The sequence below is a fragment of the Bidens hawaiensis genome, unplaced genomic scaffold (assembly GCF_021521415.1).
Source record: "Bidens hawaiensis isolate Kalapana, Puna unplaced genomic scaffold, B.hawaiensis_p1.1 tig00011186_1, whole genome shotgun sequence".
Taxonomy (NCBI): Eukaryota; Viridiplantae; Streptophyta; class Magnoliopsida; order Asterales; family Asteraceae; genus Bidens; species Bidens hawaiensis.
Window position 1 is genome coordinate 450,169 of NW_027491868.1, and position 72,089 is coordinate 522,257.

Below are 72,089 nucleotides of genomic sequence, written 5' to 3' on the forward strand. Positions count from 1 at the left end.
TTATTTTATTAAGATGAAAATTAGAGAATGCCTTGATATACATGGAAAGTATGAGAATCAACCAATAGAAAGAGGGGATTTTGACATAAAGCCTATTGCTTTAATAGTAAAGTTAAATATATAGGGGTCAGGCTAAAATCAAATCAAAAGTTGACATATTCTAGCATTTAAAACTTTTTAATCGGTTTTCTTATATAAAAGGTTTCAAAAATACTTTATTTTAAAAAAATAAAATGAAAATGTTATATTAATCTAAATAAAAAATATTTTATCTAGCTTTTAAAGAATTTAAAATATTTACTATTAAAATCTAAAAAATCATTTTTATAACATTTTTCTAGGTAGTATTCTTAGTTTTTATAAAAGGTATATAAAGAATAATGATATTGCGTTTTGTTAAATTCGGGTGCATAAGAATAATGTCACCCGAGAAAAACCTAAACTTTTTTATCATGTCTTATGTTATTTAATCTTTTCTATTTATTAAAAATAATATGATTTTTTTAATTATATCTCAGATAATCTCAATACATTATACCATATTGGCAAAAAAAATATACTAAATTCTTCTAAATATGAAGCGTTTACATCAAGATAGAGAGCAAATGGGCAACAAGTTGTACCACAAGCCTTTTTTAATATAAATACAAAATCTTTTAAACATACGTCGATATATCTTGGAGTCATAAATTACTATGCATGACCCGTTGGACTCGGCTAAGTAGCCCCACGGCTTCAGGTGCGAAGAAACCAAAATCGTCGAATGCGGACGATATGTTGGCTTGTCAAAACAAGTTTTCTCATATTTAGTCACCTTGTATGAAGCAGTGTTTAGAGCAGCCTGTCCGGACGTGAAATCACTATGCCATAGGCCCACCAAAGGGAAAACCATGTTAGATCCACACACGCATGTTTCCCTCCACTCCATCTATAAACCGAAATGTTAGTCGGGCGAAGAGTTAAACATCCATCTAGCTGGTCAGTCAAGAAATTCCCAGGTGCTTCTTTCTTAACAGAGATACCAACACCCTTGAAATATGTCAGATAACACATCACTAACCATATCGTGTCGGTACTTAAACCCGGGAACTCTCAATGTACCGCATGCTCCCCATACGAGTCCAAACACGCCTTGCGACAAACATGACATATTTCATCAACCAAGAATAGAGAAATCACCAGACGATACTTTAGGATAGTACGATACTCCACATAATGTTGACCTAACTTTCTCTAAAAATTATCTTTAAAAACACTCTCCAATTAAATTAAAATATTTATAAAAAAAATTAAAAATAAAAAATATATTTATTTAATAAGAAAAAACACGTATTTGGTATTTAAGAAAATAAAACATTTTTTAATAGTTATAAAAAGATACATAGCATTTTTTTTAAATAAAATTAGGAAAGAAAACATAATAATAATGATTATAAAAGGTAACACAATGGAAAAGAAAAAAAATAAATAAAAAGGTCTGAATCCGTATAAATATGAAAGTTGAGGGAGAGGTTAAGTTTGAAAAAAGTAAAAAGATCTCAATTATATAAATATAAAAGTTGAAGCAGGGGTAAGTTTAGTAAAATGAAGAGGCCATATATATACACCCAAAATTAAAGCCTAACCGAATCCTGTTATGTTTTAACTTCTAAGCCTGCAGACACCACCACCGTCACCGTCATGGCACCAACACGGTGCCAGATTCCTATGGCCATTCCCGGCTCCAACACCACCATCACACCCGCCACCGGAATAACTATCTCCGAATTCCTTCAACTCTTTCCAACCCACACTCCTCCTCTTCATCACAAGGAGCCTCAACCTGATTCTACACCATGGGTTTTTTGGACAGAATCTCATTGTAATAATAATAATAATAATAATAATAATAATAATAATAATTCATCTTCCTCTTCAGGTGAGTTAGTTAGTTAGTTAGTTGGTGATGGTTTGTTTGTTTGTTCTCTTTATTATATTATTATTATTATTATTATTATTATTATTATTATTATTATTATTATTATTATTATTATTATTATTATTATTATGTTTTCATTCTTCTTAGTACTTATGCCATATACATATAACAATAGAAGCAGCAGTAGTTCACGAGAAGTTGGTATCTTCTTTTTCCACAACCAAACAAACGGTGGCCAGTGGTGGTGGTGGTGGTTACATTTGTCAGTTCTGGGCACCTGTAACATTAGACGACGGCAGGCAGCTACTCTCAACTTCTGGTCATCCATTTGTCGTCGGTTATCTTACCAACCAGCTTGCAATGTACAGGCAGTTTTCTCAGAAACTAAAATATAATATGGAAACCATGAGCTAAAGAAGCCAATGATTTTGCCTTAACTCATTGCCTTATATTATGGGATTCTTTTAACTAAAATATCCCTTGATTTATGCTTGCCTTGTTTATGCATTTTCCTTGTATAGATTGTTAGCCTATATATGTTGATGTAATTCTCTTCTGTTAACATAACAAAAGATATAGAAATAATATTATGTCTGATATCAATTCTTTTATGGTATCAGAGCAGGCAACGAGCCGCTCAAAAAATTCAAAACCCTAAAACCCCTTATCGCAGCCGAGATGGGAGATAAAACACAGAACAACAAAACTGATGGGGCTGCCATTGATGTCAGCTCGCCATTCTATCTCCACCCATCTGACTATACCAGGCAGATGCATGTTAACGATCTGTTGTCCGACAACAACTACGTTGATTGGGCACAAGAGATGGAGAATTTTCTTTTTGCCAAAAACAAGATTGGGTTTGTAGATGGCACAATTAAGAAACCAGAAAGCGGATCATCCGACTATATGGCGTGGAGGAGATGTGATGCAATGTTAAAGGGGTGGCTAACCACCGCTATGGAGAAAGATATTCGTGGAAGCGTTAAATACGCTACTACTGCATCGGAAATATGGGCGGACCTCAAGGAGATGTTTGGGAAACAAACTGCACCTCGTGCATACGAATTGAAGCAGGCACTCACAAACACGAGGCAAGACGGAGCGTCGGTGTGTGCTTATTTTACCAAATTACATGTGATATGGGAAGAGATTCAAACAATAATTCCCTCCCCACACTGCACCTGTAATGGTTGCTCCTGCAATCTTGGAAAACAACTTGAAGACCTCAGAAATAAAGAGAGATTGTATGAATTTCTCATGGGACTAGATGGAGAATTCTCTGTGATAAAAACCCAGATCTTGGCGCTAATCCGAGTCCCACGTTGACAGCGGCTTTCCAACTTGTGTCTCAAGACGAGCAACAAAGAATGATCTCTACCGAAAAGCGAACAACCGTGGAATCTGCTGCCTTTCAGACTCAGATGAGGCGAGCAGGCAATACGAACTCACAAAACAAAATGACAGCAAAGGCTGGAAAACGTGTTACAAATGATCGTGTTGTCGTGTTGAACACTGCGATTTTTGTAACAAAGACGGACATAATTGTAAAGGGTGTTTCAAACTAGTTGGTTATCCGGAATGGTGGCTGGGAAAGGGAAAGAGTGAGACACCCAAGGCCAAGGCAGCGCTCGTTGAGAGTGAAGAAAGTCCAATTCGGGGCTTAAACAACGAACAATATCAACAATTCTTGAACATGTTTACGGAAAAGAACGCACTCGGCAAGGAAGAAGTGCAACAAACAGCAAACTTGGCAGGTACATTCGAATCAAATAATAAATGGGTAGTGGACTCGGGCGCCACCATCCATATAACACATCGAACAGATTGGTTTGATAATCAGGTAGTAACCTCAAATGAGTTACCAGTAATGATACCAAACGGCGAGTCAATACCAGTTGAAGGGAGGGGAACATGTACTCTGCCGAATGGGATTAAAATTAAAAACGTGTTACATGTCCCAAAATTTACATGTAACCTTTTATCTGTTAGCCGCATATCAGAAGACTTGCAATGTACCGTGACTTTTTTTCCTACTTTTTGTATCATGCAGGCCTTGAACTCGAGGAGATTGATTGGAGTGGGTAAGTGCAAACAAGGACTCTATGAGGTAGAGATGGTGGGGAATAAAAGAAGGGCTGTGGCAATAACTTTGGACGTGTGGCATAAACGGTTGGGACATGCTTCATTTGACAAGCTCTCTCGTTTTGATTTTGTTAGAAATTTATCTTTAAAGACAACAACTGTTGTTTGTGATTCTTGTGCTAAGGCAAAACACACCAGGTCACCTTTTCTCATTAGTTCTATTAGTACTAAAGATTGTTTTGAACTCTTGCATTGTGATATATGGGGAAAGTACCGAACCCCGTCTCTCACCCGGGCACATTATTTTTTGACGATAGTTGATGATTATAGTAGATCGATTTGGGTATTTCTCTTAAAACACAAATATGAAGCAAGCGATTGCTTAATTGCTTTTCATAATTTTGTGAAAACCCAATTCAATAAGACCGTGAGACGTTTTCGGTGTGATAACGGTGGTGAGTTTACCTCCAACCGTATGATTAATTTTTATACCGAACAAGGCATTTTTCTTGAAACAACATGTCCACACACACCGCAACAAAACGGTGTGGTGGAACGCAAACATCGGCATTTACTTGAAACTGCTAGGGCCCTAAGGTTCGAAGCAAAACTGCCATCGAGATTCTGGGGTGAGTGTATTTTGACCGCTGCGTACACAATTAATAGATTACCCTCAAAGGCAATTGACAATAAAACTCCTTTTGAATTGGTGTTTAATCAAAAACCTGACTTCGACCACATGAAGGTATTCGGTTGCCTTGCTTACTACCGAAACACCGAAACGGGTGGTGACAAGTTCGAAGAGAGGGGGAAGCCGGGAATTTTTTTGGGATATCCGTCGGGAACGAAAGGTTTCAAGATTTTTGACACCCACAAAAATAAAATAATCATCTAAGAGATGTAAAATTCTTTGAAACTGTCTTTCCTTACAAATCAAGCAATGCCACTGAAACTTATGATGGAAAAGAAATCTTCATGTTTCCACCTTGGTATTATGACAAGGAAACAAATTTAAAAGAACATGAAGAAACTGTTGACTTGCATGAAGAAAATGATTTGCATGCCAATAATGGTCCCATGCAAGCTCATGAGGGTATTGAAAGTCAAGACAGTGATGGCACTGGCCAAACTAAAAATATTAGCCTTGAAAATGTCACGTCCCAAACTGAGAATTCTGGCCTAGAAGAAGTCATGATCCAAACTGAACTTCCTGCTCATATTGAGAACGAAGGGCCCACTAGAGAAAGAAGGGAACGAGTCCGGTCTAAACGACTCGATGGTTATGAAGTAAAACTCCCACCATCCATCGATCATGCACTACCCAACTCCACTCAAGACTCCTCAACGGTACACCACATATCTAACTATATTTCTTATAATAAATTCTCCAATAATCACAAAGCTTTTCTAACGGCCATTAGTGCCAACGATGAGCCCAAAACTTTTCATCAAGCTGTGCAGGATAAAAATTGGAGAGACGCAATGAAAAAAGAAATTGAAGCACTTGAGTCAAATGAAACTTGGACCCTAGAAGATTTACCACTAGGGAAGCGAGCCATAGACTCCAAATGGGTTTACAAGGTGAAGTACAAACCGAATGGGGACATTGAAAGATATAAAGCGAGATTGGTGGCAAAAGGTTTCACGCAAATGGAAGGTATCGACTTTCATGACACTTTTGCCCCTGTCGCCAAGTTGGTGACTGTTCGTACTCTACTAGCCGTTGCGGTTAAAAGAAACTGGGTAATACACCAACTAGACGTGAATAACGCTTTCCTACATGGAGATTTGAACGAGGAAGTCTATATGAAAGTTCCTCAAGGTTTTGATAAAGGAAAAGAAAAGAAAGTTTGCCGACTGAGAAAATCATTATATGGTCTAAAACAAGCGTCAAGAAACTGGTATCAAAAGTTTACTTCAGCATTGCTTGAAATGGGTTTTAGGCAATGCAAGGCGGACCACTCGTTATTCATTTTTAACACAAAAGAGACATTCATTGCTGCTCTTATATATGTGGATGATGTGATTGTGGTCGGGAATGACGTCACAAAAATCAAAGAAACAAAGATCTTCTTAAACAAGCGTTTTAGCATCAAGGACCTTGGACCACTCAAATACTTCTTGGGCATTGAAGTTACAAGAACTCAAGACGGTTTGGTCCTTAGTCAAAGGAAATATACCCTCGACATTCTCGAAGATAGTGGAATGCTTGGTTGCCGTCCTAGTGCATTCCCGATGGAACAAAACTTGAAGCTTGGAAAAAGAGATGAAGGGGAATATGTGGACGCCAGTCAATACCGCGGGTTAATAGGTAGACTTACCCGATGAGTTAGAGGGAATTCATTCAACCTTCCATGTTTCCCATCTGAGGAAGTGTCTAGCTGATGACACGTCTCACGTGCCATTGATGGACATTGAGGTTGATGAACAGTTGAATTACATTGAGCAACCGATAGAGATTGTTGATCGCAAGGAGAAGCAACTTCGTCGCAAAGTTATACCCTTGGTGAAAGTGATATGGAAGCATCGTAAAGGTTCAGATGCTACTTGGGAAGCTGAGGATGAGATGCGCAAGTTCTACCCTAATCTGTTTAAGTAATAGTTAAGTTTCGGAGACGAAACCTGTTTAAGGAGGGAAGACTTGTAACATCCCAAATATTATAATGTTAAAATATAATATTAATTAAAGATTTCGTTAAGTTGTCGTGTGTTAAATAAATATTTTAATATTAAGTAAAGAAAGTTACGTTTAGCGATCTCGCGTTAATAATTAATTAATATTAAATAAAGAAAGGATCATGGACTTAGATTAATTAAGGTGAGTTAAAAGGGGAATGTGGTTAGAGTCCATGGGCTTAAAGGGGTATAAATACTCCCTTAAACTATTCCAAAACCCTAACTCTCATTCCATCCTTTCCATAATCTCTACACACACTCCAAACACACACACCTTCCTTATTATACATAAACGGCCAAGAGAGAAAGAAAGAGATCCGAGGCCAAATCAAGCTAACTATTACTAGATCTTCTATATACAAGTTAGATCCAAGATTTAAGATCATAACCAAGCCAAGCGACAACAAACGAACACGAAAAGGTATGTTCTTGATCCTTAAAGATTACGTTTTCGTTAACGTTTAACTTTGAAACTTGAAAGATAAAGTTGGAAACTTGATGATAAAATGGAACTTAACGAACTCAAAATGGAAACGACTCGTTTAAAAGAAACCCTAGATCTAGTTTTAAACGTTTAAGGTTTAAAGGTCCAAACTTTATGATTTCCCGAGTCAAGTCTTACCCGGAAATGGCCACAAGGGCGTTTAAGGGGGTAAGATGGCGTCGAGTTAAAGTTATATATGCTAAATGATGATGATGATAATAATAATAATAACAAAAATGGACGACCAGTGGGTGAGATAAACTCACAACCACCATCGCATACATACAAACCGATTGCAAACACCAGACTCGAATACAATTGTACATACCTATACTTAGTCAATTTTGCACCATACATATTCGCATACAATCAGAAAGTCGATTACAATACTTAGCATATGGACACTCGCATACAATCCGAACACCGATTACAATTGAACTCGCATACAGCGACAATCTCATACAAATGACTCGAGTAGATCTACTAGACTCGATTACAATTGAGCCTCGCCTAACCCGATTACAATACGTACTCGCATACAACTGAGTCCGAAATTCGATTACAATTGGACACACAAACCTGAAAAATCGATTACACGGAACTCGAACACAATAGACTCGATTACACCATGATTCGTTTACAATACAGATGTCGCATACAAATCGGCGTCGATTACGATTGAACAAATCGATTCCATTAACCCCAATCAACTCGAATACATTGTAATCGAAACCCATATGAGCTCGATTACAATACCCACATTCCATTTCACCAAATCGATCACAGTTAGGACCCTCCTTCATGATCGATTTCTTTAAACTCGTTTCCTTGGACGGCTGCGTGAAAAACAAAGAATTGAAGGAGGAATACGAAGACCAGAGGGTTAAAGGAGTTCGGGTTGGCTCACTCGGCCCAGTTGTGAGCTCTGGGCCCATAACAGCTTGAAACCTGTTTTTGGGTCTGGCCCATATGTTAATAAACCAAAGATTAAGCCCAATAAATATAATGAACCAACATAACCTAGTTAACCCCGGTTAACACAGTTAATCAAGTTAGAGAGTTGAACTCGAGTGCATATACTTGTAAAGACATAACCGCTTACATAAGGTTATACATGGAAATCCACGTGCATAGGGTAACCCGTGTGTCGAATACATACACATACACATATATGATTGTAAACACACCTGACGGTGTACGAGGAAGGACGAGAACTCAATAAAGAAAAGAAAGAGAGAAAAGAATATTCAAATAATGGAAAACCTATTACCTTAAGATCTAAAATAAAATCTAAGTAAATGCAATCTATACGAACCATTAGATTACACTAGACTTAGCTATTTTGGCTAAGATCATATAGGACGAATTTTAACACGTGTGATCTATAAACAGTTAGCAGAGCTCAACTAAAGAAAGGATTAACGATTAACGGAGAAAGGAACAGGATCCAGGTGAGTTTCTAGCCCCATTCCTTGTTATGTTTTCGGGGCTGTGTGCATACTCGATGTGATTTGTTAATACAGTTATCCTAAGTGATAAGTGTATGCCCTATGTGATATATGTGAACAGTATGAATGATTGCTTGTCGGCACGTGAACGATTTTCGGATATTGCACGTACTGTCAAGCTATAGTTATGAGTATGAATGCTATGTATAATGTATGAATGATTGCTTGTCGGTACGTGAACGATCTTCGGATATTGCACGTACTATCAAGTTATAATTATGAATATGAATGCTATGTATAATGTATGAATGATAGGTATGTATGTTATGAATGAATGTAAGAGATAGAAAGGTAGAAAAGGGACTGGACCCTAATAATATCCAAGGCAGAAAAGGGACCGAGCCCTTTAATAATCTCGAGGCAGAAAAGGGACTGGACCCTAATAATATCCAAGGCAGAAAAGGGACCGAGCCCTTTAATAATCTCGAGGCAGAAAAGGGACTGGACCCTAATAATATCCAAGGCAGAAAAAGAGACCGGACCCTAATAATATTCGAGGCAGAATAGAATAATATAAAGTAGAAATTTGAATAAAGTATGAAGGTAAGTATATATATATATACTATGAATGAAGTATGGAAGTATGAATGAAAGTATGTAAGTATGTATGTAATGTATGTAATGTGATCAACTAGAACTCACTCAGCGTAGCTGACTTTTAGTATGCACGCAGATGAGTATGATGAGATAGCTCGCTTGAGGGGAACACGTGGCATTGAATAAGAGGCTGACATCGGAAGACTCGAGACGTTATGTTTCATATTATGATATTTTGAAAGACAAGATGTTTATTTTCAGACAAGTTAGGGATTAATGAAATGTTTTATGAATGTTTTTATATTCCGCGTACGTTTTTATTAACTCTGATGATTAGAACTATATTGATGAGTAAATCCAACGCCCAAATGTGAGGTACCGGTAATGGGGCCTTACAAAACAGTTACAAACTCTACTCGACAAGTTGGGTGTTTGTAACCTTCACACTCCAACTTGAGGGGAAATAAAGAAGCCAATGATTTTGCCTTAACTCATTGCCTTATATTATGGGATTCTTTTAACCAAAATATCCCTTGATTTATGCTTGCCTTGTTTATGCATTCTCCTTGTATAGATTGTTATTGTTAGCCTATATATGTTGATGTAATTCTCTTCTGTTAACATAACAAAAGATATAGAAATAATATTTCATCTGATATCAATTCTTTTACAGTGGAGTACCCACCACTATAATCATGATTCCTATGCCACGTGTGGATCATCTGCATTGGATTCCTTCCGAGGTTGATGCTGCACTCAACCGTTCTATTTTGCTTCCTTTTTTTTCGCAAGCAAGTTTGTCGGTGTTCTGGAGTTCACCGCCAATACTAATTTTGCTGACTCTCTTGTAGATGTGATTAATAACCTAAAGGTATTATATATCATGTCCTTTTAAACAATTTTTTGTATATGTGTTTTAGCTCATTGCTACTTATTATTATTGTCTTTGCAGAAAGCTGGTCTGTATGTGTTCCCTGTACAAAAAGACCGTACACCCTACAAGGTACAAGGTAAATAAATCTGCTTTTCCATTCTTTGTAAGAAATTTCATGAATGTTTGCTTTTAATTAAAACAGAATATAAACGGCATCCAACATGCCAAGGACGAGATCAACAACGCACTAAATGTCGTTTGTCGATCACGTAACGTAGCTCTAGCTAATGCGTGGATTGCTTGTCCAGATACAAGACGCCTGCCATTTTCATCTTGTCTGGAAAATAATACACAGCATACGCTCAAATTGACCGGTTGTATTTTTGATGTAACGAACCATGGATACGCAAGTCATCAAACATTGTTTGATGCAATTCCCTCAGATCTTGCTCTTGCGACACTTCAAGATCATAGATCACGCTGTGCTAGTCACCTTTACCCTGAGACGCTAATCGGTTGGAATGCTACTTTTTTGCCTAAAAGTAGGGCACTTGCAATATGCTTGAGGAGTAAGGACACCGGTGATTTTGATTATGCACTTGAATTCATATGGTCCCAAACCATAGACACATACGATGGTTTAAAGTATCTTGACTCTGTGGCGGGCATACTCTTAACTTTAAAAGAGTGTTTGCCAAGATTCAAGTTTGCTTCCGGTGTAGAACTATGTGACAAATTGACTCTTAATTTTATTAGTGAGACCAGTAGATTAGTTCAAACTTGGGATTATTATCCGGTTAAGCTGGTTTTTAGAAAAAGAACATCGCCTATGCTGGCAGAAGCTGCAAAAAACCTTCACGGTAGTAGTATAATCTTTTATTTTACAATCACAGTTTGTTTTTAAAACTTCAATACCAGATGTTTCTTTTACTACAGTCTACACTTTCATATTTGTATCGTTTTAAGAGATTTCCTTTTTTGATATTGTGTTAAAGGCCCCGAATCCGCGTACCCCCCAATATCAAAGAGGAGCAAGGCAAATGATTCATCCATTATTCTAATTAACACATATGAAGAGGAGACGGGCAGCCTACTGGAATGTACCCCGACCTTGGCGATAGAAGCAGACTATGGATATGGTATGCTCAATTTCTGTATCCCTGTTTCGCAAACTACCTTTGCAACTCTTAAGAAAGAAATCAGTATGAAGTTGAGGTTGAGTGTCGGGACTTTTAGGCTCACATACCTTGATGAAGACGAAGATTGGATATTATTTCATACTGAGCGGGATCTGCTTCTTTGTATCGAGGATATGGTTAAATGTTTCAGATGTTCAACAATTCAACTGCGTGTGCTACCATTGCTATCTCCATGACCAATGTGAGGCTACTTTGGAATAATGAATGCGTTGAATTGTTTTCTTTATTTATTTTCAGTTGGCATGAAACAAATGCGTAATTATTATGTATTAGTATCCCGGTTTTGAATTATGTTTCTTATGGACTGTGCATGAAAACTCAGCAGCAAATGATTTGACTTTATGAAGTAAAAATTCAATTATGTTTTTTGATAATTGGTTCCAATGCAATAAGCATTTTATGATTGAAGTAACTCTTTCTAATGTGGAAATGTGAGAATGATAGTTACTGATGTATAAAACATGCTGTCAAGCTCAGTTCCAAAAGCAACTTGAATATTGATCAAATCCAATGCTGAACATTTAAGAAATAAAAGGAAGTTACATTTGAATCTGATTATTATGAACTAAAATATTAAACTGCTAAAGACTAGTGTTGAAACCTTATAACTCAAGACCCTCCTCCAAAAGATGTCTTTTAGGATCTCACCGAATACATGGATCATTTGCCGGGTAAGTGCATTATTGCTTAAAGAACTTAGAATGTAATTACTGTTAAACCTTAGACAAGTGAATCAAGAACACCAAACACGATATTGCATAAAACGTTTATGCGACTCTTTTTATTAATAAGAAAAACGAGCAAACTACTTTCTACTCTCTCTACTTTTCTCTACTACCTACAAAAGAAAACTAATGATGGGTTTATATAGCACCCACAATTCTAATCCTACTCAAACTAGGAAACCTAATCATACTCGACTTCTAATTTATTTATTAATAAATAAAATATAACTATGACACCAAGTTATTCAACTTGGTCCCTGAACTTTGGATCTCCACCAAACCGCCCCTTGAGATCTTCCGTACCACCCTTATACTTTTCGTATTAATCATTCGGGTCCTTCAAGTTGGTATTGCACCAAGTTTTACACTCCCTCTCAATGCTAACTTCCATTGTTCCTCCAAGATCTTTCACACCTTGTAACACTCTCACCTCCAAGATCTTTCACACAATCAGGTTTAGGTTTCTTTTTCTGGTTTATAAATAAGCTAGTTTCGAGATTACCACTATTTAGAACTGCATCACCCGGTTTCAGATCGGAACAACTTTTGCTTTCTTAACTTCATGACCAACTATCATGGTACTCAAAGCAATTCTTTCATCCTCGCTAGATGCATGCTCCCTCTCGAACTTAACTCCTTCATTCGGTTGTTCATTCGAGTGTTCGTTCAGATCACCCGAACTTTGCATGAACATCATGCAAACTCCAACATCAATTTTGTTGGTTTGTTGATTTTTAACGTTTTTTATTCCACCATGACCACCCGTAACATGAGACGTGACTACCTCCTCGTGCACTTCATTCAACACGATTTCTTTCTCGTCTTGTTCGGCTACTATCACGGTTACTTCTTGATCAACCGTACTTTCTTCTTTAACCACAGTTTCCTCATCATCTAGATTCAAAATAAAAATAGATGATTCCAAGGTTACCTTCAATTGATTCGACTTTGGCACTACTTCTTGACTTGTCCACCAACAGAAGCCTTCTTCAAACCATTCATCTACCAGGTTCGGTTTGAATTCGGTATCAACTGTATTTTCCTTGAACCTCGGCCATATTAGCCTCCACATCCCACGGTTCTTCTTCTTTAACAACAGTTGCATAACCTTCCTCCTTAGGTTCTCGACAGTATTTTGCCATATGCCCTTTTTGTCCGCAGTTATGACACCTAAAAGGAAACTGTTTTGATTGGTACCTTGATTCCTTGTCTCGGTTCTCTTCGTCCGATGAATCTTCTTCAGAGTTGTCATCTCTTCTCTTTCGGTTCCATTCTTTGTTCTTCGGTCGTTCAAGTTTCTCGTTCTCCTGGTACTTACTTACTCTTGCCTTTCTCGCCATAACGGTTCTTATTTTTGTTGAACCGATGCTTCTCCTTCCTTCCGACATACAAGGCTTTACTCTCAGTTTTAATTGACACATCGGCTAACTTCTTTGCTAAGGCTTCTTGTCCGGCAAGAATATTCTCGAACTCGGTTATACTCGGTTGGGCCGCCCACCCTTGAATAGCGGTAACAAAACTACGATACTCCGGCCTTAAACCGTGGATGAGTATCCGCTTCATACGAGCATCGCTAACACGAGATTGTGGATCGAGTTCTCCAATCTCGCGACACAAATTCTTGACCTTGCGAAAATATTGTGCGATCGGAAGATCTTCTTGGGAAACCGTCATCAACTCACCTTCGACTAGTTGCAATCCAGCATCGTTCTTCTTCGTGAATAAGGTCTCCATCGTATCCCACGCTTGCTTTGGGTATTCGAGATCTTGAATAGGATCAAGAACATCATCATCCACCGTTGTCTTGATGATAAACATCGCTCGGCCCGCTTTCACCTATCACTTTCCGATACTACCGTTAATATCATTCGCAGGTTGTCTTGTCTCGGTACCGTTCGTTACATGCCAAAGATCTTGACCTTGAAGATACGATTTAATGCACGTTGACCATTGTTTGTAGTTACTCTGGTTCAACTTTTTGATTCCTCCTACAACTTGGAGTTCTGCCATTATTTCGGATTTGAGATAACTTTTATGCTACGATCAGACCTTTACTGCTCAAGTCCCACGTAACACCTGAGCTTGTTTCGATAAATTATATAACAGCCAACAAAGATGCCTTTGGTTCGAACCTTGGTTGACGACTTGACGTACGGAAAAGTCAAAACAACACCAAAACAAATAATTTGTTTGGTAGTGGTAATGGCAAGTGAATCCACCGTTGTCTTGATGATAAACATCGCTCGGCCCGCTTTCACCTATCACTTTCCGATACTACCGTTAATATCGTTCGCAGGTTGTCTTGTCTCAGTACCGTTCGTTACATGCCAAAGATCTTGACCTTGAAGATACGATTTAATGCACGTTGACCATTGTTTGTAGTTACTCTGGTTCAACTTTTTGATTCCTCCTACAACTTGGAGTTCCGCCATTATTTCGGATTTGAGATAACTTTTATGCTACGATCAGACCTTTACTGCTCAAGTCCCACGTAACACCTGAGCTTGTTTCGATAAATTATATAACAGCCAACAAAGATGCCTTTGGTTCGAACCTTGGTTGACGACTTGACGTACGGAAAAGTCAAAACAACACCAAAACAAATAATTTGTTTGGTAGTGGTAATGGCAAGTGAAACCTTAGACAAGTGAATCAAGAACACAAAACACGATATTGCATTAAACGTTTATGGGACTCTTTTTATTAATAAGAAAAACGAGCAAACTACTTTCTACTCTCTCTACTTTTCTCTACTACCTACAAAAGAAAACTAATTATGGGTTTATATAGCACCCACAATTCTAATCTTACTCAAACTAGGAAACATAATCATACTCGAGTTCTAATTTATTTATTAATAAATAAAATATAACTATGACAACAAGTTATTCAACTTGGTCCCTGAACTTTGGATCTCCACCAAACCGCCCCTTGAGATCTTCCGTACCACCCTTATACTTTTCGTATTAATCATTCGGGTTCTGTATTGCACCAAGTTTTACAATTACTAGATGGTTGGATTCAAGTCTCCCTGTTGGGAGATCATCTTCTTCAGAAAACATACAGTTTTCCAAGATACGAACGAACCTATTATCTATTCTATTGTCACTTTTTTTTATTGAGGTATGCCAATAGAAACAGTATGATTAACATTAGTTGGGTTGAGTGGCTTGAATCTGTGAAGAGGTAGGTCCCAGCAGAGCCCAGTTGGACCCGCAAGACTCACCTTGAACAGGGACGTCTGCGCAACGACCAACTGCTCCAGCAGGACCCACCATGCTCAGAGAACCTTACGCGCAGTACGCCAGCTGTACCCGCAGGGAAAGCCTCCCAATGGTGAAGTACCCCGCCTGTTCCCGCAGCTGCGGATACAAGCCATCAGGGAAGGCTACCCTCACTAACAGCAAGGCTACACGCACAAGGCATTAGCTACTTCAGTAGTCACATGAAGGAATGAGCAAGGCAGGAATACTCCCGCCTAAATGAGCCAGTCCGTATGCTTCTGGAAGATCTTTCGTACTATACCTACTAAGGTATGGGCGGAACAGACAATTTGACCAGAACAGCCCATGAACCAATCACAGGGTGACAGCTCACCGACAACAATACGAGGAGGAGCACCCTCTAGTACTGTTTGTCACTATTAGCCGCTGCCTACTCACCAACCCTTACGATGGGACGTGCGCAGCGTACAGTTGGTGGAACAGTGCGTAGCCGGCAGTAAAGGAACAGTGTACAGCCGACCTTTACTGTTGGCCGTAGCCTATCCACCAACCAGCATGGCCTGTGCATAGTCCACTGTTGGTGGAACAGGAATACTATTCAGCCGGCTGTACCTTCTAGGAAACCTACCTTCGGCTATAAATACTCCAACACCTTGGAATGGTAAGGACATCATCTGATATCTCATCTTATCTAGCAATCTCTTAATATACACTTATATTCAGAGCAATCTAGTCTGATTCTCACGCCGGAGGGTGGTCACAAGGAGGAACCCCCCCTTCTCAGTGACGAGCTTACGGTGTCTGTTTTGCAGGTCATCTGAAGAACAATCTTCTCTGCTAAACCTCATCCTCGTGGGAAACATTACTTAACCCCCAGATTATCTATAATCTGCCCAGGGTTCACTTAGTGTTTCTTCAATCTACTAATACAATTTTAAATTTATATGCTTCGGCTAGCTTCTTGCTACCCACAGTTTATTTACTTTATAAATTACAGCCGTTAAAAGAAATAATACATGATCAATTTTGAAGAAGAAATTGTGAAAATCACAGTAATGCACATGTTGGTTAAACTGTCGAGATTATGTTACCATACAACTGTTTTTCTTTCTCGCAGACTCGCAGTTTATCTGTTTTCTCGTGTAATCATACGATGGAAAATAATTAAACATAAAAATGCAATAACAAACATTCCCAAGTTTGACATTTGGTCAAGAAAGTTGAACCAATTTAGACGTCCACTTTACACAAAATTGATCTATATCTAGATTAATTCACAAAATACTAGGGTCTTTTCATGTTCATGAACAAGATAAGCAATGCTAATTAAACTATGTTAAGTTACAGTCATGGCAATAGCATTTGACTTTCACCGGGATTTAAGTGAAGAGCCACCAGAAATCGACTTTTTCGCACTAAAATCTGAAAATCATTTAACAAAAAAGAGAGTTTAGTAACAATTTGCACACAAATGCAATGACAATTGACATTGATCTCTCTTTAGTGAGAAGATACAAGTTTGAAGCTAACTGTTCTCACTAAAATCTGAAAATCATTTAACAAAAAAGAGAGTTTAGTAACAATTTGCACACAAATGCAATGACAATTGACATTGATCTCTCTTTAGTGAGAAGATACAAGTTTGAAGCTAACTGTTCTCCTTAAATTTGAAATGAGGTTTTAGAATTATATGAAAACTATATTAATTAGACTTTTATAAGATGTGTTACAATCATAAGTACAAAAATGATGGGATTGAGTAAATCATGTGTAAAGACTTAAGATTCCATTTCACATGTGAATTTGGGTTATGCTTTATCTCTAACGGGTCAAACGAGAAAGTCATAAAATACACTTTAACTTTTTTTAGAGCATGGACAGAAGTGCTTACGGGTCAACCTAAATCAACTTGACCCCTTTCGAACGATACCAAAAAGGCAAAAACACCCCGTTTGGACCCATAACCCAGCTCATCCATTTTTCCACCTCTACTATAAAACAAAAGTAATTAACATACTTGATGCAATACGCGAGACCCCCTTGGTTAACAAAGGTCTAGTAGGTGCTATTAGCCCCTGCCTTTGTGCAGACGGAGTGGTCTGCATCGGTTTCCATGAAGAAGACGCGGGCTTTTGTGGTGGTTTTGGAAGTTTAGCAGGTACAATGGGCCTGAAACCATTAGACCAAAAATCAAGTAGATACTCAAATAAATAAGCAACAAAAGTATACCTGGCAAAACAGGTGGGCCGGGTCGGGAAGAGTAAAATGGCCAGAACAGGCAGTTTCAAATACTGATCGTTTTTGGTTCGGGTGAAAATAGGTTTTAACAAAATAGGTACATGTCAAAACGGGCTGTTTTTAAAAAAAAGTTATAGGGGCTTACTTCTGTTGGTGGTCAATATGGGCTTTTGCACTTTCAGGAAACAACTCAACGACACTACTCATTGACCCGTCAGTCTCGGTTCCCATTGAAAGAGCATCATCACTTAATTTCCCTTCAGAATCTGCATCCTCTAAACCCAAAAGCCCGATATCATCGTTAAACTCTGAACAGTTATCAATATCAGAAGCAGCTTTCGGCCCAGGATTTAAGCTTCCATCACATGATAGAGTACTGTTGGGCCTCAGTGCAACATTCTCAGCACTTGGGCTTTTTCTGAGGCTTAACAGTGCTATCTCTTCATCCTTTTTAGTCAATGCATCTTTTAGATTAGTCACCTACATTAGGTAACACAAGTTCAGGTTAAAAGGGGTAGCTTTTAGTTGATGTCAATACAAGTCGGGTCGAGATGGGCTAACCTGCAAGCCCTTTTTGCTCGATGTCAACAAATTACGAGTGATTAATATGTTACTCATGGCTAGAAAAACAATATTATTACAATAATCAGTTCTTGTAAAACGGGTCTGGTCAGGTTGGGTTGACCCGTAAGTGCTTTTTGTCTGTTCTTTAAAAATTACGAATATTTAAAATGTTATCATGGTGAGAACAACATTATTACAACAATAATTTCATGTAAATACAGGTCGAGTCTGGTCGGGTTGAGTTAACCCATTAGCCCTTTTGCCCATTCTCTAAAAATAGATATGAATAATTAATATGTTAATCATGGTTAGAAAAACATTATTATTGCAATAAGAATCTAAACCGTTGAACAGAAAATCCTCGCACAAGTTTCAACACGTTTGATATGCATTTAGCTAACTTTTTTTATTTGACCCGTTTGAAATAAACCACCACTCAATTCGGGCCGTTTGGATTAACCCACAAAAACTAATACCTGTTCCATGAGCTCTCGAACGCCCCTGCCCTCTTTGTTACTGCGGGCCGCACCTAACTCAACACCAGAAACTCGTTCAGCAAACTTCAGGGTACTTATAGTTTCGGAAAACGATTCCACCTCAGGATTTAGTTGCACAAACATTAGAGTTTTTGCTTGACCCCCTATAACATGCACCAAAAAAGATAACAATAAATAAACTAAAACGGGCCAAGGGCAGATAAAAAATACGGGTCAATATAAAACATTGCAAAGTACCTAAAGAGCTTTGCAAAACTTGTGTAAGTTTACTGTTTCTGTAGGGTACATGTTGACTTTTTTGTGCAAGTGCAAAGATAACATCACCGAGGGCCGATAAAGATTTGTTAATATGTTGAGCTTCTCTTAATCTTTCACCGGTTGCTTCGGATCGATCAACTCGTTCACTTCCCGCAAGATCAACCAAATGCAAGTTACCATGCAAAACCGCCTTGGTTTCAAGATCGATTCCACGGATATGAATGGTTAAAACACTGAATCATAGAATATTTGAATAAACGTTAGACGCGTTAAAAAAATGAATAAAAAAAATTTCTATTAAAAGACCATGAAAGCACAACCTGTGGGACCGACTGCTTCTTTCGTTTAATGCGGTGGCACCTACAGCCCGGTTCATTAACCCAACGTTCATTAACTCAAGTACGTCTGCAGTTGACGTAACCGGGTGCATGCTGGCATCGGGAACCGCTAACCCGTTCGGTAGTGTCGAGTTCCATTATCCCAAGTGTGTGAAAGTCAAGGTTAAATTTTGAAGATACAATAATACTAACAAATATAAGAAAATATAATATAAGTTTAGAATTAAAGGATATCTTTTTTGAGTGTTATCACTCGACAACAGATCACGAACTTGCTCGTTATAGATTTCAACCATTTGCACCCCGATTTCATATTCAAAAGAGCTTCTCCTAATTTGCGAGAGATGAAATAGATCATTTAAGGCGCGATAGTTGACCCCCCAATATTCTGGAGATGATACACTAGGCCCGGTCTATGAACCCAAAGGAAAAAAAGTCAAAATTTGTTAATTAACAATTCAACATCCAACAAAACACGCGGAAAAGAAAACAATCAGGTTTTGGGTTGTCAAATCCATCACCTTATAAATAAGAGCCGTGTTTTGGTTGACCTATTTAGTCAAACGGGTCATGTTCCGAATTCAGGTTTACTTGTTTAACCCATTCAATTAAAGAAAATAACCCGTTTAGCTAAACAAATCAACCCACCAACCTGTTTTACATGTTTTCAACTTGATTACAACCCATTTTCAACTAATCAACCTGTTTGACTCGTTTAGAAAATGGGCCGTGATTGGGTTGACCTATTTAGTTAAACGGGTCATTTTCGAAGTTCAAGTTGACCTGTTTAATTCGTTCAATTAAGCAGGCCGACGTCCGACGCATTTAGAAAAACAAGTCAACCCACCAACCCGTTTGACATGTTTACAACTTGATTACAACCATTCAACCCGTTTGAATTGTCTCCATTCTCCAACCCTCCGGAAATGCGTTAAATAAGTCATGTTTAGGTTACACGATTTTAAGAGTGTCCAGTTGTCCACGTTAAGATGATATATTGGACACAACTATAATGTGTCGTGTTCGGGTTCAACATAAACAAAACTAACCATAGTATAAGTCTTCCCGGAGCCCGTTTGACCATATGCGAAGATGCACACGTTATATTCATCCAACACCGAGCGAAAGAGTGGTTGAGTATCTACAAAAACTTCCTCTGCAAGAACATAGTTATATACAAAATAAAAATCATAAAAATCATGTTGTTGTAGGGCTAAAGAACTTATTGAATTTACACATGCTCAAAATATAACATTACAGAAAGATTCTAGAAGATCAAACCTTGTGTTGCTATAGGGCTAAAATCCTTATTGAATTTGAACACGCGGTGACTTTCTTTTCCCATCTTTGCCGGATCTGTGATAACCAATTCGCCATTGTCGCCAATATACTCTATGGTTGTTTGTTTTTTACTTTGACCCTTCAGAAATGGCCTTATGCGACAATATACTCTAATATTTCCTGTTTAAATAAGAGAATAAATAAATAAATAAATAAATAACAATACTTTTATTAAGAGCACACATGTTTATAATATTTGCATTGTAATACCTTTTAAATCTTGAACTTCATTGTATAACTTCCGGTTTTCTATTAGAACCGTGTGGTAATTTTTTGCAGCATCTACAAGTCCCTGAATCTTCATTCCTATTCAAATTAATATACAAAGTGGTTAAAATCACTAGAGATATGAATTTCTGACACGACATGAACCTCACACGGAATTCACCGTTTGGGATTATAAACGACTTTTAGTGAGTTTTAGGTATATCCCACCAACAAGTTTAGCTAAATGGTCGTGTTCGAGTCAACTTGGCAAGTACGTGGGTTGACCCGTTTGTTTTTAGTTCCTTTTAAATGAATTTTATGTTATAAATTAAACCAATTGAGTATTTTATATACATTTGTAAATTTGGTTGCAAAATCTTAAATTTTTAAAAATTAATATGCAAAAAACTATTAAAAAACTCATGTTAAACGGGTCGTGTTCGTGTCAACCTACGAACATTCATATCGTGTTTGGGTTCATACATCTAACATGATTTTTGGGTTCATACGCCTTATATGATTTTCAGGTGCACTTCACATTGGACCCACCCATCAACGAACACGGCCTGGCCCGTTTAGCACCTAAGTTAGGAATAGCTAAAAATGTACCAAATTGATTAATTTCCTCATAGTAAATTTGTTGTGTCTTCAAAACTTCTTGCTTAATAGACTCAGAACCCATCCTCAATTCCTGAAAGTAACCAAATTAAAATACACAATTCAAACATGATTAAAATACACAATCCAAAATTAGTTGCATCATTAAAACATAAAACATTATTAAAAATAAGTCATTAAAATGCAACACAAACCTTTAAAGATCCAGACTGGAAATCCATAAACTTTTTGTAACCGCGTTCCTTCTTTTTCCATGTTAAAAACTTGGACTCGGTAAATCTTTCAAGTTCTTTCACTTTTTTTCTTGAATCATTGAGAAGATTTTCAAGATTTGTAATATTTTCCTCTAACTCGGATTTCATTTCCAAAGCATGTGTTTCAAGATGTAGACAACGGTTCTCGTATGTATCTCTTGATACCTCTAGTTCCTCATTTAATTTTGAAAGTTGTAAATTAAAGTCATTGTTTTCTTTTCTTAACCTAACTAATTCTACATCTTCAAGTTTTTTCTTCTCCTCTACCATAGTCTTCTCGGTCTGCAAAAAGACATTAACTTGATAATAAAAAGCAAAGGCATGTCGAACCATTCATATATTAATGGGCCGATTCAGGTTGTTTTTATCTCACTTGGTTCAACTAAAAAGTTTGGCTAAAAGGGGGAAGGGTCAGATGCGTTGGGTGTAAACGAGCCGGACAGCTCAGGAGCTACTTGTGATTAGCTCACTAAAAGCTCACATCAAGCCGAGCTCAAGCATCAAAGCTTGAGCTACATATATCAAACTTAACTAGGAAATATAAATATACATGCGTATACATATATTTTTCATTATTAAATAACAACAGAGTCCGAGCTTGAAAAACTACTTACGAGTCGAGCTCGAGCCTAGGCAAGCTTGGCTTGATTCGTTAACACACCCTACAAATGGGTCAAAAGTCATCCAGAATCTTTTTAATCATAGAACCTACTAAATTGTTTTATGCTACAATTTTGACTTTTATTGTGATAATACTGTTTTTATTCATAAATTCCTATTTAACACATTAATTTAAAATAAAAATCAAAAGGGGCAAAAAAGTGTTTGCTTGACAGCCCAGCCCAACCGGCTCGTTTAGACCCATATTAAAAAGGTAAAACGGCTTGTTTCAGCCCCAATGCACTTTGACCCATTACCTAACCCGGCCAGTCCATCTTGCCTAATTAATATTTGGCAACTAAAAAATGGTAATGAGTGCCAGAAAGATCAGAAAACACACCTTCATATGCTGGAGCTGATTCATAAGGATCTAGCAGAAATAATGAAAAAACAATTAGAGTAAAAACTAAATAATAAATAAATCAGTATGCCATCTTTGTTATAAATATTAGACAAGCTACCTTATTTTCTTCCGTGGCCCCGGTTACAAGAGTTTTGAACACTCTCATTTTCAGTTGATACTTGTCTTCACGAGTCTTACACAAATTGTTTTGCTGAACCCACAAAAATAATAAATAAATAAATAAATGAAACCGTCATTCGAATATTTGATAGTATTAAGTGGACGAAAAATAAAACTTTAAGGTTTACCTTCGTGAACTCTTCTACTTGTTTTAAACTCTGTTGCTCGATTAACTGAACAAGCTTTTTCAATACGCATGCAACTCTCTACACAATATAAGATTAATTTATTAAGTTATTTTAAAAAATGTGATATTAAAATCGTCAATAATATCATAACACGATAACTTCCTTACATCCGGTACATCCTCTTTCCTGTTCTCAATGCTGTCATCAAGAATCTTATGTACAATATGAAATAGTGACCGAGAAGATGCATTCTGAAAATAAAAGTTGCATAGAATTCAAGTTAAAGATATATAGAGCAACATGCACATTTTACAATCTTACAAAAGAAAAAAATAAAAGCAAGTAACCTGTAAATCGTTTAGTTTAGTCATTTCCGGCACATTAGCAGCAGGAAGATCCCCTAATTAGAACATTCAATACATTAAACAAAATAATTTAATATATCAAGGTTCATTTTTTTCAGTTATTAAATCTTTAATACTCAAATAACATATAACAGATACGCATGCAGATGTCGAAATAATACAAAAAGACAGTGTAGTGTTACCTTCAACTATACCTCTAGTGTCACCATTAATATTGTTGAATCCATTTACTTGCCCGTTTGCACTTTCATATCCGTTCGGGTGCATGTTGATGATAAATCAGCTGAAAACTTGGTTTCTTGAATGTATCTTTATAGTGCTGAAAATAGAAACATTTGTTTAAAAAACTAAAAATATAAAAAATAAAAAAGATAATAACTAATTGTGACAGTCTCCTCAAGTCATAACTGGATTTAAAGATATTAAGGTGCATCTTGGTTTATTATATTTGATCCACAATTAAAACCAAGCCCTAATTCCAATTTCATGTCACTTAAAGTACATTGCTAAACCCATATGCTAATTTCAACCAAATCTCAAAATAAATTAAAATTACAGCATTTCTTGATGGATCAAATAATATTAAAAACTAATAGCACAAGATGAAAAGAAAAGATAGCATACCTTAAGAAGTTCTTTAAGCGGAATCTTGAACTGAATACAACGATAGCATTTTGTTAAATTTGAAATCTTTAAACTGGTTTCTGCTGATTGAATGAGTACTGGATATGGAAAGAATGCTTGACTGAATGAGTACGGTATCTTTTTTGAATTTGTTTCTTTTACTTTTTTTCAAATTAATTAACTTGTTTTATAATTTATTATTGATTTTATATGTGTGTTATTTTGATTCAGTTCCCGCTTGTGGGTTTGTAATTGTAATTGTTTTGTTGGGGCTTTAAATGTTTGCTATTTATAGCTTATGTTACAATTATTCAAAGTTTTAAAACGTTAATTTGGTATGTTTTGAAATTTCAAATTTTAATTGCGAATAAATTTATGTTAATATTGCCTAAATTAAGTTTTGGATGACCATAACGTTCCGTTTTTGAATTTACTAGTGAATTGAGTTTTTATTTTATCTTGATGAGCACGTAAACGAGTTGATTCCAATGAGTTATTTAAGATAAGATTGATAAAATCTCGAATTAAGTTAAGTTTGAACGAGCTTAAACTTATATTGGAGTTATATTAATGAGCGAGCTCAGATTTCACATATTGTTTAGGCTCGTAAGCTAAATGGATTCTAGTAAGCTAAAATATATATTGATAGATAATTAAGCAAGTGATAAAAAATATACGTGTCGAGTTCAAACTTAAAAAAACTGCTCGTGAGCCAAGTTTGAGCATAGAAAGTAAGCTTCAAATGAGTTGAGTTCGAACTTGAGCTCTCTTGAGTTAAACGAGTCAAACTTAAGCTTAAACGAAACGAGCAATGGCTCGTCTCACTTGTCACGTGTGTCGTTATGGGTAGAAAAACTTTAAAAATTATTTCTATGGAACCACTAACTTTTAAGTGATATATAATATACTTGTTTGTTTGATTTAGTTTTCACTTCTTGATTTCTCTTAGATTTTGTTTATTTAAATTTTGTATTATAATTGTTATGATTTAAATAAGATAAGAATTTTTTTTTTATCTTTAAAAGTACAACATTCATTATTAACATACCTTATTTACATAAAATTTTTAATCAGTAACAAAAAAAAGAATATAATAAATAAGTCGAGCTCGGATCTATAAATATAGGCATGAGCCGAGCTTGAGCATTACACATAAAGCTTGAAATGATACACATTCAAGATTTCAAGCTCAAATTCTCCTAATTAAACAAGTTGAGTATAAAATTACTCTAGTTTATCATTAGCATAAACCGTGCGCATCTCTACTCATAACCTAATGGCGTGACACCTATTTGTTAGGCTATGTTCACTAAATGTTGGTTTTCTGTTCCACTTTGTTCATAAGATTTATTCACAAAAGATGGTTTTGTTGTTTTGTTTTTCATTAATTAATAGATAAGTTATGTTAACTTTTAATTGTTAAAAGTAGGCTCTTGCTTCACTTCATCATTCTATATGTAATATGTTAGAATCTAAACCGGTCATCGACTTATTAGATAGCAAAGTACTGATTGTAACTAACGAGTTATTTTTATAACATGTACTTATTGTGTTTATAAAGACTTTAATAAAACAAAAATCTAATATTTCTCTTAGATACAATATTAACAATAATGTGGGACAAATGAAAACTACGATTCATATCACGGGTATCCCGTATCCCAATGGCCAATAGCCATTTTAGTATTTTACCAACCGGAAGTCCACAAGTATGACTTGTCGGTTTTTGTGAACAATAATGTTTGAATTTTATCAACTATACCAAGGAGCTTAAAAGTGGAATCACTTAGAGTTAATGGTCATTTTCGTCCATGTGGTTTGCTACTTTCTCCACTTCAATCCAAATTTTGAAATTTTGTCAACTTAGTTCTCATAGTTTTAAATATTAGCCAATTACGTCTCATCCGTCTAACGGCATCCAGCTATGTCGTTAGTTTAAGGGTATTTTTGTCCTTCTCCTTTTTATATTGAGTTAATGGTCATTTTCGTCCCTATGGTTTGATACTTTTGCCACTTCAATCCAAAGTTTGAAAATTTGTCAGTTTAATTCAATTTTTTTGTCTATAACCGTGGAAAACATAATCCAAGCCCAAAACCATCGAGCAACCTCCAATATAAGTATGCATTTACTCTGTTGACAACATTAATCATACCCCCCCTCGTATTTAGTTTCTAGGCATTTCCTAAACTCTCCTCTTGGTGGAATTCAATGGTAAAGCGGTCCAGGTAATTCCCTGAAACCGAATGGTACAGAAAAAACTAAAAATCGTTTCTTTGATTAACGTATAATAGTTAACTTCGACCCAGATTTTCGTTAAGATATGTTAATCTCTAAACCCTAACTATTATGCATTCATCAAAGAAACGATTTTTAGTTTTTTTCGTACAATCCGTTTCAGGGAATTGCTTTGACCACTTTACCATTGAATTCCACCATGGAGGAGAGTTTAGGAACCGTCTAGAAACTAAATACGAGGGGAAGGGTTATGATTACTGTTGTCGACAGAGTAAATACAGACCTGTTTTGGTTTATGCTCAATGGTTTTGGGCTTGGATTATGCCCTTCCGGGTTATAGAAAAAAAATGAATTAAACTGAACATTAAATTGACAAATTTTCAAACTTTGGACTGAAGTGGCAAAAGTATCAAACCATAGGGACGAAAATGATCATTAACTCAAAATAAAAGGAAGAAAGACAAAAATACCCTTAAACTAACGGCATAGCTGGATGCCCTTAGACGGATGGGACGTAATTGGCTAATATTTAAAACTATGAGGACTAAATTGACAAAATTTCATACTTTGGACTGAAGTGGCGAAAGTAACAAACCACAGGGACGAAAATGACCATTAACTCTATCTATATTTATATAAATGTATAAATATCAGTATTATATTTTTATTAGATATTTAATTTTGGCTGTAGTTAGTTCTAAACTCAAGAAATCAAAATTAGATGCAAAAATTGTCAGTCATTATAATCAACTAGGATAGAGCCCGTGTGATACACGTGTGGTTAAAAAAATATAACAAAAAAATTAAATTTAATAGTATACATATAACATACCATACAAATTAATAAGATATAAATAATGATAAACTAAAATTTACAATTCATAAATATCTAAAAACCTCTTTAAATACAATATTAGATAGTGACCCGTGTAATTAGAAGAAATGTTAAGATCATTATATTTAAACATATTCAAATGTTAACTAATAACATACTAATAGGATATTTAACAAAGTTGTATATACATATATTCATTCATCTTGAATATTTCTGTAACTTATTTATTAGGATTTCCAAATATAATATAATTGATTGGCTTGATAAAATAGGACACTGCTTACATGATATCTACGTGGCATTCTATGTAGAGACCCTAAAATAGTACCATGTAAAAAAATCATTTTGCTTTAATAGTATAGTTAGATTAAACGATGTAACACTCTAGAAAAATTGATAAATTATGATTCTTAAGCTGTTTTTTTTTTCTTTTAAAAACTACAAAGGGCCGCCTTATATAAATTATTGACATGTAAAAGTTACTCGTTGAACATAGAAGATGCATACTAAAAATAACCCAAAACCATGGCTCTACCCACCCTTTAACTCGTATTTTCCTTTAATACTCATTTATGTCTACTTAATTGATCAAATTAAAATTATTACGTTCACTACTGTTAAGGTGCTGGCCAAAGGAACAACCACCGTTACGTAGACGACTTACAATTTATAAGAAAATGTTAAAACTACACATGTTTGTCTTCGATCTTGTATTTACCCATAAAAGGCAGAGTAGCTTTATGTCATCCACAATCCACAATCTTGTTTGGAGAAGTGTTAAAATTGTTGCACACTTATTGTTTCTCACCTTTCAAATGCCTCAACTTGTATACGAAAGATGGATTAATTAATTTTTGTTGTAATATACGTCTATCCATGAACATTTAAAATTTAGTTGGGATCAAGGTTAGTTATGATTTTTTAGTTCATACGTTCTTCATTTTTGTCTTTCTTACTCCTCAGTTCACATATGTTAAATTGTCATTTTCAGTTTATTAGATGACTATCGAATAACCAATCTGACCAACACGACTATGGTGGGTTTAGTTCTGTAAAGTGTTAACGGTTATATATCATAAGTTTTAGCGGGGAATGTTAGACATGTTTTAGTTTATATGTAATTTGTATATTTTTATTTTAGATTAATTTAGGAAGGTTAGTAGTTTTTCATGGAAAAAACCATTTTTGGAATATATATATATATACTAGTTTTTATCCCCCGTATTACGGGGGTTGTTTTATATTATTTGTTCTAATATTTATTTATTTATTGAATTTATATTTTTTATTGTATAAAAGTTAGTAATATACTTATGTTTGATGATAAATTGTTTCACAAATGAATGAGATGTTATAACCCGGTTTAAAAGCTATATGGTTTTGATAAGACCCAAGACCCGTTTATTTCTTTTATAATAAAATTGGTTTTTTAATTATAAATAATATTTATGAAAGTTAATAGTATATCTATGGTTTGATGAGACCCAAGACCCGTTTATTTTTTTTACTATAAAATTGGTTTTTTAATTTAAATAATATATATCATTTTTAAATAAATAAGGTATTAATTTTTAGTATATCCTATTTTATAGGATTTTTACATCAATAATTTGGTGAGAATAATTTTTAATTTAATGAGATGTTATAACCCGTTTAAGGAATATCTGGGTTTGGTAAGACTCATACCCATGAATTCGGGTCAAATGCATGAGAAGCCTCCATTTAAAAATCAAGCAAATCTGATGACTCCAAAAAAAGGGAGAGCGACCACATCGCGACACGTAGGATTTTTATGTCTTCGTTTATATATATTATAGATTATGATCATATTTAACTTTTTATTTATTATAATTACTAGGTTATAAACCCGTGTGATACACGGGATTGGATACAAAAAGGCGAAACTTAACAATATTAATTATGTTTAACATACATTGCAAAAACAGGCCTTCAAATATAGGTTACAAATATATGTTAAGTCCAAATTTATTACAAATGCCCTATTCATCGATTTTGACTATATCTTCAGCATGGTCTTTTGAGGACAATAAAATGCATTATAAACTGCAGAAAACGGCTGTAAATAATTCGATAGTTAGCACACATACCTATTTAATAAAAACATACATTTGCATACTAAACACACTTAACTATCTATAAGAAGTAAAAACGTTCTAACCAAAAAGTGTTTCAAGTCACCAAAGCAAAAGAACACATAACAAAACGCAGGAGATCAAAAGTTGATAATGATAAAAGTACTTCCGAATTAGTCTCACAAGTATTTGTCAATGATCAACTCAAAACACAATCATTATCATCATCATCATCATCATCATCATCATCATCATCATCATCATCATCATCATCAGTATATCCCACCAATAGCAATGCTATGGTAAGGTCTGAGGAGGGTAAGATGTAGACAGCCTTACCTCTATCCCATAGGGATAGAGAGGCTGCTTCCGGTGAGACCCCCGGCTCGATAGTAGTTTTGCATCAAGCCTTGGACATAAGGCACATAGCACTCAATCATCGGGACACCGGCTGATTGGTGCATGTGTCCTTGTCTTTCGGCTATCAACGCCACCACATGATGCCTGATTAACTTTCCGCCACTTTGAACGTTATTTTCATGAGATTGGTAAAATAACGTCAAAATTAGTGCAATTTTACTTTTGCCCACCCGAGGGTTCACACATATATACATTATATGCGCGCACCGCAAGCTGGACGTCAACTCAAAACACAATCTAAAGTGAAAACAAAACTTCTTCATTCAAAGCACTTGCAAATCCAAACAGACAACTTCATAAACACAAACAAACCAAAGTCTAAACATCAAAGAAAGTAAATAAAACTTGGAAAATAACAACCAAAGCAAATTAAAGTTTTTCATATATGGAAAGATAAGCTTATTTCTCCATCTTTGGAATGACCAGTTTGTTGTCAACTACTTCCGGACCTTTACTGGGTTCAAGCGGGTCTTTGAATGTAAATTTATCAATATCATCAACATCTATCAAAACCTACACAAGTAATATAACATTCACACAATTGTTCAACGAATGCATTTTAAAATGTGATGTTGATAAACCTAGCAAATATAAAAAAGGACAAAATAATATAAATCTATGACCTTGAAATTCAAGGAGTTTAAAAAAAAAGACATTATCATCATCATCATCATCATCATCATCATCGTACTCAGTATATCCCACCAATAGCAATGCTATGGTAGGGTCTGAGGAGGGTAAGATGTAGACAGCCTTACCTCTATCCCATAGGGATAGAGAGGCTGCAACTATAAAGATTAATGTGAAAGTATTACAATTGTATAAAGATTAATGCAACTATAATAAATCAAACATGTTTGCAGGTGTTTATTCGTCTCTTTAAGACATTCTAATAATCTCTTTGGGATGCCCTTTACAAGTAAATAAACATGGTTAATCAATCGAATAAAATCAACTCATTAGTATCATTGTCTCCAATATCTTTTTGAGACATGCTTTCATATGTACTTTTGTTCTTCAACATTCCATTTTGATGGATTCCAAATTCATGAGCAAATGTCTCGAACCATTATAAGCACCCTAAGACTGGCGTAATATACATCTACACTTAAATGTAACAACACGAAAAAAATAATAATAAATTTAGCCTGAATAACCCAAACCGACCCTGCGCTTCCCTGTTTTGTTTCAGTCCTGATATATGAAGAAACTCGGTCTCAGGTAGGGTACATACCTTGTTATAAAATGTGTATCATCCAAGGGTTACTCTTCACATCATATATAGAGATGAGCATTTAATACTGTAACAAACCGGCACAATTTCATAGATCCTGTATCCATTTTTTTAATAAACCCAGTATTTGTATTTTTGATACCGATATTTTATAGAGATGAGTACATTGTAACAAGTACTACACCGTTTTCGATACCCGCTTTTCGACAAAACCGAACTCGTTCCTAATCATATATATTTTCCAATTCACTCAAAACAGTTTCAAGAGCCATTATATTATCTAAACGATTACTAGTGTTCCTTTTTTAATTTAATATTGTACCTAATGATTAAAATGATGCAAACCAAGAAAAGAAAGATTATAATTTATAAAACAAAATGGAATGTCAACATATTCCCAAAGTCAAAATTCATCACCTACATCAAGAGCCTAAAGATAAATTATGGGAATACTTGTCACCCTCCAATAACCTCGCTAATTTCACATGATTTGCCAACATGTTGACTTCTATAAAGTCAACCACAAAAAACACCAAAGGATTATTCCCACTCGATTGTTGACGGAGGCTTCGATGTAATGTCGAGACAAACTCGGTTCACCCCACGAACACTGTTGCAGATTTTTCTTGCCACGTCATCCAAAAACTTATGCTCAAAATAGTACCTGAAAGTAAAAAATGTTATCTAAATGAAAACCACAAGAAAGAAGAAAGTGTTCGCCAGAAATTACTATTTTCAAAATGTCAATAGGTTGACTTTGGAAGTCAAACTTCCATATCAAGATTCTCTAGAGCGGTGGTTATATGTCAAAAGATAACACCTCAACAATTTCAACATGAACATTTACATAATATCTTAACACTTTTCAACTAAGAATCTCCAGGTTTTGTAAAGAAACAATACAGATTTAAATGTAAACTGTAGTCATTGACTCAAAAAGTTAAATACAGTCAAGTCATATTGGGTCAAAAATGGCTATACTTTAGTCATATAGATTCAAAAAGTCATTCTTGACCCCATATGTAAAAATATGAGGTGAAATTTAGTCAGTTTGACCCAAAAGTCAAAACCATACTGATTTTGAAATGTGAACTTTATTTTGACTCAAAAAATCCCTATTAGCAGCATATCTACATGTAAAAATGCAGAAGGTGGACTTTGGTCATTTTGACTCAAATCAAACAATACTGATTTTGAAATGTGAACTTTAGTCACTTTGACCCAAAAATCTATTTTTACCCCATATCTACATGTAAGTAAATGGGGTAGACTTTAGTCGGTTTGAATCAAAAGTCGCACGTATTATCATTTTGACGTCATACCTACATGTAAAGACTTTATATTCCTAAATTAAAAAATTAAATAAACAAAAAACTCAGATACAAAAAGGAAAGTGCTGACCAGTCAGCGGTCATGCCATCTTGACTTGTGACCGCTCTAAGTGCAACAGCATTTGAATGAGTCCTTTGATCTCCTTGAACACCAGTCGTTTTAATCGGTAAAAATACAGCAAAAGCTTGCCATATTTCATCATAGATGCCAGCATCCTTAATTGCTTGTATAAATATTTCGTCCACCTACAACACAAATTGATTACAAAATAGGATTCGAAAAAATAATAATAATAAAAAAAATTATGTCAAAAGGTCTTGTTTATACCTGGCGAAGAATATCCAATGCATTTCCTTGAGTAACATCACCCGGGATTCTCACAGCAAGGCCTGGGCCCGGGAATGGATGTCGCTTCAAAAACGCCACTGGAACATCTAAAATCTTTCCGAGCTCCCGAACCTTCAAAAGAACAAAAATTACATAAAAATATGCCCAATTTCATCAGAATGGTTCAAATAAATCATATTTTTGAAAAAAGATTCAATTTTTATAATCAAAATCTACAAGATTCTTCCCAGTTTCTATTAAATGACTCAAAATAATAATATTATTTAAAATTCAATTTTTATGAGCGGAAACTGCACAAGAGTTATTCCCACTTTCATTATAATATAATAATACTTGGTAAAAAGATTCAACTTTTATGAACGGAAACTAAATAGAATTAGTCCCAGTTTCATCATAACAATCCAAATAAATAATCTTTTATTAATAAGATCCAACTTTTGTGAATGAAAACTACATAAAAATAGTATTATAAAGGCTCAATTTACTATTACTAATAATTTATAAAAAAGTTCAATCTTTATGCAAACCTCATCCTTAAAAAGAAGCTTAAGCGGTTCAATGAGCTTCAACTTCATATCTTTAGGAAGCCCACCAACATTATGATGACTTTTAATTGTGTGCGAATGAGTTCTTCCACTTCCAGGTGGCGGGCAAGATTCAATCACATCCGGGTACAAAGTTCCTTGAACCAAATATGTTGGTTTTTTCCCCAATTTCTTCTCTAAATCATGAGCAAACGTATCAAAGATTGATATAAACTCCTTCCCAATAATCTTCCTCTTTTTCTCGGGATCCGTCACTCCTTTCAATTCGCTAAGAAACTGAATCGATGCATCAACACAAGTAACAGGCAAATGAAGATCTTTGTTAAAGGTTCCCATGACTCGTTCTTGCTCCTTGTATCTATAACCAAACACATAACCAAAATTTTAAAAACTTTACAATTGAACTTATGAAAATGTGGCTCAAGTAATCTGACCTTAACAAACCGTTATCAACAAAGATACAATGCAGCCTATCGCCAATGGCTTTGTGTACAAGAGTGGCTGCGACGGTGGAATCTACACCACCGGATAACGCACATATGACATGATCGTCAGAGCCCACCATACTTTTGATTACTTTTATTTCTTCCTCCATTACATCTTCCATCTTCCATCCAGCAGTCACTCCACATATATCAAAAAGAAAATGGCGGAGCAATTCCATCCCCTCGGGTGAATGGGTCACCTTTATTTTATTAAAAGATATAAACCAATTAAATTTGTTGTTTCAAAATGAAAAAAATGAAAGAAAACCAAATAGGTCACAACTTGGTTTTAAAAATAAACCATCAATTACAATGGGTCTGAAATTTTCAATTCGATTGAACAAAATAACCATCAGTTGAACAAATCTGACCGTTGATTAACAGGTTTAAGTATTTATACAAAGTAGACCATCAATTGACCAAATCTAAACAGAGATGAATAAAATATCTTATTTTAGTGTTAAAAAGTGAGCTTAACATATCATCTAAATATTCTTTTTATTGTCTTTAAATTAGAAATGCCCCGGTAACCTATGTGATGCACCACATGCTTATTAAAACCAGAACAATCAAATATTGTGGCTTAGGGGTGCACATGAAACTGGAAAAACCAATCTTTAACTAAAAAACCGAACTTTCAGTTCAGTTTCGATTTTCCGTGTAATTAAAAGCGAAAAAATGAACCGAATCGAACCAATTTAATAGACTTTCATCTTCATTTTTGAATTTTACACAATTTATTAAGAATTTAATAACTAGTATTACCTAAATATTTAGCTCAAATGTATAAAAATCAACTAATTATTAATTTACAAAAGATTCAGGCCCAAATTCATTATTTTTTGCCAATATTTTACAGCCCAAATCGAATTATCGCTTTTTTGTTCGGTTTGAGCCCAAAACCGACCAATGCACACCCCTAAATTGTGTCTTGGTAGTCTCTACATTTATATATCTTCAAACAAACAACTACACATACTTAACAAACAAGAATCAATCCAGCTAAACCAACATCCCACATCACTAATTTAAAAAATATACCTCCGGGTGATACTGCAGCCCATAAAACCGCCTCCCCGGATTCTCCACCGCTGCAATCCCGCCCTGCTCGCTCCTCGAAACCACCTCAAACCCAGCCGGCAGCTTCACCGCCTCATCGCCATGACTCATCCACACCACCTGCTTATCCCCAACCTTCTTCCCCTTAAACAACCCACCACAATCCTTCACAACCTCAATCACCATCCTCCCATACTCCTGCTTCTCACCAACAGCCACCACCCCACCAAGCTTCTGCACAATCAACTGCAGCCCATAACAAATACCCAACACAAAGACACCAGCTTTCTCCACATACTCGACAAACCCATCTGGGAAAGAAGGCGCGTGAGGCGCGTGGACGGAGTGAGGGCCACCGGAGAGGATGATAACAGATGGGTTTAAGTCGGTGATGGATTTGAGTGAGGCGGTGCCGGAGATGCAGAGGGAGAAGACGGAGAGGCTGCGGATGCGACGGGTGATGAGGTGGGTGTACTGGGACCCGTAGTCGAGGATGAGGACCAGGTTTGATTTAACGGCTTCAGGCTCCATTGATTTGAATGAAATGGAAATGGAGGTGGGTGTTGAGTTGAGGGTTTATTATTATGAAGGCTAGGGTTTTGACGATGATTGGCGGGAAGTGAATGCCCTAATTACGGATGAAGTTGATAAGTTTGATATTGTTTGGAGTTTGGACCCTTTAATTTGCAATAATGTTAATTAAGATTAAGATTTAAGACCCTAGGATGTTAATTAAGATTAAAATTAAGATTGCGAGTTACTTTACATTGGCTAGTGAAAAAACTTCAATTGATTTGAGCTTAAATGAGCCCGAGCTCGAGCTCGAGCTCGAGCTTATAAGTAACTTTTTAATAAATGAGCACGAGCCTGAACTGACTCGTGAACCTAAACGAGCATGTCATCAGTATTGTTTTATAATATATGTATTTGTATATATTATTATGAAAAGAATAACTAAATCTATACTATATATAATATATGAAAGAATGGCAAATTAAGACACCTTAATTTTAAGGGATTTACAAATTTTAATGCATAATATACACCTTATATAGCATGTAAGAGAGGGACAAACTTGTCTATTAGAAAATATGTCACAACATTGTCCCTCAACTTTAAACAAATTTTGTAAATTTAAGAAATAGTAGTACTTTGGACCTTTATCTTTACCTATATATTCATTTTAATTTTAATTGTAAATAATTTCCCACCAATTATTTTCCAACGGCCATAACTTTTACATACGTTAATATTTTTTATAAAATATTGCACCATAAAAATGAGCATTTTATTGTCTTCAATTTGAGTATGGTATTGCTATAATTTAAAAAAAAAAAATTAGCATATTACATATAGGTGTTCACAATTCGGTTTTAACGGTTTCTAAGTTATATCGTGAGCCAAACTGATGGTTCGATTTTTTGTTATTGAGAACCGAAATTGAACCGTAAAAACTTTAAACTTCGTTACTAATGGTTTGGTTTCGCGCATTGAGCTTCAATAATAAGTTTACCGTCCAGTCCGGTTTTATATGGTCAATTTTTTGTATAAACCATAAACCAAACCGGTTGCTATGGTTTAAACATTCGGAAACCGGCTGACCAAAAGTGATGATTGGTTCAAACATTTTCACGGTTTCCAAAGAACCTTGAACATTCACAATTATTACATGATTACTATAATTTTGGTTCCCGCCGCATCGCGCGGGCACCCGTCTAGTAATATAATATATATTATGTTATATATAAATTATAATCGAAAAAAATGTATGTAAGATAATTATAAATATATAAAAATTAGTTAAGATATATTAACAAGCCGGGCTCAAGCTTCAAAATCTACTCACGAATTGAGTTTGAGATGTAAAGTTAGATATCGATGCGAGTGAGCTCGAGCTCGAGCTCAAGCTTTGTGTGAGTTAAACAAGCCAAGCTCACAGTCTAGTCGAGGTTTGAGACGACTCGACTCATTTGCACCTTGGTTGTGTGTCATGGAATTCTTTGTGGGTTTTATGAATCTATACAAAAATTGGATTGGAATATGATATTTTTGAAGGGCTTAATGGAGGATGTGGATTTGTTGAAGGGTTGAGTTTGGGAATTTGTAGATATATGTATATAAGGTGTCTCTTACGAAGTGGATTGACTTCACATTGAAACATCCCCATGTACTCATATCCTATTCTATCGCTAGTTTATTACTAGTTACATAATGAGTATTGTGAGATCTCTTTAGATTGCTAGACCTCTTTAGAGTTTAGAGGATAAGGGTTTTCTCGCCAGTCATCATTGTGTTTGTGTAATGGATTCAAAGTAAGTTGAGTGTTTTAGAGATAGTTTTAGTATGTTCTAAAGTCAGTGAGTTGCGAGCTTTATCATTATGTGATTAGGTTTGATTGTAATCATTGGGGCTATAATTGTTTGGCTTCGTTTTGATAGTTGTTTCAAGATTTAATTAATAATATCTAATAATATGGTAGCCTCTTGAAAAAATCGATTTGAAGAAACATCTCTTTGTGATAGGGTTGTGATTTAACAAGCATCTCTATGTTTCAATATTTGAATAGTTGGTATACGTTGCATACGATGTGAATTCTAATTTGAGGAGAAGGCTATCACATAGCATTATTTACACATTTTTGTAGTTTATCAGGAAAGCTAGAAACACATGGGTTTTCAAGATTTGATGTCGTTGGATGAGAAGACTACGAAGGAGATAATTTCATAACTGTTTAAATATTGGTCGGGTCAAACAAAGGTCTCATCTTCAGGATCTGGACCAGTGAAGTTAATATTTAGTTGTACTATGCTACTATTTATGCTTAAACCATTCTTGTTATAATTTGAGTGAATTTGTTGAGTGTAAGTCTAATATTATTCTAAGTTCTCTTTTACACGTAACACCAACAAAACACACCCCTTTTCCATTTTCATGTTCAGTTTGTGATCCATTAATTTGTTTATTTCCCTTTATTTCAATTCTGTTATAAGTCTTTATATATATTGATGTTAAAAAAAAGTCTTTAATTATTAGCATGCTACACGTTGATATTGTTGGCTCGTTGATCAGCCCTAAGTCATGGTAACAATATACATTAGAAAACATATACTACAACAACCCTTATTTTGATTTATACATATAGGTTTTATATCCCACAAAAAAAAAATGACCAAACAACTATAATAGCTAGGACTTGTCTCTATAACACTAACACATAACCCGTTAGTCGATATGCTGGGCGAGACCTGTCTGAACCTATGATCAGGCACGGACCATGAGACGCGACTCCAGACCAACAGGTCAAACTAAAAGTCAACACCGCTTCAGAAACAAATATCAAGACTAGTTTCTATGACCAATTCTTCAAGAATTTCGTCTGCAACTTTAACCACAATATCATTTCTATCTGATAAAGTGTCTAACCATGGTCCACCTTTTGCTATATCCCTCCTGACCAGTTGGTCTAGCGTCCGTGGACCCACAGGTTGACCGTTATGCCAGTCAACTTGGTCAATGACCGTGTCGATCACATCTTTTTCCAACGAAAAAGGCTTAACCCGTGATCCAAATAATGTTATTTTTGAATGTAAACCGACCAACACTTCCTTGACATAATCATGGAGGACTTGAAGGTCAGACGATGATTCATACGCGTAATCCGTTACTAAAAAGTCCTCCCAGTTTGACTGAGAAATTTGGTACAAATCATTAACATATGAAGATATGAAACCGTGGTCTCCAGAATACAAACTTAAACCAGTTTTTCGTGATGGAGACAAAGTTTGCGACGAGTGTTCTTCAAAATCAAGCCGACGTGGTTGAATATGAAGTTCAACTGCCAATGGGTCACAGGTTAAGATGATAAACATTAAACAATTTGTTATAATAAATGAATTAAACTTAAAACTTTTGTATGTATACATACATGATTCGATGGTGCTCGATGGACTGCTGATATTATCTGAAAAAAACGAATCAAGAACTGACACCGGGCTCGGGTTCTCATCCTGCTTTGACAGGCTTGAGCCACTCCACATCTTTTGCAAACTTTTCTCTCCATGGGTTCCTTCTAGTTCAAGAGCGACCATTGACTCGTGTATAGGAGACGATAATAATATCCCCTCCAAGGTTCTTGGCACTTGTATACATGAAGAGCCCGAAGGCTCACCCACACGTGAACCCAAAGCCACTAGCCTTAGCCTTTCGGCTAGGTGTCGTCTAGCTTCCATAAAGACTTCCGGTTCTTGATGGTTAGAGTACGGTACCAACGATAAGTTTTCTGTTTTTGAACCGGGTTCATCAGTTTCACCACAAGGTTTCATCTTTTTGAAGATGTTTAACTTTTTTGGGCTTTTAAGCTTTTTTCTAACATCATTAAATGAAACATGTGTGGTTTGATGAGCTTGCAAATGCAAGCATTGACACCCTATATCCATCACGCTTTCCACAACACGTTGACTAGGCTTCAAAACCGCGTTTGTGTTTTCCCTCTTCTTGTTCAAGTTCTCGTATCGGGATTTCATCTTTTTCCAAAAAGATTTCTCCATTGTTTTCTTCCAAGCTTCTTCTTTCTTTAAAGATCCGTTCACGTTTGCAGTTTTCTTCTTTGATTTAATCTGAAAAGGTTGAAATACATGTTCATAATCTAATTCATTCTTTTAAAGATTCAAATAGGGCTGCTAAACGTGTCAAACATGACCCGTAAAATCTGAAGAAAGAGTGTTACTTCTTTTTGCTTAACACTTAAAAATTCTAAATTTACATATTATTTTATTTTCTTGAAGCGATTATATTTAAAATATTCCAATTTACATAAAAACAACCGTTTTTATATGCAGATGGGTTAAACGGGTCAACCCAAGAACCCATTAGGTTCGACCCGACCCGTTTGAACTAAGCCCAAACCCACAAATAGTTGTGTCCTAAATTCACACCCTTGATTAAAAGTGGAATATTGTACTTACATAAATGCTTCTAAGTTGTTCATCAAACGTCAGCATTCGTACTTGGCTCCTTTCATGTTCAGCTCCTGAAAGATTAGAAACCAGTAAATCCAACATTCAGTTTGACTTTTGAAGTCAACCTATGACCTTATCAAATTCAAAGTTGAATAACAATTTTTATACAAATTGAGTACAAAAACTAATCTTTTTGTACCATCCCATAAATAATCAATTACATTATCAAAATCTTCCCCAAAAATATCTTCTTATATTTATAAATTTGAGACGCCCTGCTTGCGGTGCGCACATATAATGTATATATGTGTGAACCCTTGGGTGGGCAAAAGTAAAATTGCACTAATTTTGACGTTATTTTACTAATCACGTGAAAATAACGTTAAAAGTGGCGGAAGGTTAATCAGGCATCATGTGGTGGCGTTGATAGCCGAAAGACAAGGGCACATGCACCAATCAGCCGGTGTCCCGATGATTGAGTGTTATGTGTCTTATGTCCAAGGCTTGATTCAAAACTACTATCGAGCCGGGGGTCTCACCGGAAGCAGCCTCTCTATCCCTATGGGATAGAGGTAAGGCTGTCTACATCTTACCCTCCTCAGACCCTACCATAGCATTGCTATTGGTGGGATATACTGAGTACGATGATGATGATGATGATGATTTATAAATTTGAGATCTTAAACCGGTCGGTTTGACCTCAACGGTCAAAATGAATTTCTAACAATGCATGTTCAGTTGTTCACTAAACTGAACTCACCTGGAAGACTTTTGCTCCCCTGGCTCTCATTTGACAGCAGCTTCCGGTGAGGATGGCCGTGGCGGTGGTGGTCAAAGTCAAACATACCACCAACATTCCACACACAACCGATTTGACTCGTTTCAACCGCAGGAGGGCATTTTGGGGATTTTCTTGCCATTAACGGTAAAAACTGATTATGGTAACAATCAAGAAACTCAAATTGCATTGTATATGTTTGGTTGTCATAAATCTAAAAGCATTCACTCCTGCAAGAATTCAATCATTCATGACAGTTTTTATTAAAAGTTTATGAATTTGGTGGTTTAATAAATTGAAATCCAACAATGTACATAGAACTGGAAATGGAAATCTTGATAAAGTGTTGTAAGTGAGGTTGACATATCATAAAAAAGAAAAAAGTTCAAGAACAAATCTTTTCTTACCAAATTTTAATAAATTAAGAAGCCACTTGATTTTCCTAGTTAAATGTAATAAAAATGCCATTAAAAAATTTGTATAATAAACAGTATTTTAAAACCAGTTAAACTCATGCATAACAAAGAATCTTGATTGAAGAGAATAAAAATCTTAAGAAACTATACTTTGGATTAAAACAATATTTTTTTTTTCAAGAAATTGGTAGGAACTAAGAATCCAGATTATTGAGCAATGATGTATTATTATCATTTAAACAAAATAGATGATTTTTTGCAAAAAGTATTAATAACATTCAATAATATCAAGAGGAAAATCTATTAAAAAGAGGTAAGAATTTGACCTGATATTAGGCAAAAGTGTGAATTGTAAGCAGACCCATGATCAAGAAACTGAAACTGAGTGTTAAAAATATATAAGTAGTAAGAAGAATGTGTGTTATAGATGGGTGTGGAAGGTTTATGTGAAGAGTATGGTAATGACTAATGAAGATAAAGAGGACCCCTTTGTGTTAATGAGGTTGATGGTGAGGTTAATAAGCCAAAGAAGATGGAAGACATTTATGAAGAGGGAGAGTAAAGAGAAGAAGAAACAAAGAGCAAGTGTCCATAATTAAAGCTCAATATGGTGGGGTTTGATTTTCTTTTTTGTTATCGACACATCCAAATGAGAATCAATCAATCAATCAATCAATCATACCCAGTAAAATCCCACCGACAGCAGAGCTATAGGTAGGGTCTGGGGAGGGTGGGATGTAGGCACACCGTACCTCTATCCAAAGGAATAAAGAGGTGGCTTCCAGAGAGACACTCGGCTCTAAGAACATGTGTATGAAGCAAAAAAGGAAATCAAAGTTTAACAGTTATATAAAAAACTACTACTAATTATAATAATATTAATAAAAAGGTCACAGTTTAACCGCAATATAAAAGCTAATACTAATAATAATAAAATATGTAAGGGAAATACCATTATGGTATGTGACCTAAATAAGTTAAGTCTAAGCCCTAAGGTATTTAATTCTCTCTAAAAATCCTTAACTTTAATTCTACTTCTCCACGAATTCCTATCCTCAACCATGTCCTCGGAGAGGTTTAGGTCTATCAAATCATGCCTAATCCTCTCATCCCAAGTCAATTTCGGTCGTCTTCTACCCCTCCTCCCCTCTATAGTAATGTTTTCTACATCCAAATGAGAATATATTTCCTAAATCACCCTTTTCTGCGGCTCTTTACTTTTGGACTTTATTTCAAGAAAAACACTAATATTATTAGACCGGGAGGTATGGAATCAGTGTTACCGCCCGCTAGTGATGAGGTGGCCCTCGTGACGGATTTTTGTGGGAAGGAAGAAGGTGAGTACTATGTTCCAGTTTTTCATTAACTAGATCTTAAAGATTGAATTCTAGCTAGGCAATGGTGGCAAATTCTGCTATGCCACTTACAACATCGGAACACTGCATTTACTTTTCTTGGTCTATGCTCCAAGTGATGATCAAATTCAACTACAAAGTACTACCATCTAACTTGCTTTAGCCATAGCTTCTTAATTAACTAGTGGCAATGTTGTTAGTCTTGATAACAAATGTTAATCAATCCGAGAAGGTATAGTGTCCCAACGTGCATATATATACAATGCAGCCAACCACCATTTCTTTTTCTTGGATTGTGCGTTTTTTTTCTCCGCGTTGTTAAGCTTATGAAATGAACTGCATCGAGGCAACTTTCTTGAATGAGGACTCCTCCAACAGCGAAGTTTGACACATCTATGTGTACTTTAGATAGTTTAGTCACATTGGTGATATCAACAATGGTTTTATTATTACATCTATTAGAGCATCTACACCAACATACTCATACAGACCGACACATCATCGCCACCTTCGATTCCAATTTTTTTCTCAAAAACCCCATTTTTTTCCCACAACAACAAACATCTACAAACCCAATTAAAAGATATTAAAACTATATATATATATATATATATATATAGTGTGTGTTTATATATGTGTATGTGAGGAAGGAGAGAGAAAGTGGGGCCGTGGTGAAGTTGGTTATATATGCTTGTCTGCCATGTTACCAGGTAGATTCAAACAAGATGAAAACTTCCTTGTTGTAGATGCTCTAAGCTCCTTAAAAAGCCACTTGCCACCGTCTGTCCTACTCACTACCCTCGGAATGAGTCTAACTTTTGAGTTCTCTTAAATTTACCTGGCCAAATGGTTGAAGCTTTATCAAACAGTTGGCTTCATTTGTACCTCTAATAGATACATGTGATATCTTGCAATGGATGGCGTTATATGACAAAAGGATAAAAATGGTTATTTTCATAACAATACAAACTAGGATTAAATATGATGAATAACAATACTAAATTAGGGACAGTTTGGTAAATATGCAGCTGCAGAGTCATTTGGTAGAGTTGAAATAGTACGAATGACTGAAAAGACCAGATGCAAACATGGGGTTTAGCTTTCACCACAAATAACTACACAATTCTTTTGTCTTTCATCCAAATTGACAAGAATCGACAAGTCGACATTTTTTTTCTGTTGTAAATTTATATTCTGTTTATTTATTCTCTTAAATAATATATTCAACTAGGTTTTGATTTTTAAAATAATAATATATTTATATTGTTATATAAAGTTATACGGACCCGTGACTATGATACTTGACATTTTTACATTCACTTATTAGTGCACACAGTTTAATAGGTGTAACTTGATATGGTATAGCGTATTATTGTTATAAAAATCGATTTTTTTTATGTTGTTCCAATAGGCGTGCGAAACTAAGATACTAGATATGAAGAAGTTATTAAACATTCATTTTAAAGGAGTATTAACATAACGGTGTACAAGTATTAGAAACCAAATCTTGCTATCTAGTATCTAGTTACACATTATTCAGGTTACGGACTTACGGATAATATTTTTAAAGACCAATGCAATTCGAATTAGTTGAAAAGATGTTAATTTGAAGTTTGAACTTCATTAAGTAAATTTTGCTTTGTTTGTCTACATAAAAAAAGGTGTGTTTTTTAGAAAGGTTTGACCATAAATGGCTACGTAAATTTTACGTTGTTCGTCTACATGGTCTTCACTCTCAAAGGAAAGAGCCTTTATCACCCAGCCAAGGTTGGAATGGTTATACTAAAAATGTCTGAGGGTAAAAACAGTTGCACTGGTAAAACTAACTATTAGGTGATTATGATTTAGAATAACCTAGCGGAACAAAATAATCAATGGGTACACGTACATCTATAATAACTTAGATATTTAGTTAAGGCAATTATACACACATAAATATACATGTTTTATACATGGGACACAATAAAGAGCGTCTTCTTTGAAAATAATAGTAAACATTTCTGATTTTGATTTTCTGGACACTATGATACAAAAGACATGATTGATACTTCACATTATCAATCATGGTTTTTTATTTTTTTATACATAACCGTTTCTCACATATTCTAGTAGAAAAATCTTTAGCCCAAGATTTAATCAGAAACTCTATAAAATAATATACTTGGTATCATCAAAATTTATTAATTAAAAGAGTTATTAATTAATCGATAAATTAATAATTATTAATTTATATATTAATTAATATTTTATTAATTTATAGTAGAATACTTAGTTTACAAACACCTTTTAAGCTTTCACTTAATTATTGTATACAATGCATGTATATCAAATGAACGACCCAATTTGAAATAAACCTTCAATCTCCCACCTCATTATGTTTCTTGTGTTCAATGTATCACTTTATGGACATTAAAAATATTTTCTATATAAATACAAGATCAAAATAGGTTAACACAAACAAATCATACACACAACATGCCTTCTCATCTTAAATGTGTGAAAAAAACAACAATGACAGACGAGATTCGAAGAGCATTATGAGAGAAGAAATTCAAGGGGAAATTGATTTCAACAAAAAACAAAAGACAATTGAGTCATTTTTCAAGAAACATTCATAAATCATTCATGCAATATGCTATATATAAGGAATTATTAATTTATATTTTATATGAGGTCTAAAGAAATTATCAAAAATGTATTTTAGCGAATTATTAATTTAGCACCCTATCCCCGAGTCGGGACCGGCAAAAGATATTATCTTAGAGAGTTTATTAAATAATCGAGTATTAATTTATCGAGTTTCTACTGTACACAGGTATAGACAATGTTTTAAAAACCGGTTCAAACCGGCCGGTTAAACCGTATTTCGCATAGCATGCCGAAATTTTAAGCCCGATATTTTTGGCCGGTTTTCTAGATTATTGTACCAACGGTTTTTAGCTAAAATACCGGTTTTACCGGCAAACCGGTTTTAAATCCAAGAAAATTTTTAATATTTGCGGTCCATATTATTTTCAAAATTACTTTTAACCCAACAGTTAACATTCAAACGTGTAAATTTTAGGACTATTTTTTTAAAATTGGGTGATTTTGCATTACTTTTTTAATATGAATTAACTTTTGAATTATTTTTTGTAATGAAATCATTTATTTTTAGGTTATTTTTGGATTGAAGTTGCATTTATAGAAAATTATAAGGTAAACTATTCAACCGGTTAAACCTTCCAGTATAGCCCGGTTCAACCTGTTGTACCATTTTTTAGTCCAATCCGGTATAAGGTAAATACCGGTTTTTAAAACATAGCGTATAGACACAATTCAATTAAGTTACAAGGGGGTATATTATATAGAAATGTAATCCAAAATATCAAACCATGATAAAACGGATTTCAGGGTTTTGAGTATTTAGCTTCATCGGGTCTAAGGTTCCCTTAGTTTCATCTAGAGGTTCAACTCGATTTTTCCTTTTTCTCGAACACCTATAGGGAGGGATTAGGGTGGGCAATCTTGATCCAAACCATTTCTATTGAGTCAATTTGGGTAGTTTTAAAAATTAAATGGGTTGGTTTGGATCATAATTTTTAACTAAATAGGTCAAAATGGGTCATACGAAATTTCATCTTGTTATTTTCGAGTCAAAATGAGTCGACAAATTCAAAGAAATTAGTCGATGTGAGTTAGTGTCATAAGGAAATTTGGCAAGTTTTGGATCGGAACAGTTTTCGCATGAGACAGGTTTCGGCACGAAAACATGTTTCATATTGGAACGAGTTCGGTTCAGGTTTCAAACCAACGCGAGTTTTCACATAGAACGGGTTGGGTTTTTGTTTCTTTTCGTTCGATTCCGGAGTCGTTTTTGGCCGTTTTTGTTCGGTTTCAGTTTTTTTAGTTTCATTTTGATCGACTTCGATTGATTGTTTGATTTTCGATTTTGGCTTTTTATTTCATTTTTGTTGAATTTTTCGGTATCGTTTTTTTAATAGAATGAGGACAACGGAGGAAACATTTTATTTTATTTTTTTACTTTTTTTTGTTTTTGATTTATATTAAGAGTTATGATATTTTTTTATTATTTTTGAGTATTTTTCTAAGGGTTTTTTTTTATCTTAATAGGAAACTTCATAGAAAAAATTCAAAAATTAATAAAAAAAATTATAACTCAAAATTTAAATAAAAAACAAAAAATCTATAAAACCTAAAATGTTTCCGCCATTATCATTGTTCCAAAAAAAACTCGATACTCGTTCTGGCCATAACATGTTCCGACCCAAATTAAATTTAATTGACTCATTTTGACCCAAACATGTTTTGACCCATGACATGTTCGACCCAACCCAACCCAACCCAACCCAACCCAACCCATTTGCTACCTCAAAAGAGAGAGAGAGAGAGAGATGAATGTCATGGAATGTCTTCTCAAAATAAAAGTTGGATCGAAATTTGGTTATATATTTATTAATTTTATTGTATAACTAGAGCCGAACTAAAAAATGCTAGTAGTTAACTATTGATAACCGGCGCTTAAAATTTTATAACCTATAAACTTTTATTTGGATACGCCACCGTGCATTAATGGTGCACATTATATAATACATTCATAATAGCTACTCCAAATTATGTAAGGGTGTCATCTATTTTTTAGAGTGTGGTTGTAAATGGTTATGAGTTATGGGGAATATATTCAATACAATAATGCCTTAACGTGCATTACGTACGTGAATCGATTTTTTCACGAATCGATCCTTGAAATCACATCCAAACATATCGGAATCGTCAATACATATCCAATCAATCAATGGTTCACCGAAAAAAACAGTTTTGGATGGTTGATTGATCAATTTTTCACTTTTTTCACGAAGACTGTTTTTTGAGCGTTTGCTGAGTGTTTAAGTTTTGTGAGCGTTTTAGGTTTTTGCCTTTGTTTTTTGCCTTTGAGCGTCTCGTGTACCTACCGTACGTTAAGGCATAAGCGTACAGTAACTGCACCCATGAGTAGTGTGCATTATATAAGAGCATTCACAATAGTTTCTCCAAATTATGTAAGGGTGTCATGTATTTTTTAGAGTGTGATTGTAAATGGTTGTTAGTGAAGAAGAGATAAAATGTTACTGTTAATGAGTGAATTTAGAGAAACGTTGTTCATACATTATAATTTTTTAATATTTATTGAAAGTTGTTGTGAATGAATGAGAAAGAAAAAGTATGGTAAATGTATAAAAATAAACTATTTAATCAAGATGAGAAAGAAAAGTAATTTTTTTAGTGTAATTACAGAGACAAATGATATGTCGAGAATGCTCTAATAAAAACAGTAATAATTGTTTTATTATTATTATTATTATCATTTATATTATTATTATTATATTCATGCATCAATATAATAAGTATAGTTTAACGTAATTGAAAATAACAATCGATCGTATACTTTCATACCCAACGGAAAATGATATGACGATAGTGTCATTTGTGTACGAAATATACAAATTTTGTCATATGTGCAAAACTTATGATTTCTTTTTTCTTAGTTTTGGATTTTTTTGCAAAAGTCTTAGATCATGTGTTATTGGTCGGCCCAAAAATTAAATTCACACGCATATTCATACGTTCATCTCTCAAACTCTCACGCCCATTAACTGATTAACACACGCGAGACCACGCTAGTGTAGCTATGGCTTCCATGACAACATGTTCGCGTATCATGATTCACGTATGTGGATAGTACATAAACATATCACAAGTAGTTAGTCACATATTAGCAAACTTTTTGTCGTGCATCTGTTTTGTCATACTAAACATAACTTTAAGGTAGATATATAGGTAAATGATTATCTTGCATATAATATTAACTTTCACGCATTATAATAAGTGTATGCATGTCTAATATCTTGTTTAGGGGTATTCGGATCGACCCTTATTTGATCTTGTTTCTTTGTTTTTCATCTTTGTTTGTATTCTAGCTTTCTGCTAGGCCGTTTTAGTTTATTTTGTTTGTTGTTGGCTATTAAATAAAGTAGAATTAAAAAAAAAAGTTAAGTGGGAAATAACTTTCTATAGAGGTAGGGTACCAAAAAGACCCAAATACCCTAAGGAATACCCGCAGGTCAATCAGATGTCCCTCATAAGGCACCCGCGGGACATATGAATCATCCGCATAATCATTTGAGGAAGAAACACTCTCATAGCACATGCAGAAGCATCCTAGCACCCCCAAGAGTCATCCACAAGAAGGAATACCCTTCCGCATAAATAACCACGAGGTAATGCTTTGGGACAGCTGTCAGTAACTGTGACATTCGTCAAATTCGGGCCTCGAATTGTTTTCTTGTTGTAAACTTTTATTTTGTAAAACCGACACAACATTTTATTAGAACTTTATTTAAATTATTAAATGATAATACTTTAGACCTCAATCTAAATAAACCGATGATTGTCATAATATAGTGTTGTTAAGAAAAACATAAGAGGTTCAAACGAATTTTCGTAAACTCGTTATAAACTTTGGAAACCTTTAAACTCGTATTAAACAACGATTGAAACTTGAGGGGCCAGTTTTGAAAATATGTTATGCATATAAAAAGGAAAAGATAACCTAACCCTAACATTATTATCATCATCGCCCCCCATCTTCTTCTCTCTTTCCAGCCGGCAGCCGCCGCCGCCTCCGGCGAGCACCACCGCCTCCGGCCACCACCCCTCTGACGCACCAACCCAGCCGCAACCTCCTTCTTTCCCTCTTTGGTTACGTTTTCCAGCAGCCGCTTAACCCCCTCCCACTTCGCCTCGTTTTTCTGGCCAGCCTCGGCTCTCCGGCGGCCCGTCGTGCCTCCCTCACTCTCAGTGTCTCTCTATCTCTCTCTGCTCTCTCTCTACCTCGCGTCGTCTCTCTCTCTGCTCTCTCTCTCGCATCGTCTCTCTCTCTCTCTCCCTCTCGCCGTTCTCTCTCTCTCTCTCTTATACGTTTTTCCGGCGGCCAGATTTTGGCCCCGGCGACCCTTTGTTTCTTCATCTCCGACAGCCTTCATCTCCGACGACTCGCAAACATATAATAGGTAAAGTTAATTCGAGTTTTGGTATTGTTATTTTCGTATAGAGATTGTCAGATTTAAACCGTTAAAAAAATCGGTTATGTTGTTGGATTATATAATTTGAAACGGGTTGATTTGGGTACTGAGTTGGTTTGTTTTGGGTAAAAGATGAACACCCGGGAAATGGATATAATAAGTTCTTGGGTTTAATTATTTTGGTTCGGTTGGTTTGTACATAAGTTGTTGAACGAGAGGTCTCGGGTTCGGGTCTCGTCCTAGCCGGTTTTGGTAGTATCTTTTCATACAATAAAATTTATTGTTGCTATTAATACTAATATCACTACGTAAAAATTATTATTAGTATTATTACATATAACTTACTATTATACTTATTTATCATTAATATTATTATCATTATTATATTCAATATTAATTGTTGTTATTATTATTTCTATCAACGACACTTTAATTAATACCAAGACCTTTATTCTGTATCTATTATTATTATTAGTATTGTAGAAAATAATTATTGTTATTATTATTATCATTATTATCGTATATATATATATATATATCTAACATATCTTTTTAGAATTATTATTATAATTACTATTATTATCATTAATAATATTATTATAAACTTTAATATCAATTCATTCTTATAAAACCGAACTCTTGATTTAAAACCCATCTCGTTGCTATTTAATATTGGATTAGTTATTTAAAAGCCAATAAAATAATATTATTTTCATATTAATTATCATTTAAGTACGAGTCTCTAATCAATAACAAACTAACCGGTAACCGGATTTAACAACCGAACCTCCTCGTTCAATGTTTCCAATATAGTTTCATTATGATTTCTAGTTCATTAATATATATTACATCATTTATTTTAGCTAAGGTGTTTATCTTTTCAAGTCGGATCTGTTCGTTTACCGTTCGAGGTTCATTTATTTATCTAATTATTTCTCGGCTCATCAATCGAGGTGAGTACTTTCATACCCCTTTTTCCATCTTTCGTTTTGGGGTGACATTTCATACTTATCAAACTAAATGCTTCAATTACTTGAATCTTTAAATCCACAAACGTGATTGTATACTTTACTTGAATAATTGCTTGATTTGGTGTTCTATGCTTACATGCTATGTGCCTATGTGTTTATCGCTTTCAGTCATGGGGAAGTCTATAAATCCGTGATCTATCTGGTATTCTCTTATAGCACGGTATCGTTAACGTAATGTAATTAACGATATTCTATTAAATCCTAGACTACTTGGCAACCCCTCGTAGCTAGGTGGCGCTAACGTAATTCTATTAGCGATTGTCAATTTATCCAAGTTGTTGCTTTTATTTATTGTTTTGTATACAAGTTTTGTGGCTTTTTATTACTATATACTTATATGCTCAAACTTATGAATTGCTCACCAACCTTTGTGTTGACAAACTTTATTTTATGAAATGTTACAGGTTTGACTTTTGTTGACTCGAGGACTTGATGAAAACGTTACCAAGACTATTAGGGTATTAGTAAAACGAATAATATAATTGTTACTTGTATTCAATTTGTTTGTGTGAACGAGATGTGTTGATTACTGATTCGTTGAAATAAAATGATTTGAATAAATATTGTCACTTTAAATAGTGTCTTGTGTATTTGTCCAAACACGTTGCACCCCGGCATGTTCCGCCTTTGGTCGGGGTGTGACAGTAACCAATCGTCTTCTAGAAAATTTGCCAAGATGCTTTCTTGGGCAATACGTGATCCTTCGGCCAATCAGCCAGTGACACCTGGCAAGGCCGTTATAACCATGCACATGGTTAATATTACCCCTTAACCAATATTAGAGGGACACATGTCTAGGTTGTTATACATGCACATGCAACGTATAAACTGAGCCCGTCATATGAGGACACGTGTCCAGGCGGTTATAAGAGCATCTTCTCAAATGATAGCTGGCCCAATCACCTTCCCACACCCTTCGGCTATAAATACCCTCTCGATCATCATGAGGTATTCATTCACTCTCACTGTACTCTCTCAATTTACTTAAGTGCTTATCTTCTAAAGAACAATACTTATTCTCACGCCGGATGGTGGTTACGGGAAGACCCCCCCCCCCCCCCCCCTCTTGCCTTCCTGTAACGACCTCACGGTGTCTGTTTTGCAGGTCTTCGTCACTGAACTTTGAGCAACTAGGTTCATATCATTTTAGAAGTTAACCATATCCTACCCTGTTAATTCACTGGATCTAAAACCCATTTGTGGGGAGCAAATCCGTATTTCATCACTTTCCAATTAATATTTGTAAGTTTTTTGACTCATTATTCTATGTACCATTCCCTTATTGAATGTACAAATGAATGGTACTTGGCTACGAATGGAGGAGGAAGTGGTCTCACACCTCACTCATGTTATCTACCCTATCTTATTCTTATTGCTCTGGGTCTCTTGAACAATGGTCCACATACATACAAATCTCGTATCATACTATTTTATTTATTTAGTTTTTAGAACATTCTTTGTCTTTTACAAAACATTGAGAAATCTTATATAGTATAGGCAATCTTATCAACAACATAAAATGAAAATGAAAATGAAGTGACAATTTGAATAGCAAAATCTTGTATTTTCAAATACAGAGCAGGTATCATATATAGTCGTAAAACTTTCAAAGAAATTAAATTAGATGTTTTTATACTTTATTTTTATTATATTACGCAATATAAATATAAATATTGAATTCATTATCTCATGCCGTGTTTTAGGTATACCCGATTTATTTTCATTCATGAAGATGGTAACACCTAGTGGCTTCAGAACAACGAAATCAAAAACAAATGAACATGTTTATAATCTTTGTCTTTTAAGTTATTTTTGTTTACACATGTAAGTACTCATATGTACATTTCACTTATAAAATGAATTGTTAAAGAAAGTATCAATTTAGCATTTATAAAGAATACCTAACTCTAAATTTCGGCATTTATTATCTTTAAAATCTAAATGTTATTCAAAATAAATAAATAATATTAATAAAAAATAAATCTTAAAGCAGATTAACATGTTAACCTATATATTCAACTAGTGGTACTCATGTTAACCCAATTAGCAATTGGTCATGTTAGATCACCCGGATGGATGGATGGTTACCCTTTCAGACTTCACCAATGTTGAATTTAATAAAAAATAAATCTTAAAGCAGATTAACATGTTAACCTATATATTCAACTAGTGGTACTCATGTTAACCCAATTAGCAATTGGTCATGTTAGATCACCCGGATGGATGGATGGTTACCCTTTCAGACTTCACCAATGTTGAATTTAGCGCCACCCCATCACCCAATAACCCCTAAAAAATGCAAGGCAGGGGACGAGTAGAAATGGGACCCTAAATTATATATATATATATATATATATATATATATATATATATATATATATATATATATATATATATATATATATATGATTGGTTTCTTTTGAGAACCACTTTGAGTTTTAACACTAGTTTTTTTTTAAGATTAATCATCTTCAACACATTAGACATGACCACTATATTTAACCCGACCACTATATTAGAGCTTTCAAGTTGAGTTTGGTGGTAGGGTTGCATGGGGTCGGTTTGTGGGCCAACCCGAACGAAATTAAAACTTTGGGTTGTAACTTTTAAGTATTAGAATACCAATTGGGTTTTCAACATTAGAATAGCAATTGTTAGATTTGATTTTGAGTATGTTTTTGGTTTTATATGTGGACTGTGGAGTCTAGACTTTAAAAGTTTGTGCTTAAAAAAGTTAACCCAAAATAATAAACTTGGGTGATGGGTCTCGTGATCTAAAATTTTTGTTAACTATTTAGGAGGGGTGGCAACCTTGACCCAAACCATTCCAAATGGGTCAATTTGGATTGTTTTAAAATTCAAATGGGTTGATTTGGGTCATATGTTTTAATTAAATGGGTCAAAATGGGTCACTTGAAATTTCACATTCTTATTGGGTCAAAATGGGTTGACAAATTTAACTACATGGGCCGATGTGAGTTAGTGTCTTAAGGAAAAGTGACATGTTCGGGTTGAAACGGGTTTTAGATTGAATGATATCGGTTTAGGTTTCGGCTCGGATCAGCTTCCGTGCCGACACGAGTTTTAGCATTAGACGGGTTGGGTTTCGGTTTCTTCCGAGTTTTCGCACTAGACGGGTCGATTTTGGTTTTTGATTCGTTTCGTCGACATTTCGGTTTCGGTTAATTTGTCGGGTTTTTTTTTTTTTTTTTGATTTTGGTTTTTGCTACTGAAGATGCAATTTTCTTACATCTTTTTCCTTTTTCACTTACAGGTAAAGCAACTACTTGGCTTGACACACAGTGTAAGGCCCCGTTACCGGTAACCCTACTTTCGTGTTGGATTTACTCATAAACACAGTTCTAAATATCAGAGTTAATTAAAAACTTTACGCGGAATATAAAACTTTCATAAAACATTACATATCAATTCATAATCATGTCTTTAAACATTCCTCTTGTCTTTCAAAATCAAAACGTAACTTATAAAACATATCGGATCTTCAGATGCCAGGCTTTAGTCTTCTGCCATGTGTCCTCCACTCAAGCCAGCTGTCTCAGTCTACTCACCTGCGTGCATACTAAAAGTCAGCTACGCTGAGTGAGTTCTAGTTAATCATACAATACCATACAATACCTTATTACATACATACGTACTCAACCTCATAACTTTCTTTCATACACACATAAGTACTCATACCTTCATTCTTACTTACATACTTTCTTTCTTACTTACATACTTTCTTTTCATTCATAATCATACGTTTTAAAGAGCCTTTCGCCCTATAACCTCACAGATATTATAAGGGTCTGGTCCCTAACATCACAGATATTATAAGGGTCTGGTCCCTAACATCACAGATATTATAAGGGTCTGGTCCCTAACATCACAGATATTATGAGGGTCTGGTCCCTAACATCACAGATATTATTAGGGTCTGGTCCCTAACATCACAGATATTATTAGGGTCTGGTCCCTAACATCACAGATATTATTAGGGTCTGGTCCCTAACATCACAGATATTATTAGGGTCTGGTCCCTAACATCACAGATATTATTAGGGTCTGGTCCCCTGTTTTCGAATATTAGTAGGGTTCGATTCCCTCTTCGTTACCATACAACCATACATCATACCTCGAGTATTATTAGGGCTCGGTACCCTTTTCGTAACCATACAACCATACAACCGTCATTTCCTTCTTTTATTAACTTTATTACGTTCATACACATAAACATACATATCATACTTGCCATATTTATAACGTTACAACCTGACAGTACGTGCAATATCCGAAGATCGTTCACGAACCATCAAGCAATCATTCATACATATCACATATATCACATATGGCTTTATAACGTTACAACCTGACAGTACGTGCAATATCCGAAGATCGTTCACGAACCATCAAGCAATCATTCATACATATCACATATATCACATATGGCATACACTTATCACTTAGGATAAATGTATTAACAACACATCAAGTATGCACACAGCCCCGAAAATATAACAAGGAATGGGGCTAGAAACTCACCTGGATCCTGTTACGCTCGCCGTTGATTGTAATTCCTTTCTTTAACTGGGCTCGGCTAACTGTATAATATTTACACATATCAATTACTACTACTACTATTACTACTACTCATTTTCGATAACCGCCTTAACACATTTTCCATTAGGTTTTTAATTTATTTCATAAACGAACTTCACTTCAGGCGAATCTTGGAAACAACTTGGTTCTGGCTTGATTCGATCGAATAGGAACACGTTCGATCGAATAGGAACACGTTCGATCGAATAGGAACACGTTCGATCGAATACAACACGTTCGATCGAATACAACACTCATTCGATCGAATACAAAACTCATTCGATCGAATGAGTTGGAGACCATTCGGTTGCTTCCCTATTCGGTCGACTGGACTTGTTCGATCTACGCATTCGATCGAATGGACTGATTCGATCGACTGGTTCGATCGAATGAGTCTGATTCGACTCCTTCAAGCTGGGCGACGGAGAAACCCACGGGTTTTCCAGATTTTCCAGATTTTTGACCCAAAATCGAAGTTTTTGACATGGAAATGCTCGGGATTGAAAGGGCTATCGATTCCTAGTACTTTTAAACACAAAAGCTTGCATTTTGACACCAAAACAAGGCGGTTTTTTGACCCGAAGACTCAAGTTACGAAAATGGGAGTTTTTGCTCGATTTGAGGTCGAAAATGGTTATGAAAACGGATGATTTTCGAGAGGGACTTACCAAAAACGATTAGGAACAAGATTGTGGACTCGGATTGTGATTTGAGAACTTTCTCTCTCTAGCTTCTCTCTCTAGAAATGAGAGTGTTTGGGTGGGTGTAAGTGAAGGAAGATGGTGAAAATGGTGGAAGTGTCAAGAACTTTCGTTTATATACTACGGGTTTGGTTAGGCTCGGGTTGGCTTCCTACGGGTCGAGACAGGCCGAGTTCATAAAATAACTAAGCCCAAGACCCGTTCCTTACTCGACATTAAATAACTAAAACGTGAAATTACTAAACATAACTTTCTTTTATTTATCAATATAAAAATTTTAGGATGTTACAAGTCTTCCTCCCTTAAAGAGGTTTCGTCCCCGAAACCTAACTATTACATAAACAAACTAGGGTAAAACTTGCGCATCTCATCCTCGACTTCCCAAGTAGCATCAGATCCCTTGCGGTGTTTCCATATCACTTTGACCAAGGGTATAATCTTGTGACGAAGCTGCTTCTCCTTGCGATCAACGATCTTTATCGGTTGCTCGATGTAGTTCAATTGTTCATCAACCTCGATGTCCATTAAGGGCACGTGAGACGTGTCATCAGCTAGACACTTCCTCAGATGAGAAACATGGAAGGTTGAATGAATTCCTTCTAACTCATCGGGTAAATCCAGTTTGTAAGCTACTTCACCCACACGTTTTACAATCTTGAACGGTCCAATGTACCTCGGACTCAACTTTCCTCTTTTCCTAAAACGGATAATCCCCTTCCAAGGCGAGACCTTAAGCATCACATAGTCGCCAACGTTAAACTCAATTGGTCGTCGCCGCTTATCCGTATAAGACTTTTGTCTGTCTTGAGCGGCTTTCATTCTTGCTTTGATCTGATCGAACTTTGAAGACGTTTCTTGAACCACTTCTATACTTCCCATTTCCTTCTGACCAATCTCACCCCAACACACCGGGGTTCTACATCGTCTACCGTACAGCATCTCAAACGGTGGCATACCAATACTCGAATGGTAACTGTTGTTATAGGAGAACTCTGCCAGATGCAGATGATCATCCCAACTTCCACCAAAATCTAAAACGCAAGCACGTAGCATATCCTCAAGGGTTTGGATCGTCCTTTCAGACTGTCCATCGGTTTGAGGATGATACGCCGTACTGATGTTCAACCTCGTCCCCATAGCTTCATGAAATTTCTTCCAGAACCTCGAAGTAAACCGTGTATCTCTGTCAGACACGATCGATAACGGTACTCCATGCTTAGTTACAATTTCTTTAATGAACAAGCTTGCTAACGTTTCTGACGAGATGGCCTCTCGTATGGGCAGAAAGTGAGCACTCTTGGTCAAACGGTCCACAATCACCCAGATGGTATCATGTTGCTTAGCTGTACGAGGTAGCTTAGTTATGAAATCCATGGTGATGTGTTCCCATTTCCACTCAGGTATCTCTAGCGGTTGCATCTTCCCACAAGGCTTTTGGTGTTCGGCTTTGACTTGTAAGCAAGTTAAGCACTTACCAACATAATCCACTACATCGCTCTTCAATCCTGGCCACCAGTAATCTCTTTTCAAGTCTTGGTACATCTTTGTAGCTCCTGGATGGATTGAGTACCTTGACTTATGAGCTTCATCTAAGATTCGACTTCTAAGATCACCATGGCGTGGGATCCACATACGGCCGAACCTAGTCTTAACTCCATGAGTGTTTTCCATCAACTCATCTTGCTGGCCATAAATCCTTTCCTTCTTTACTAACCCTTCATCTATTAACACTTCAGACTGCACCTTGATGATTTCTTCAAAAAGACTCGGGTTCATGATCAACTTGTATGACTTCACTGTTGCAAGGACTTCCTCATTCTTACGACTTAACGCATCAGCGACCACGTTAGCTTTACCGGGGTAATACTTAATCTCACAGTCGTAATCCTTTATCAATTCTAACCATCTTCTCTGCCTCATGTTCAGTTCTTTCTGCTCGAAGAAGTACTTTAAACTCTTATGATCGGTATAGATAGTACACTTAGTGCCGTACAGATAATGCCTCCATATCTTAAGAGCATGCACTACAGCTGCTAACTCCAAATCATGCGTCGGATAAGTACTCTCATGGACCTTCAACTGTCTAGACGCGTAGGCTATCACCTTCCCTCGTTGCATCAACACGCAACCTAACCCTTGATGCGAGGCATCAGCACAAACAACAAAATCCTCATCACCATCGGGTAAAGTAAGGATTGGAGCTTGCGTGAGTCTTCTCTTTAACTCTTCAAAGGCTTCTTCTTGAAATTTTCCCCAACTGAATACTATCGACTTTCGGGTCATACCGGTCAGCGGTGCGGCTATCTTGGAGAAACCTTCGATGAATCTCCTATAGTAGCCAGCTAACCCTAGGAAGCTTCGTATATCAGTCGGATTCTGCGGAGTCTTCCAATTCGTTATCGCTTCAATCTTAGCTGGGTCCACGGTAATCCCCTCCGGATTAACCACATGACCTAAAAATTGCACTTCTCTTAACCAGAACGCGCACTTCGAAAACTTGGCGTACAACCTTTCTTTCTTCAGAACTTCCAATACCTCTCTCAGATGCTCGGCATGGTCAGACTCACTCTTTGAATAAATCAATATATCATCGATGAAGACGATAACCGACTTATCCAACATCGGTCGACACACCCTATTCATCATGTCCATAAATGCTGCAGGAGCATTTGTTAGACCGAATGACATTACAAGGAACTCGTAGTGTCCATACCGCGTTCGGAACGCTGTTTTAGGGATGTCTACCTCTTTCACCTTCAGCTGATGGTAGCCTGATCTGAGATCTATTCGTGAGAACCAACTCGAACCTTGCAGTTGGTCAAACAGATCGTCAATCCTAGGCAAGGGGTACCTATTCTTTACCGTAAGCTTATTCAACTCACGATAGTCTATGCACATTCTCATACTTCCATCCTTTTTCTTCACAAACAAAACCGGTGCGCCCCATGGAGAAACACTCGGTCTGATAAAACCCTTGTCGAGGAGTTCTTGCAGTTGGGACATTAATTCCTTCATCTCGGACGGTGCTAGACGGTAAGGCGCTTTCGCGACGGGCTGGGCTCCTGGTATTAAATCTATCTGAAATTCTATTTCCCGCTCCGGCGGCAGCCCCGGAAGATCCTCAGGGAATACTTCTGGGTAGTCGCGCACAATAGGAACATCCTTCATTTCTTTCGTCTCGGCCGTAGCGTTGACAACATACGCCAGGTAGGCACCGCACCCTCGCCTTAACAAACCCTCGGCTTTTATCATCGAAATGACATTAAGTCCATTACTCTCCTTATCACCATAAACCGTCACCGCACTACCATCCAATGACTTTAACCTTATCATCTTACTTTTACATACTATCTGAGCCTCAAACTCAGACAACCAATCCATACCCAAGACTACATCGAACCCTCCTAAGGCCATAACATACAAAGTAACAGGGAACTCATGTCCCTCTAACTCTATCTTACAATTCTTCACCATTTTTGTTATTTTCACCGAAGTGTCACTTGCGGTTTCTACTACAAAAGTTTCAGACACTCGGCAGCCTTTCATTTTAGCTAGTTTACTAAACGTCGTAGCTACAAAACTTCTATTCGCACCAGAATCAAATAATACAGAAGCGGAAACATCGTTCACTAGAAACGTACCTGTGACGACATCCGGAATCTGCCTGGCTTGTTCCTGGGTCAGCAAGTAGGCTCTAGTTCTGGGCCTAGCTTGATCGGCATCCTTCTTTCCACTACCTCCAGCTACACCTTCAGTGCACTCCCTTGACATATGGCCTGTCTTGCCACATTTGTAACATGCTGGCTTCGCACTGCACTCATTGGCATAATGCCCTACCTTCCCGCACTTATAACAGGCATTCGACCCCATTCTGCATTCTCCACCATGAGCCTTTCCACATTTGAGACAAACATTAGAACTTTTACCCCACTTGCACTCACCACCATGCCTCTTTCCGCAGGTCTTACACGATCTCTTTTCCCACACTTTCTGTTTCTTATCCCTGGAGTTCCATAACTGAGTACCGGGTCGTTTAGCAGGAGTGACCCCTTTCTTCTCTTTCTCTTCGTCCCTTTCCACCCTATCATCCGCGGCCACGTCAGCATAGACCATTTCCGCGAGTCCAACAGCCGAATCAAAAGTAGCAGGTTGAATCGCCCTGACTAACATGCGGACCTTTTGTGGCAACCCCCTCACATAACACTTGATTCTCTTGACCTCAGTGTCAACCATGTCAGGCACCAACCTAGATAGTCGGTTGAACTCCGTGGTATACTCACGATGCGTCATCATACCGGCTTTTAAATTCTGGAACTTCATCTCCGTTCTTTCAACCTCGGCATCTGCACAGAACTTCTTCATTACCAACTCTTTCAAATCTTCCCACTTCATCCCTTTGATCTCTTCACGGGTCTTCCTCTGCTCCACACTCTCCCACCAATACATAGCCTCATCTACGAATGACTGAGTAGCATAGCCCACAGCTTGGTCGGGACGGCATTCGCTAATGCGGATAACCTTGTCCATAGCGGTTATCCACTGGAGAGTAGCGATTGCGTCTCCTAAACCAGTCAGCTTAGGCGGGTCACAACCTTTGAAGGACTTATAGCTGCACCCACCTTGTCCTCCTATCCTATCATCGACTTTCACAGACTTATCCCCACTCGAGGCCCCTCTTTCACCTTCCCCATCCTTTCTACCATCACCACCCGCTCCTTCAGCAGTTCGTTCACGGCTTCCAGCAGATCCTTCGGGATTCAGGTTCTTCACAGCAGCAACTACAGCCTGAACAATGGCTGCTTGAACTGCAGGGCTAAGTTGAACTTCCTCGTTGTTGTTCTGGTCTCCTCCAGCTGCGCTTCCTTCATCTTCGGTGTGGGAAGCTTCTTCTACCGAGGGTTGCCGGACAAGACGAGGCCTGCCACGACGCCCAGTGCGACCCCCAGTTTCAATAAATTCTCCAGCTCCAGCCATCAGTATCCTATATGAGAAAACACAAACATCATCACTCAAGGAACTATCTAGTACAAGGATAGTAAGGCTAACAGGTAATAACAGTGGCCAGTTGTGATTAGCTGATCACGTTACTTTCCGTGTCATATACACTTCCCTTTATGAGTCTATTTGTGCTGGTTCTACTTAAGCAGTTTGTCAATTTAAACAGTCAATTATTCCTATCCCTATCGATCTCATATCTTTTCTTTCTCATTAACATATATCATTTAATCATACCTTTCACCTTTACTGATCTTGCTTGAGCGACACATGGCATTCTTGAACTGGCATCTTCTTTCCTTTCTTACTTAAATCCCATTCTCTGTTCGAGTCTAAGCATGTAGGATGCTTAAATCTCTCGAACTTTGCTCTGATACCAACTTGTAAGGCCCCGTTACCGGTAACCCTACTTTCGTGTTGGATTTACTCATAAACACAGTTCTAAATATCAGAGTTAATTAAAAACTTTACGCGGAATATAAAACTTTCATAAAACATTACATATCAATTCATAATCATGTCTTTAAACATTCCTCTTGTCTTTCAAAATCAAAACGTAACTTATAAAACATATCGGATCTTCAGATGCCAGGCTTTAGTCTTCTGCCATGTGTCCTCCACTCAAGCCAGCTGTCTCAGTCTACTCACCTGCGTGCATACTAAAAGTCAGCTACGCTGAGTGAGTTCTAGTTAATCATACAATACCATACAATACCTTATTACATACATACGTACTCAACCTCATAACTTTCTTTCATACACACATAAGTACTCATACCTTCATTCTTACTTACATACTTTCTTTCTTACTTACATACTTTCTTTTCATTCATAATCATACGTTTTAAAGAGCCTTTCGCCCTATAACCTCACAGATATTATAAGGGTCTGGTCCCTAACATCACAGATATTATAAGGGTCTGGTCCCTAACATCACAGATATTATAAGGGTCTGGTCCCTAACATCACAGATATTATGAGGGTCTGGTCCCTAACATCACAGATATTATTAGGGTCTGGTCCCTAACATCACAGATATTATTAGGGTCTGGTCCCTAACATCACAGATATTATTAGGGTCTGGTCCCTAACATCACAGATATTATTAGGGTCTGGTCCCCTGTTTTCGAATATTAGTAGGGTTCGATTCCCTCTTCGTTACCATACAACCATACATCATATCTCGAGTATTATTAGGGCTCGGTACCCTTTTCGTAACCATACAACCATACAACCGTCATTTCCTTCTTTTATTAACTTTATTACGTTCATACACATAAACATACATATCATACTTGCCATATTTATAACGTTACAACCTGACAGTACGTGCAATATCCGAAGATCGTTCACGAACCATCAAGCAATCATTCATACATATCACATATATCACATATGGCTTTATAACGTTACAACCTGACAGTACGTGCAATATCCGAAGATCGTTCACGAACCATCAAGCAATCATTCATACATATCACATATATCACATATGGCATACACTTATCACTTAGGATAAATGTATTAACAACACATCAAGTATGCACACAGCCCCGAAAATATAACAAGGAATGGGGCTAGAAACTCACCTGGATCCTGTTACGCTCGCCGTTGATTGTAATTCCTTTCTTTAACTGGGCTCGGCTAACTGTATAATATTTACACATATCAATTACTACTACTACTATTACTACTACTCATTTTCGATAACCGCCTTAACACATTTTCCATTAGGTTTTTAATTTATTTCATAAACGAACTTCACTTCAGGCGAATCTTGGAAACAACTTGGTTCTGGCTTGATTCGATCGAATAGGAACACGTTCGATCGAATAGGAACACGTTCGATCGAATAGGAACACGTTCGATCGAATACAACACGTTCGATCGAATACAACACTCATTCGATCGAATACAAAACTCATTCGATCGAATGAGTTGGAGACCATTCGGTTGCTTCCCTATTCGGTCGACTGGACTTGTTCGATCTACGCATTCGATCGAATGGACTGATTCGATCGACTGGTTCGATCGAATGAGTCTGATTCGACTCCTTCAAGCTGGGCGACGGAGAAACCCACGGGTTTTCCAGATTTTCCAGATTTTTGACCCAAAATCGAAGTTTTTGACATGGAAATGCTCGGGATTGAAAGGGCTATCGATTCCTAGTACTTTTAAACACAAAAGCTTGCATTTTGACACCAAAACAAGGCGGTTTTTTGACCCGAAGACTCAAGTTACGAAAATGGGAGTTTTTGCTCGATTTGAGGTCGAAAATGGTTATGAAAACGGATGATTTTCGAGAGGGACTTACCAAAAACGATTAGGAACAAGATTGTGGACTCGGATTGTGATTTGAGAACTTTCTCTCTCTAGCTTCTCTCTCTAGAAATGAGAGTGTTTGGGTGGGTGTAAGTGAAGGAAGATGGTGAAAATGGTGGAAGTGTCAAGAACTTTCGTTTATATACTACGGGTTTGGTTAGGCTCGGGTTGGCTTCCTACGGGTCGAGACAGGCCGAGTTCATAAAATAACTAAGCCCAAGACCCGTTCCTTACTCGACATTAAATAACTAAAACGTGAAATTACTAAACATAACTTTCTTTTATTTATCAATATAAAAATTTTAGGATGTTACACACAGCCACCTGACACGTTCACCACTTGGGAAGCACTACGTTCTGCATTTATCATGAGATACTTCCCACTGGCTAAAGCAGCTGTTCTTCGCGATCAGATTCACTCGTTTCACATGGAGCCAGATGAGCATGCTTGGGAGCGTTTTCAGAACTTGCTGTCTCGATGCTCACAGAATGGTCTCACACCATGGGCTCTCGTGGAGAAATTTTACAACGGGCTGAACTACGATACCCAAGTTCGGTTCGACACGGCCGCAGGAGGAAGTTTACTGGCGAGGAAGAACGTCACCGAGTGTAACGAGATGTTTGAGAGCTTCGCTCAATCTGACCTTGCCAAAGTGCCACATCGCGGGAATTCCACTCCCGTTAGCAGTACATCCTCATCCGCTCGAGGTGTACACCAGGTTAATCTGGATACTAGTGTGGCTGCAGCTTTGGAATCACTAACTCGAGAGGTTAAGGAGATGAAGGCCAAGGTGGACATGTGTGAGTTTTGTAGAGGTGGACATGGTACGTTGGCGTACCCGGTGATGAATCAACAGGTCAATTTTGTCGCTGGTCAAAATAGGTTTCCCAACAATTACAGCAACAATAATCAGAATTGGAACGCCTACAAAAACCTGAATCAGAATAATTCCAACTAGCGTTCGTCAGGCGCACCACCCGGATTTCAAAATTCTTATGCTTCAGGACAAGGTCAGTACTTTAATGATAATAATACTAATAATACTAATGTTCAAAATAATATGCAGGATTCGAACGGTGGAATTGGGCGTTTGGAAGAGATGATGAAGCTAATCTTGGAGAGAGATCAAGCAACACAGAAAAAGTTCGCCGAGCATGACTTACTCTTCAAAAACCAACAATCTTCTATTCTCGATATTCAAAGGACTGTTGGTGACATTGCTCGCCGTTTAGAAGAAAGGCCCCCAGGTCAGTTTTCGGGTATTCCTCAAACTAATCTGGCTGCTCATTGAAAGCCATCTCCACTCGTAGTGGTAGGGTTTTCAGTCCGGAGGTAGTTAGTAGAGAAGTTGAGAAAGATGGGGAAGATGAGTTGATAGATGAAGATATAGAAATGGAGGCTCCGGGTGAGTCACAAAGTACAACACCAATTATAGAGCCGCAAGTTGAGAAAAACACCGAGAATAAGCCGGTTGGAGCCCGGCCACCACCACACATTATCAACCCTGCCTATGTCCCATACCCCGCTCGTCTAAAAAATCAACAGTATACGAAAGATTACAGGCATTTTCTCAATATATTTAGCCAATTAAATGTCAACCTCCCGTTCGTCGAAGTCCTCCAGCATATGTCTAAATACGCCAAATTTTTGAAAGATTTTCTTAAAAGGAAGGATAAGTTGGAGGAGTTGTCGACTATACCGCTAAATGGAGAGTGTTCTGCAGTAGTTCTTAATAAAGTACCGGAGAAATTACCCGACCCGGCGTTTTTACCATTCCATGTTTTTTCGGAAGTGATACGACGTGTCAAGCATTGGCCTATCTTGGAGCTAGTATAAACCTCATGCTGTATTCTTTATATGAAAAGCTAGGCCTAGGGGAGCTCACCCCTACTCGTATGACGTTGTCTTTAGCCGATCGTTCCGTTAAGTATCCGAGGGGTGTCGTGGAGAATTTGCTCGTTAAGGTAGATAATTTGGTTTTTCCAGCGGATTTTGTTGTTTTAGATATGGAGGCAGACGAGAGAGTTCCTATTATTTTGGGTCGTCCGTTTTTACGTACTCCTAGGGCAATTATTGATGTGTTTGAAGGTAAGATAACCCTTAGAGCCGGTGATGATAGTGCCACTTATTTGGCGAAGTCCATGAGGCATCCGAGTGGTCAAGACGGTCTCATTGATCCATGTCACCCAGTTTACTCCATAGAATCATCTATTTCGGGCATGGATCCAAGTCTTGACGAGTCCCGTTCGGTGAGTTTAAGTGTGAGGAAGGAGCGAAAGGTTTTGAGTTCTCGGGTAATGGTAAAGTGTGTTAGAGAACGGGGTGGTGGAAAGCGTAAGGTTGAGAGGGTTCGTGGAGTTAGAAAGAAAAAGACAAAGGTTGATGGATGGTCGGATAATGATTTGGAATCCTTGAGGGCATTGGAGTTCTACCGAGGTGGAGGAAGCTCCACTCGGTCCGCCACGTGATTCGCTTGGCATGGGTTCTTGAGTGAAAACTCAAGTGTAGAGTTTGTATTATTTTCTTTTATTTTTATTTTTATTTTCTTTGAGTCCCTAATGTAGTTTTTGCAGTTCGACTTTGTTTGGTGTTTTTGAGTTTTGCTAAATTTGAAGAAAGACTGTATGAGCTAGTGAGGTGATCCCCAAGGAAAAATTTATTGAAAAAGACAAGTGTGGGGATGGAGCAGCCGAGCCGTATACTTTCTATTTATTTATGCTAATTATTCATGTGTTATTTGTCGGTTGATTGAAACACTTTAATTGCTTAATATCTATCGTTACGATAAGATACATTTTTAGATATGTTAGTAGAATTTTGGCCACTTACGTTCGTGAAAGGAGGAGTTACCATTTGCTGAGCACGTTCGTAGTTGGAGGGCTTTCATGGAAGAAGACTTTGGCATCATATTTCATGCGCATATTACTAGCTAAGTCTTTTCCTTCATCTAGCTTGTTAATTATTTTTTTATTTTGTTTTATGTTTTTAATTTTTAGTTTTTAGTTTTTTTTGTAGTCCGACTTTATTTTTAGTTTTATTTTTATTTTAAGTCGTCCTTATCCTTGCATTGCGGACAATGCAAAATTTAAGTGTGGGGATAAAATATTTGAGTCGTAGTTTGGTTTTGCATAAAAAATTGAAAAATTTTTTTTTTTTTAAAAATTGAAAAATGTTTAAAAATGTCCCTTGAATCTAGTTTTTTGCGTTAAAGTGGGAGATGATGATATTAATCAGAAATTGGTTTTTCAAACTACAAATAATATGAGATAAATAAAAGAAAGCGCACTTAACTTGGGATGTGTCGGTAGGCTCAGCCTTGAAAATGAAAGGGCAAATTTGATAAAATGGGTCGGAAATCTCTTGTGGGTAAAGCATTTTGTCCGTAGAAAATAAGTAATAAAAGGTCAGCCATACTCAAGCCTCAATTTTTAGTATGAAAATGTGGAAAATATTATAAAGTTTGAAAAGTTTGAAAAATTTGAATACGTTATCATATGATGCTTGGGTAGGTTTAACGTTAGAGTATGCTTCACATAGATATTTTATCTTTTGATTGTGTTCTTTAGATTTAGGGTTTATGTTTAAATCATTACTTGGTGTTTTGATTATTGTGATTAAATGAGCCCATTAGATCATAGAAGCTTGTTGATAGTTAGTTAGGGTTTTAAATGTTTTGCTAAATTCCAAAAGCTGTAAGGTGAGGAGTTGTTCATGTGTCTTGGTCAATTGCATGCTAGGATAGTAGTGACAATATTCTTGCTTATTGTGTTGATCCATGTTCATGATGTCATGTTAGCTTATCAAGTTATCTAGAGTTTTGTATTTCGTAAGATTGCTTGCTTTAGATACTATTAATTAACCCTAATTGATGACTTTGCGGAAATAAATAATACTGATTGCTTAATAATCTAATAATTGTACTTTGGGATTTCATTTTATTCAGTCAAAGGTCTTTAGGGTTTGTTAGATGAATATGCTTAGAAATCAGTTTCCATAATCATGTTATTTGTCCATTGCTTGATGATTGTTGATACATGGGATTTTTACCTAGGTAGATTCCTTCTCTTATTGGTTTCGATCTTGTGTTTAATTGCTTGTTTCCCGTTTGCTTGTTTATTTACTTTCTTAGTTTAATATTAGTTTAAAATTAGTTTAAAATCCCCCTTTAAACATTAATAATAAATAGGCGTGCCGTAAGTCGAGTCTAATTAGTTAATTAACGTAATTTATAGAGTCCTGTGGGTTCGATATTCCGGACTTACTTAGCTTTAGTACAATTGACCGGTTCACTTGCCGGTGTTTTGTATAGTTGAGTCTTAGGTCTAGTTTTTATTACTTGTTTAATTTAGTTGATATTTAATTGACTGTTTTTAGCACATCACCAAACTTGAGGGTTAAAAATGAAAATTCTATTTTCTTGACCCATAGCGGTACGCGCCGGGTCAAAAGAGACACCCATCGCGGTAGATGTCTGACAGGCTGTGACACGTGTGCCACGTGGCACACGGTGGCACTATGTGCTGCCACGTGTCACCACGTGGCAACACTGTTGCCACGTGTCGCCACATGGCGCGGTGCCTGCCACGTGTCGCCACGTGGCAAGCCTACATATTGACTCAACAAGCCTACGTCGCGGTACGCGACGGGCTTGCTGAAGAACTGGGCGCGGTACGCGATGGGAGCCAAATTGAGCCCTATAAATAGCGGTTAAGGGCAGCTCATTTCTGCACACCAACATTGCTCTCACATCTCTCTAAAACCTCTCACCAGAATCCTAAGTTCATATAAACGATTCGTCTCGATTAGCGTGCCCTGAATCCTCGTTTGTGTATATCGTTTCCTTGAAGTTTTGCTACCCTACACCCACATACCAAGAAGTTGTTGTTGGAATGGCAATGAGTCTCGATAAGCGTGTCAACAAGTATTGAAGTTTGGTATACTCATTTGACGATCGAGAAGTAAAGCGGTGTCGGAGTGCTGCTCAAAGTCCCTAAGGATTTCGGTACGCCACTAAGGTTAGGCGTAATATCGAATTCAATATAATTTAATATTATATTCAATGCTTTGGCCTTAGGTCGAGGTTATACTCGATACCTCGATAAAAGAAATGAAATGCAAACATAACAAAGAAAAGAATAAAGAAATGATATGATAGATAAACATATATATGTGTGTAAGTATATATGATTATATTCTTTGTTATGAAATTATTATTTAATGAATAAAGAGTATTCTTAAATAATAAAAAGATTACGTTTCTTGGAGGAGAAGAAACGTCGGGCTTTGAATATAAACTAAAGGTTTATAAATTTACTTTTAAACAAGAGGTTTTCAAGTAAATAAGAATTGAACTAGAGGTTCAATCGAGGATTGAGATATAAGACTAAAGGTCTTAATCCGAATCGTGTATCCGACTAACAAACATTTATACTCCTAACTATAGGTTCGAGATAAAAGAAAGGGAAAGACCCTTGGACGGTGAGTGAAGCCGATCCTAAAGAGACAAGGTGAATACGCCCCAAAAACTTTTAAACTTGTTTTTAAATGAGTCAAGCTTGTTATGTGAAATTGTTTACAAGGAACTTTGTGTTCCTAAAACCGTTATAACTATGGGTATAAACCTAGCCCTCAGGCTGTGGTATACATATGTCTGGATCCTTACATAGGTGGTACTATGCGATGTATGTGCATGATCGCACCACCCTTGGTCGTAGGACTCTCTCATTCAGGGAGTACGACCGTATGTGTATATTTACGGGTACTTAACTAAGTCAAACGCTGCGGTGTTTGCTGAGGTGACCTAGAGTAGAGGCTCTAGTTTATAATGTGTTATTTGACTTTGTTATTCCTAAGCCACGTTGGGCCGAGGCAGGCGTAGTCTCGAGGGGTAATAAAGTAAAAGAAATTATTTTACGTCAGCGTGTTCACCAGCATTCGTTGCTGACGTATTTTCTTACATTTTGCAGGTGAACAATGATAGCGCTTGGAAGTAACGAAGTACTATGATATCCGATGGCTCGAATTTTATTTATGAACTTAAATATATGGTGGTTTGTAAAACATAAACAAGTAATCTTTTGTACAACTTAAACGAGTGTGTTTATAATCCCGTCTTTTGATTGTAAATATAAATATTACACTTTCGATCCTTAAAGTTTTATAAGTCTTCCGCAAATTAACGTAACTCTGATTTATTTACAAATTCGATACCAACTTATGGGTCATGCTCCTAGGCCTTAGATGGGGGTGTGACAGAAACAAACTGAAAAATCGCTTAAACGAGCTATTACGCGCTGAAACGAACTGAAAAATTGCTTAAACGAGCTGTTACGCGCTGAAACGAACTGAAAGATCGCTTAAACGAGCTGTTACGCGCTGAAACGAATTGAAAAATTGCTTAAACGAGCAGTTACGCGATGAAACGAACTGAAAAATCGCTTAAACGAGCTATTACGCGCTGAAACGAACTGAAAAATCGCTGAAACGAGCTGTTATGCGCTGAAACGAACTGAAAGATCGCTTAAACGAGCTGTTACGCGCTGAAACGAACTGAAAAATCGCTTAAACGAGCTGTTACGCGATGAAACGAACTGAAAAATCGCTTAAATAAGCTTTAGGCGCTGAAACGAACTGAAAAATCGCTTAAACGAGCTGTTGCGCGCTGAAACGAACTGAAAAATCGCTTAAACAAGCTGTTACGCGCTGAAACAAACTGAAAAATCGCTTAAACAAGCTGTTACGCGCTGAAACGGACTGACAAATCGCTTAAACGAGCTGTTACGCGCTGAAACGAACTGAAAAATCGCTTAAACGAGCTGTTACGTGCTGAAACGAAATGAAAAATCACTTAAACGAGTTTTGACCCAAACCCGTTTTGACACGTTCCAACCTTGACCCGTTCTAACCCGAACCTGTTGACCCTAAACCGTTCCGACCCGAACCAAAACAACCCTTTTATAAGTGACTCGTTTCGACCCTAACCCGTTTCAACCCATGACCCGTTTCGACCCAACTCAACCTATTTGCCACCTCTGAGTATTTAGTAACTAAGTTGTGCAAACTTTTGGGTGAGAGTAATGAACTCAGATCATACATCTGGTAACAAATATTTAAACAAGTTTGACGAGGTTCATTTCTTAAGGTCCTTGCGGTTTGGTATGATCGCTATTGGAACGAGCCAAACGAGCCGTAGTTTTGAATTGGTTAATTCGATATGATTATGTTAATTAAATTAATTTCCATTTTGGTTAATAGGTTTTTTTAACCCTTAATTGGTGGTGCCATTTGATGAGCCTATGTAAGATACCAATATAAGATCAATATCTTTTGTTAGGCTATTCCAAAGACTAATGGTGCATTGATGCAATGGTGCCCTCCAAGGCCCACTTGGAGTATTTGTTGTACTTGCCTATTGTTAGTGTTTAGGACTATTATTGATATCCAGCCATCCTGGTGTGCAATTATGGGCCGATAGGTTTCATGTCTAAGGGTATTACAAACAACTCGTCGCTCGAAAAATACTCTTTTAGTTTCGTCTCAATTTGGAAATGAACCGATCGGCTTGATTTGGTTTGAAAATGAGCCAAGCACGAGCAAAGCCTCGTTCAGTTTGATTTGGTTCTTTTTGCTCGATTTATCTATAGTTTATTACACACACACACAATTTTTTAAGCTGCGTAAATTTTTTCTTTAGTGTTGATTTCAAAGTTCAGTTTTAAACCATAGTTGTTTATTTGGTAATTTCACAATTCCACTTTTCTACAAAGTTTTCTCTCGTTCCGTTGTTCGATACTTCAATTAGACCTTCAAAATTCTAGTCGATGGTTCTCATCATTTTTTATGCACACCGTTTGTTCAATTGTTAAGATGAATTATTGATCATGTATTTTTGTTAAACTTATTATGTATGCTTTCTTGTTAATTAGAGTTTTTTAAAATTTTAGAGTTTGAAGTCATGAATTAATGACATTTTTCAGTTTTAAAAATTTTAAATTGAAAACTTTGTACGAAACTAAGCAAAGTCAAGCCGAACCAAACTGATTGGTTTCAAACCAAATTAAGTTCAAGCATTAACATATCTCTCGTTTATTTAAATTCAAATCGCTCGGTTCCACTCGGTTTTAAACCAAACCATGTATGAGCAAGCATGTGTTCGGTTTGGCTCGATTCGTGAATAACCATACCAACGGTTTTCTAAACAAATTTCTAATGACTTTACGGGTTTTTCATTACTTTGGGTATGTTTGGCAAAACTAGCTGGTGGCTGTTAGCTGTAAGCTGAAAGCTGAAGGCTGGAAGCTGGTAGCTGCTAGCTGTAGCTTTTTAAATTTGTTTAGGTATTTGGCAGATTAGTAGAAGCTTTTAATAAAACTAGCTGGGTGTCCGTGTGGTGCGGCGGAATGAGTGTACAACCTAACATCAACCGCATAATTAGTGTCGGTACATGATTCACTTGATGACGGTGCATGCATAACCTGAATGTAGACGTGTAGTTCATGGAAAGACTGTAAGCGTGTAACTGATGACGAAAATCAAGAAACAAAGCTGAAATATATAGTAATTTCAAATAAATAATTTTTTAAACCAACCTATTTTTCTATGAGCCCCTCTCTGAACATGCACTGTTCTAATCTGAAACATGTTCTGACATGACCCTTTTCGACTTAAATACGTACCGACACGAACCGAACTAATTTAACCCTTTTTGTATCGACTCGTTCTGACCATAATTTGGTCTTACACATGACTCAAGTTCATATGAATCGACTCCTAATTTGGTCTTACACATGACTCGTGCTCACCTGACTCAACTTGTTACCGATCATAACCGATAATCATGTAGTATGTTAATTTTTTAAAGTTAAAGAAGTATAACAATTTCATACTCAAATTAAAGAGAATAAAATGCTCGTTTTTATGATGTAATTTGTTTAAAAAATTATTAACGTGTGAAAAAGTTACGCCCCTTAAAAAAGTCGTGGGGGTAGTTAGTTTTAAATAAGGGTTGAATGTGTAACTATTATATAAATTAACAAAAGTTGATAGAAGTTCAAGTACTAAACTTGTAAATTCAAATGTAAAAGCTTGTAGCTAGCTTTTTCTCAAACGCTACCAATACTAGCGTTCAAATATGGAGCTTTTTCTACCAATCTAAAAGCAAGCTACTTCTATCAAACAAAGTTTTTTACTAAACATAAGTTTTTTCTTAAAAACTTAAAGCTTGAAGCTCCTAAAAGCTCTTAAATGTTCATTGCCAAACATACCCTTTATAGTAGCACATCATCATACGATTTTTACCGGTGCTATATTTAATATCTATATAATGAAGGAATTAAATAAAAATATGAAAATCGTAAAAAAGTGAACAAAGAATTCTTGGCAATTAATTCATGAAATCAATTTAATGGTTAGGATGTTGAGATGATATTTTCGTAAATAAC

General features: G+C 36.3%; 2 protein-coding genes, 1 long non-coding RNA gene and 1 pseudogene across 4 annotated transcripts; 1 reads left to right on the top strand and 3 right to left on the bottom strand.

Moving 5' to 3' along the window:
• Positions 1-9,888: 9,888 nt before the first annotated feature.
• On the top strand, positions 9,889-10,370 carry LOC143537370 (uncharacterized). The gene is made up of 3 exons (XR_013136046.1): positions 9,889-10,079; positions 10,161-10,211; positions 10,285-10,370. It is a non-coding gene; the product is annotated as an uncharacterized LOC143537370 (long non-coding RNA).
• A 6,058-nt stretch (positions 10,371-16,428) lies between these two features.
• On the bottom strand, positions 16,429-23,500 carry LOC143537407 (kinesin-like protein KIN-14J; annotated as a pseudogene). The gene is made up of 18 exons (XR_013136052.1): positions 23,404-23,500; positions 23,204-23,256; positions 23,024-23,107; positions 22,857-22,934; positions 22,667-22,759; positions 22,546-22,575; positions 21,486-21,827; positions 21,283-21,364; positions 20,677-20,772; positions 20,407-20,586; positions 20,175-20,281; positions 19,359-19,538; positions 19,108-19,271; positions 18,767-19,020; positions 18,509-18,672; positions 17,614-17,948; positions 17,248-17,399; positions 16,429-16,652 (listed from the first exon to the last, which is right to left on the bottom strand). The product of XR_013136052.1 is annotated as a kinesin-like protein KIN-14J (transcript).
• A 7,513-nt stretch (positions 23,501-31,013) lies between these two features.
• LOC143537393 (uncharacterized) lies at positions 31,014-35,072 on the bottom strand. The gene is made up of 6 exons (XM_077031176.1): positions 34,415-35,072; positions 33,323-33,573; positions 32,871-33,246; positions 32,323-32,454; positions 32,065-32,240; positions 31,014-31,327 (listed from the first exon to the last, which is right to left on the bottom strand). The coding sequence occupies exons 1-6, from the start codon at positions 34,961-34,963 to the stop codon at positions 31,204-31,206; spliced, it is 1,608 nt and encodes a 535-aa protein (XP_076887291.1). The 5' UTR covers positions 34,964-35,072; the 3' UTR covers positions 31,014-31,203.
• A 2,413-nt stretch (positions 35,073-37,485) lies between these two features.
• On the bottom strand, positions 37,486-41,206 carry LOC143537394 (uncharacterized). The gene is made up of 5 exons (XM_077031177.1): positions 40,911-41,206; positions 40,151-40,398; positions 39,397-39,461; positions 38,358-39,048; positions 37,486-38,267 (listed from the first exon to the last, which is right to left on the bottom strand). The coding sequence occupies exons 2-5, from the start codon at positions 40,356-40,358 to the stop codon at positions 37,756-37,758; spliced, it is 1,476 nt and encodes a 491-aa protein (XP_076887292.1). The 5' UTR covers positions 40,359-40,398; positions 40,911-41,206; the 3' UTR covers positions 37,486-37,755.
• Between the last annotated feature and the right edge of the window lie 30,883 nt (positions 41,207-72,089).

Bases quoted from the DNA above. Each gene is read 5' to 3' on its own strand.
- LOC143537393 (XM_077031176.1), bottom strand. From the start codon at position 34,963: ATGGAGCCTGAAGCCGTTAAATCAAACCTGGTCCTCATCCTCGACTAC. The intron at 33,574-34,414 runs GTATATTTTTTA...AATAAAATAAAG, and splicing joins GGCTGCAGTATCACCCGGAG to GTGACCCATTCACCCGAGGG. The intron at 33,247-33,322 runs GTCAGATTACTT...GTTTGGTTATAG, and splicing joins GTTGATAACGGTTTGTTAAG to ATACAAGGAGCAAGAACGAG.
- LOC143537394 (XM_077031177.1), bottom strand. From the start codon at position 40,358: ATGCAATTTGAGTTTCTTGATTGTTACCATAATCAGTTTTTACCGTTA. The intron at 39,462-40,150 runs GTGAGTTCAGTT...CTAATCTTTCAG, and splicing joins GGGGAGCAAAAGTCTTCCAG to GAGCTGAACATGAAAGGAGC. The intron at 38,268-38,357 runs GTATGTATACAT...ACCCATTGGCAG, and splicing joins ATCGAGCACCATCGAATCAT to TTGAACTTCATATTCAACCA.